We start from the raw sequence: 62,908 nt of genomic DNA, 5'->3' as shown, positions 1-62,908 counted from the left end.
TTATCTCTTGCAGTTGTATTTCGTATAAAAGATCCATAAACAAAATGTCCTCAAAAACTGTAGAGTCTCGCCAGAACAGAAAAAGGCCTTTGTATCATTTTATATTAAACACTGGTCAGGCACCTTTATCAAAATGATTTTGAGGCGGGTGTGGTGGCACACGCCTTTAATCCCAGCACTCGGGAGGCAGAGGCAGGTGAATCACTGTGAGTTCAAGGCCAGCCTGGTCTACAAGGTGAGTCCAGGACAGCCAAGGCTACACAGAGAGACCCTGTTTTGAAAAACAAACAAAAAACCAAACCAAAACAAAAAAAAATTTGGGCAGTAGGTGACTAACTATATGTGTTTTCACTGTATATGCAAGTCTTTCTTAAAGGTTGGTTCTAAGATTTGCCATCAGCAATGTGAATCCATAGTGAGGACTGTCCTAAGGGAGGCTGCCAGGGCAGGCCTAACCCATAATTCTTACATAGGGTCTACTGGAACACTTTCAACCAAGAATCTGAAAAGAATTCTGCAGTTCAGTTCAACTCATCATCCCTGATCATAATTTAACCTAATCTTTATCGTATTAGAATAGGATTCTAATGAGTTTTAGGATTTACTTATTAGTTGGCATGGTTTTCAAAGATCATATATGACAGAAAAATAAAATTTACTGACTTTTCTACTTGATTTTTCTTAAAGTCATACACTTATGCCTGGGGGCAAATAAACTCATGATTCAGGTGGAAAACGGGAAATAAGGGGTGGGCTGCATCTCACTGACAGAACATGTGCTCATAATGTATAAGGTCCCAGGTTCAATTCTCAGTATTAAGAAGAAAACAGGACAGAGATAGAAATTCAAGTACAGAATTAATATATTTTAGAGAAGATACTATAAGGTAAAACATAAGTCTGGCATTGGAGTAAAATCCAGAACATGTGTTTGGCTAAGGAACTCTAGTTTGATCTGGGTGTGGTGATACGTGTCTATAATATATAATGTTAGCAAGGGTTGTGGGGGAACTGAGGCAAGAGGATCAGGAGTTCTAGGCCAACCTGGGCTACATATGATCCTGTTACAAAACAAAAGAAAATATCCAGTCAAACAAAAAACATGTTTTTATTTTCTAACCCATCAGAACTCTCATAATGATGAACCTTGGGGCTATTTTCTATATAGAAAAATTACTCAAAAGTTCATTATTCATGGTCTTATGAATATTTCAAATCAAATAGGTTTTCATGGCACCAGACAAAAAAGTATATCCCAATCTAGAGCATTATATAAAATTTATCATCCTAGTAGCAAAGTTTTTAGATTTTAGCTTTAACAATCCCTCCCCCAATTTCTGAGTCACAGATGATCATTTTACAACTTCTTTTTCACATTATTGCTTACATCCCATGAAAACTATAATAGCCACTTTTAACAAACTTGGCAATACCTCAAAATATTTTAGAATAAGGACAATGTATTATTGTCATATATGATCTTATAAACAATCTTAATTGGGTTAAGAATGTAGCGTCAAAACAGAATTCTTTTATTTTGTCCAAAACAGCACAGCATAAACATCCCCAACAATACATAAACCTATATATAAAATATAGAATATCTTCAATATTTTTCTTTTATATGGCAGCACAATAGTATATGCAAGTGAAAGTACTGTTGATGGGCAAGAGGGAACGTTATCTGGGCATGTCCTAGTTAGCCAGGTATCAGCATTCAAAGATCAGGTAAACATTCATTCTAGTAAGAAAAACAGTGTGAAGAGAATCCCTATAAAGCTGGGGTATACATACCTCTTTCTGTACCTGGCTGTTCATGCACAGCCTGATTCCTCTCAATCACACCTTCTAGCTTTTGGAGTGGTGCTATGAAGGTATGGGAAACGTCTGCCAGATACAAATTTTTCACCATGAAAATTCAAAATGGCTTAAAAAAAAAAAAAAAGAACATGCTGGATTTCAGAAGTTACTTATCTTCATTTGAAAAAAAAATTACTATAAGTACTTCCAAAACTACAGAGTTTATAACACCCTGCATCTAGGAGTAAACATTTATTCAGGAATTGTTAGATTTTGTTTAGTAACTTTTCATGAGCCCTCTCACCTCAGGAAGTTCAACAACAAGCTGCTTTCTTCTCTATCTGCTACGGCCCATTTTAACAACAGAAGAAAGAGCTGTCATGTGTTAAATCAGCTGCTTTTCCTTAAGCCTCAGAGTTGTTCTGTTTCAATGTTACCTCACTGTATACTTCAGAAGCAAACTCTCATCTATAAAAAAACAAAACAAAGCAACCCTCCAGTTTCAGGGCTTACAAACGGAACCCTTCCTTGTTTAAAAAATTAAATTTAAACAAATAAGACCAAGCACAGGCACTTTCCAAAAACCAGACCGAGGCCAATCACAGTTACTCAATCGTTACAGAAGACAGCTCTGACTTGGGGGGGTCATCTCTGGCAACCTCAGCATGAGCACTGGCCGTTGGCTGCTCTTGCACTTCCTCCTCCTTTTCTGCAAGCCCACCAAGTGACCCCAGGGGGAAAGTGCTTTCACAGTTCTGGGTTGAGGAAACCTGTGAAATCACAGGCATTTGAACAGAAGAGTTGCTTTCAAAACTGTGTTCTCCAAGATCATATTGAACAAAGGTCTCTTCTTGCTCCTGGTTTAAGTAGTCCGGTACTAAGAAATCACTAAATGAGAGGCAAAGGATAAAATACAGAATTAATTTTCAAATTGAGATGTAATCTGTAAAACAAGACTGGGACTTTTCATTTCATTAATTACTCAATGAAGTTGTTAATAAATAGCTTTCCTAGTATCAACTGAAGCCATTCAGTAGAACCAAAGTGTATCACATCTCCTTATGGGCAATATAAATACTACTATCACCAGTGAGTCTCTGGACATTTTAAAGGCCTTTCTGGATCTACTTCTGTGTATAATGTAAGTGGCATTCCACTAAAGCAAAGATCATGTAAGGTAAATGCTTAACTTTCCTTGAAACACCCTGAGTAAGAGGTTCAGATAACCCTTTCTGTGTACTGCTACTTGCCCAGAGGTTAGCTAAGAAGCTAAGTCCTTGTGTATACATGCCTTACATACATTCTACTATGTTGAAGTTGAAAGACATAGAAAATAGTTCATTTTACTAGTAGGTTTAGTATATGAACACATTAATAAGTTTTAATAAGAATTTGGAATCAATTATGAAGCAAGTCAGATACTTTATTTAAGCTTTCACTGCTAAACTTAAAGAGGATTATTATAATGGGCCTATCAATAACTAATACATTTGAGGTAACCACTTAGTAATTTGAGTATTCAATATTAATAGATGAATTAAAATCTGCTTATTTGTCTGCAAAATAATCTCTAGTGCCTTGTGTTCTATTTCCTAGAAAGTCTTCATGGGCTAGGCAAAAGTAGTCTAAGATACAGAGCCCAATATGGGAAAACACACACTCAAGAGTGGTGAGACTGGACTATTTTATCCCTCAACAATTAAGTTTAATAAGTATATAATCTAGCTTTATTGATATAACCACACATTCAGAATCAGAAGTTATTAAATGTGTGCCTCATCTAAAGGGAAAACAAAACTATACATGAATAATTTAGAACTGAGAATCCTTAAAAAAATGAAGGTTAGTTAAAAACTGTAAAGGTTTAGAAGGATTTTATTTTTTGAGAAGCTAAGGATTCCTACAGAGGTAGGGTTCTTAAGAAGTATTAAGAAACACATATATAAGACTTTATGGCTACGGGAGGACTTATATACCATCGTGTTAAAGCTTGTGTTTTATCTTCAGCTAAATTTCAAATGATACCTGATATGCTCAATCAACAGCAGAGCTAGAAATAGAGTGAATTTATTTGGATAACCTATAAGTCAGAAATATATTATTATAATACATTATTAATGCTAAAAGCCAGAGCACTAACTAAGAAAACAGGAGACTTACTAGATCCATTCACAACTACGCTAACAGCTAACATATAATAATGTTTGCATTACTAAATGGATATTTCTTCATAAGACTTTGTCTATTTGGTATTTTGTGACAGGGTTTCTCTGTGTAGCCTTGGCTGTCCTGGACTCACTTTGTAGACTAGGCTGGCCTCGAACTCAGAGATCCACCTGCCTGGGCCTCCTGAGTGTTGGGATTGAAGGCGTGAGCCACCATGCTGGCTATGTAAAATTTTAAAAAGGAGGGGTGGTGCTGAAGAACTCTGCTAACATATCTAGTTAAATCTAGTGTAGAAATTTATTTAACTCCATTAAAAACAAAACAAAACAAAACAAAAAACCCAAAAGGACAAATAGTCTTCTGTGGGAATATTTTTACCATTTACTTTATAGGAAATGACTTCGTAACTTAGGAGACCTACCAAAGTTCCACAGATCAGGAGAGCAGAGTGCAGAGTGGCAGTTGAAAGTGAATGGGACTAATTAGCCGGCAGCCTGATAATGACACAGCAGGCTGCCCTGAAAGCAGGAAGAGTTTAGAATGCAGATTTTCCTGGTTGCGTTTTTCGCTGTGCACCTCACCTGCTCTGGAAGTAGTTTGCTAGCTCTGATGCTTCATGGTTCAGACTCCTCAGGTGCACGATTAAATTTCCAGAGTTGGTGAACATGGCGCCACATGTTTTGCACTCGTAAATCCGAGGCTTGCGGATAATGTGCCGGGAAACCCTCATATGGTGTTTATATTCCCCGAAGGAAGTGAAAGTGGCACTACATATCTGGCACCGGAAACAGCGTTTACCTTCATGCTTTAGGCGATGCATCTTTAGCGAGTAAGCCCTGGTGAACTTTTTTCCACAGCGGTCACACTGAAATGGTTTAATTCCTATAAAACAGAACAAAATACCATCTGAAAATGAACTGAAAGGTCATTAAAAAAAAAAACAAAACAAAAACAAAACACCACACATTTCTGGGACTGGAGAGATGGCTCAGAGATTAAAAGCACTAGCTGTTCTACCAAAGGTGCCAAGTTTAATTCCCAGCAACCACATGGTGGCTCATAACCATCTACAATGAGATCTGGTGCTCTCTTCTGGCGTGCAGGCTCACATGCAGGCAGAATACTATATAAATAATAAATAAATCTTTAAAAAAACCACACATTTCTGAATAACAACTTTATAAAAATAATTTAAAAAGGAAAACCTTCCAATAAAACAGACTCAATGTATTTCAGAGGTGGTCCAGAATATTTGAAGTCACTAGTACATAAAAAGAGGGCAAGGTAGGGAGGAGGCAACTAAGGACCATGAACTAAATTGTTTTTTGAATGTTCTTTTAAATTATACATTTTACAGACTTCAAAAATTAATTATCCTGCCAACATGACAATAGCCTAGAATCACATCAAGATGGAGTCTCCATTGAGGAATTGCTAGAGATCAGATTAGCTTGCATCTCTGTGGGGGGCTGCCTGACTTGCTAATTGATATAGGAAAGCCCAGCCCACATGGGCAGGTGGTTCTAGGATATATAAGGAAAGTGGCTAAGTGTGAGCCTGTCAATGAGCCAGCAAGCACCTTCCCTCCATGGTCTGCGAGTCAGTTCCTGCCCTGGTTTCCCTAAATGATGGACTGTGACCTGTGAGATGAAATAACCCCTTTTTCCTTAAGTTTCTTTTGGTTAGAATATTCTTTTGGTTAGAATATTTTATCACAGCAACGGAGAGGAAACTGCAACATTATTTTGTTTGTGGTGCTGGAATGCACTCTAAGGCCTTGGGCACACTAGGCAAGTGGCCTACCACTGAGCCATATCTCCATCCACAAAACACATTTAAACTACACCATTTATACACCCAAATCCCCAAACCAACACATATTTCATTACAGAGGCTTACACTCAAAAGTGTCAGCATCACTTATCTGTTATAGTGGGTGCTGTCAAGTCAACACAAAATGTACAGTCCTCTGGAGGATGGGCCCCTGGGCATGCCTTTGAGGGTTATCTTTATTAAATTAATTGATGTGGGGAGATCTGGCTTAACTGCCAGTGGGACCTTTCCCTGGGCAGGGAATCCTGGACTATATAAACAAAGAGGGCAAGGTGAACACTCCCATGCACACTTGATTCTCTGCTCTCTGCTTGTGACTGGATCCATATGAACGGCTCTCTCAGGTTCCTGATGCTATGGTGTCCATGCCAATGATGGACTGACTGTAACCTGGAACTGTGAGCCAGGTAAACCTTTTCTCCTTTAAGTTGCTTTTCTCGGGGTATTTATCACAGCAACAGGAAAACTAAGATACAAGTTTAGACAGAAGTAAGAAAAATGAAAAAACTCTAACATCTCTGTATGGAACAATCACCAACAGGCCCATTATATTGTGAACTAGCTTTTGAGTATTTAATATTATTAGATATTAATAAGGGAGTTATAAAGCATTTTAGCTTTTCTCATTTATAACACATACCTAATTATGTGCGATATCTGGTAACTTATGTATTTACTATGCATACTGCCTTTAAGTTTTAATCAGAATACCTAATACCTGTATGGCAAATGGTAAATGTAGTTACTAACTTCCTGACATTTCAAAGAGACCATTGCTAGCCAGTATGATCTCATTTGAGTTCTCAGGACTTTAAACCTTTTTTCTGCTCTCTAATGCAGGCCTCTCATCCCATCCAGCCTCCACTTCCTTTCTCACTCACTGTGCCTTCTTCCTCCTTGCTCAGATGGAGTCTTTCTATTTTACAGTCCAGGCTGGCCTTAAATTGCAGTTCTTTTTGCCTCAGTCTCTTAGTGGTGAGACTACCCCATGTGCCACTATGGCTGACACAAAGTCTTTATTTTCTATTTTAATTGGGATTGCAAAGTAACATGTTTTGGCATGCCCCTGTATGCAACAACATTGAAGGTAACATTACCTGAGTGGATAAGCATGTGCTGTTTTAGGTTCTGAATACGGGTGAATCGAACCCCACAGGTTAGACATTGAAAAGGTCTGTCTGGACCGTTTGGACTTGGCCGTTCTGTACTGCTGGTAGAAGGAGCAATGTAGAGTTGGTAGGGATACTGAACATTTTCCAATCTAAAAAAATAAACCAAAGAAGGCAAGCAGGCTCTGATGTTTAAGTTGAATATACATTTCTGTAGCCCAACTCTTAAATAAACAAAGGAAATAATAAAGACTTTCAAAAGTTTCATTTAGAAAAATCTGTAAGGCAATGTGATTGTTCAGAATGCCCAGCATCTTTAAATGTGGACATAAAACCCACAAAACGTATCATAAGCTATTTCACCTTAGATACCCTTCAATCTCTTGAATTCCCTCCTTTCTGCTCCTGAATTTTAGGCCCTTATCATTTCCCCCTTTAAAATTCTGCTGTAACTGTCTTCTTCAGAATACATTTTCAACCCCTACAGAAGTGTCAAAACCACCCATATATGGACTCTCTCTTCCTAGCCTAATGTCTGGTCATACTCCTCACTATCCAAAATATATTTTATGCTAAGTAATTTCTCTAGTGTGCCATATGCTGTGTCCCCACACTGTACTTCCTCTACGAGCCTGTCTTCTTTGCTTAGGTAGTGTCCATTCACTTTATAAACTGTAGCTGACTCCTCGCCTCCTTTTCCCTGCAAGCCTTCATTGATTTACTGCTTAAGTAGGTAACTTCCACACCCAGCAGCAAACTTCTTGCAAATTTCTCCTGGTGATCTGCTTCCCTGTCTATCTTGAGCCTCTTTCCTTCCCTGAAAACCCAAGAAGCTCTCAAGAGAAAAGGCTGTTTATTTCATTTCTGTAGTCCCATGACTTAGCAAAGTATTTAATAAATAATAGAAAACTTAATTACTATTTAAAATTAAGAAATAAAGCCGGGTGGTGCCGGTGCACGCCTTTAATTCCAACACTTGGGAGGCAGAGGCAGGCGGATCTCTGTGAGTTCAAGGCCAGCCTGGTCTACAAAGTGAGTCCAGGACAGCCAAGGCTACACAGAGAAAGCCGGTCTCGGGGGTATGGGGGGGGGGTGCAGGGGGGGGAGGAAAGAAGGGCATTTGTGCTTATTCTTTTATTAATTTTGGTTTATAATCTTCCAGATTTAGCTACTCAAAAATAATACATCTTTGAATCCTTCAAGTTTTCAGCAAATACAGGTATAAGACTGTTCTGCATTCAAAGTAAGGAATAATTCATTCAGTGGAATCTATACTTAGTGGTAAGAGACAAACAATAAATAATCAAGAGAAAAGACCAGAGGGTAGATAATTAATTTAGGAAGATGATCCAACAGTGGTTGGGTTCTGGTTTAAGCTGGTAGTCAGTGAAGGCCTCCTCCAGTCAAGCCAATGATCTGAAGGTCAGAGTTCAAGAGGGGACTGGACAGATGGCTGAGCTGTTAAGGGCACTGGCTGCTTTTCCAGGACCTGAGTTTGAGTCCTAGATGGTGCCTCACAACCATCTGAACCTCCAGTTCCAGGGGATCTATCGCCCTCTGCTAGCTTCTGAAGGCACCTGGTAGAGATGCAGTACACAGCACACAAACATATATGCAGGCAAGGCATCCACACACATAAAGTAATAAAAAAAATGCTAAGAGTCAAAAAGTGGAAACCAGGGGAGCAAGGTTATAAAATAGCAGAAAGGCCCAAAGGTAGAAAGAAATATGAAGGGTTTTAGGAACTGCATGGGAGTTAGGTAAACCTGTATCATATAGATACAGGGAATTTTGATTTTTGTTTTTTAGACAGGGTTTCTCTGTGTAGCCCTGGCTGTCCCGGAACTAGCTCTGTAAACCAAGCTGTCCTCAAACTCAGAGGTCTGCCTGCTTCTGCTTCCCAAGTGCTGGGATTAAAGGTGTGTATCACCAATGCCTGGCAGACACTTAGATTTTTAAGTACAAACTGTGACATCTTAGTTAAAAATGAAATGATCTGGTAGCACATGAAGAATGGACTTAAGAAGTAAAAGAATGAAACCAGGGGCTAATTTCAAGACTACCAGAGTAGTCAGGAGAAAGACAGTTGTGTCTTAAACTGTGTAGCTGTGGTACAGAGGAAAGTAAACTAGGGATTCTGAAAATGGAGTTGAAAGGACTTAAAGATTAAATGCCGTATTTTTCGGACTATAAGAAGCATCTGGCCATAAGATGCACCCAGTTTTAAGAGCAGTAAAACAAGAAAAACAGTAAAACAGCAATTGGACCATAAGGCGCACCCCACTTTTGGGGGGGGGAAAGTGCATCTTATGGTCTGAAAAATATGGTACTGGGAGATCAAGTAAGTGACGAGGGATAGGATAGTGCATAGTTCTCAGAGCCTGAATGAAGACAATTCCTTAGAAATCACAGATGATATCTAGAACAAGACTAGGCAAACTGTAGCAAGCAAGAGAGAAATCATTCCATGTATGGTAAGGGGACTAGGCAGTTTTGGAAATGTGCAAAATTGTACTAAAGTTTTAATAATTTCTTACACAAGTTTGAATTTAGAACTACAAACACAATCTTCATGAGGAAAGGATATACTATGTTGGTACTAACCTGTCGTCATCATCTGCATGAGCATTGGTGCTAGAAGTGCTCTGAAGTGTAGGCAAACCCTCTGTAACGCCTTCATCTACTGAGCCTGTAAAAAGGATTTTAGAAGGGAGAATTGTTCATGTCTAGTGCAAATAAGCTCAGATGTTAACTGCAAGCCACATATCCAATCCTCAACCTTATCTAGTGCCCACATCTTACAAAACAGTAGTAATGTTTTAAAATATATATATGTACACACACACACATTTGTTTTTTCCAGACAAGGCTTGTCTGTGTAGCCTTGGCTGTCCTCAAACTCTTAAGAGATCCGCCTGTCTCTGTCTCCCAAGTACTGAGATTAAAAGCGTGCGCTACCACCACCTCGCTATATTTTATTTTTTATTAAATGTTTATGTGATTTAAAAGTAAATCACATAGGGCCAGCTTTGATATTAAAATTCTTTCAGGTCTATTTCTTTCATAGGAACCATGGAAAAATAAGCAGAACCATTTAAACACATGTGAAATCCACATAAAATTAAATGATACTGATACTTCTTTAACAAAGCATTGATAATTTGTATCTTTTAATAGTTACTTTATTGCCACACACAATTTTTACAAAAAATGTAAAGGACAAGGGTCCAGACTGAGAGATGGCTCAGCTGTTAAGAGCTGCTCTTCAAGAAGACCAGGGTTTAATTCCCAACACTTATATGGTGGCTCACAACTGTCTCTTAACTCCAGTTTAGTGTTGTCTAGTTATAAACTAGTTGCATTACATATCATACACAATCATATCCTGTAGTCATATTCATGTTGATACAGTTTTGTTTTCATTGTTACAGAATATAAATAACCTATTTCCTCATGACGGGAGTATGGGGGTTCTTTCAACTATGTTGCTATGCTGCTGTGAATGATCTTGCTGAAGTAACTTAGTGTACATGTGTATGATTCAAATTTCCCTGCTGAATTGGACTGGAAATTACATACTTGCCTACTATTTTTAATGGATGGTTATCTTAGTCATTACAGATCCACTGGGCTGGGGATGTACTTCAGTGGTAAATCAAATGACCAGTATGAACACAGCCCTGGGTTCTGTCTTTAGCAACTTCCCCCTGGAACAGGATGTAACTTACCGAAGTCTAACCAAAACCTTTACTACTTTCCACATAACAAAAGGATGGCTGACAGTGTTCCTACCTGCTTCAATTCTATAACAAATTTTCTGGGTTTTATTTGATTAGGTCTACAGATATTACTGCTCTGTTGCATAAATGATGCTTACTTATATTTTTCATACATTTGTCTGTTTGTTCTTAAATATAAGACCTTCTACTTACTTTGCCTGATGAAGAACCTCCTTAAGATTTTCTAGTGATCATTTAATGAAAACAGAACAAACAACAAAACAAAACAAATACCCCAAAAACCTGCCCATCTGAAAACATCTTCACTTATTTGTTGAGGCAGGATCTCATGGAGCAAATGGTGGCATGGGTCTATAAACCAAGCACTCAGAAGGCGAAGGCAGCAGCATCACAACCTTATTGTTTTGATAATCTCTTGTATCCTGGGCTGCAAACGTCGTCTCTTCCTGCCTCCTGAGTAGAATCCCTCCTGGGATTATAGACTAGGCCACCATGCCTAGTTTTACACAGCACTGGTTATTAAACCCAGGACGTCTTGTGCGCTAGGCAAGCACTTTACCCATCGCACTGTATTCCCATCCTTCGTTTTCAGAACTCATCTCATGGTATGCAGCAATCCAGACTGGCAGTAACATTTCTTAGGACAACACTCCACAGTGTTCTGTTATTTTATTGTTTTTAAAATAATTTTTTCTATGTGTCTAGGCTTATTTTTTATTATTCCTGTTTGATATTGAAAACTCACCAATATTCTCTCCCTTGTATGTTTTCCACACCCTTCTTTCTCTAATATAGTCTCTATGTTCTGTCTTTTCTCAACAAAATATCAAAATGATTTGTTTTTAGATTCTCAATTCTCTTTTGCTAAATCCAATCTGCTGTTAAAATATTCAGCGAGATTTGTTTTTAACTAGAAATACTTTCAAATATGTTGTTACATTGTGCATAATTTACTGTTCCCTGCAATCTTTGTTCAAACCTATTATCCTGACTAAGCGTACTTGTTATAAAGTTATTTCTACTATAGGTATCATCATCTTTTCCTTGTAGGTACTTCTCTGTTGCCTTGTTCCCTTGTGTACCCTGCTTGTGGCCGTTTTTTGTCTTCTGAAATCATTTGTAAGGGAGCAATATCGCTGGGACTGGCGTAAATGTGATCTCTTCTAGAGCTTTATGCTGGCTTCTGCTAGGTTCTTGAGCATGACTTATAATTATTTGGCCTGTCCACATGTTGCATAACTAGGATGATTATATGTGCAAGTGATCTGGTGAGTGATCACTTTTCAGGAAGTGCTTTTTCACCCTTCTCTTGCATATGCATGTAAATGTGTGTATAGGCCAGAGGTAGACACCTGGCTCTTCTTTGAATGCATTCTATTATATACTGAGCTAAGCATCGTCTCTCACTTGAAACCAGAACTCACCAATTCAACTAGTGTAGTTAGCCAGCTTGCTCAGAGGGTATGTAAGTGGGTGGGTGGGCGGGTGGGTTCCTGTATTCTAAGCAGTTAACATATATGTCTCTATGCTTATCTGGCTTTATGTGGGTACTGGGGGATCTGAACTCTGGCAAATGCTTTTCTCACTGAACTATCTCCCCAGTTCCCTTCTTCCCTTCTAGTCTGCCCACTGTCAAAGAAGACTGTTAACGTCTCCTGGAGTCTGAAGGACAAGAAACGAGTTTAGTTCTAGTGATCCAGTCTTTTAAGGGAGCAACCTCTCCAAGACTGAAAAACCTGCACTTGCTCTTACAGAAATCTGTTTTCTATACCTTCCCCTCTATGTTTGGTAAAGCCTTCAATACTCTCACCCCAGCTAGAGATTCCATTAGTACCTGTGCTTTTCTTAAATGTTATAAGGCCTTTTCAGTGTAGGTATGTTTGAGATAGGGTTCTCAACTGTCTTCTGCTGGCCTTGAATTTCTTACATAACAGAGGTTGGCCTTTAACTTCTGAGCCTCCTGCTTCCATCCCTCAAGTGTTAGAAGTGTATGGTGCTATCATGACCAGCTAAAAATCTGCGAGCTTTGATTATGCAATAGATCTTACTTATTCTCTCAATGAGAAAGGGAAAAAGGAGGAGCAGAAAGAATATAGGAGGGACTTCTAGAAAGCTAGAAAAGCTTCTAAGAACGTTATAAAAATAACCTCTTCCAGGAGGGAGATGGAAGGACCTAGTGGGGGCAGAAGCTTCACAAAGAGACCATCAACGCCAGTGGATCTGGACCCAGGAGGCCTGCACAAACTGATGCACCAACCAAGGACAATGCATGCAGAGAACCTAGTCCACCTGTTTAGATTCAGCTGATGGACAGCTCATTCCCCATGTAATGGTGGTAGGGAGAGCAGGTACTGCCTCTGACTTGAACTCTGAGGCTTTGCGGGCACACAGACGAAGGGGATGCAGGCTATCCTGATGAGACATGATAGGCTGTGGTCAGATGGTGGGGGAAGGACCCTCCTCCCCGTCAGGAGATAACAACCAGGATGTAATGTGAATAAATTATAATTAAAAAAATAAAAAAGCCTTTTCCAGAAAACAAACAAAAAACAGGCATGCTATCTAACTCGTTGATGGTTCTCACTGACTACTCCCTCAAGGATCAAAACTCAAACAATGGCAAAACCTAAAAGTGGAACTGCTTCAAATTTCCCTGTTTTCAATGTAGGATTCTAAACCCCTTCAGAGTAATTACAGCCCAATGTATGACTGCTACACATAATACAATGGCACTGTGGTATAAATAAGCAAGGAAGGTTCTGTCATGGCTGACACCAGACTTTCTTGGTTCTTGCATAGCAGGTTCTTATGTCCAGGTATTCTCTTATAACAACAGTAGGTTATTTGGAAGATTGCTGTTCAGAGTTAAAAATGAGAAGCTATTTAGGTTACTGTGACAAAACCATAGAGTAGATACCTCAACACAGACAGGCGAAGCCAGAGTTCAGGCAGTGGACAGTGGCTGAGACATAGACCTGGGATGCTCAAGCATGCTCTAGGAGTAAAATGCAAGGTTTCTGAGATGCTGGGACACTAACATTTCTAACTGGCTACATTCTTTGCTATAGGCCTCTTAGGAACTAAGAAGTATATTACACCCTTGGATCTGCGGTCCTCCCTGTAGTCTATGGCCACATAGCCATCATTCTTCAGCACCAATCGGTGTCTTAGCTCATCTATCAGAGACACTGCTTCTTCTTCTAAATACCTGACACATCTGTCCACTAACCGGGAAGGAGGGGGTGTTAGAATAAAGGCACACGGCTGCCTAGTTGTTCTTCTTGAGGTGCAAGGACATAAGGCTGGTGGTAATGTTCATAATCATGGCCTTCATGGTCTGGTTCATCAGCTCTAGGTGAGACCAAGACACCAGCATAAGTACTTCACAACCAGTGCGGCCATATGACCAAGTGGGATATCATCAGGGTTCTCTTCTATTTCGGTTGGGACATACTTTTGTGGTCCTCGTTTTCAACATTGTAGGAGAGCTGGGTCAAAAGGTCACGTTTTAAAATGTATTTCATCTGGTAGTTCTCATAAAGAAAAGAAGGTTGCAGTGTTCTGTGTTTATCAGGTTGCCTGGCTAAGCGCTGTAGATGTTCACTGTGGTATCAAATGGAGCATTTCTCATTGCAGGGTGTCACCCAGCATAGCAATATTTTGCATTAGAGAATTTGACAAAGGTCTTAAATGAGAGCAATTGGCTCTAGTATTCTGTAAGCCATTTCAGATAGGGCTTCTTCCAATAATTTTATTTGGTAGCTCCTTGATAGTCTTTTCAGGTTATTAAAACACTTTTAAGGTAACATTTTAAATCTAGAATTTGTTGCTTATAATAAAGTAGGGAACTCAAGTAACATCTTCATCAGGAAATTAACTATGCCAATTCTTTACTGTCTGCAAATGAGCTAGCTGTATTGCAAAAAGAACAAATCTAAGTCTCTGGAATTATCTATTTCCTCAGGAGCAAACAAGCTTTTGGGTTAGTGAGTGAGTGTGTGTGTGTGTGTTTGTATGTGTGTTCCTGTACACAGACACAGACACACAGACCCCCACACGCTTTTAAAGATTTAGTCTCCCTTGCTGTCCTGAAACTCTCTATAAAGACCAGGCTGCTCTCAAACATACAGAGATCCAACTGCCACTGCCTTCTGAGTGATGGGATTAAAGGTGTGTGCCATTACCACCTGGATAGCTATATTTGAATTGAAATTTATACATTCTAGTTTTAACCATTTATCTAAATACATTTATATGTATGTGAACACTTAATATACATGGCATTTCCTTCTGATATAAAATTAGAATCTAGTATTTCAGTCTTCCTCTTCAGACTACTTAAACTTGTTCAACATTACTAGGAAACAAGCATATGTTCCACTTAACTTTTTTTTTTTTTGAGCCTGGCATTCTTGGGCATGATGGCGCAGACCTGAAGTAGCATTTTGGAGACAGAGGCAGGCAATTTCTGAGTTCAAGGCAGGCAAACCTCTGAGTTTGAGACCAGGTTGTTCTACAGACAAAACTACAGAGAGAAACCCTGTCTTGAAAAACAGTAACAAAAACCTAACCATATCCCTTTTAAAGTATTCAAAATTAATCATTTGTGTTGGAAAATCTGTGGCAAGGTCATATTTTCTTTGATTTCTTAAATAAAGAATACATTTTGTTTGTTTCTTGATTCAAAGCAACTATCAAGGATACCAATCACTATGCCACATCCTAGTAATAGTCTTTTCAGAGTAGACAGGGGGAAATGCCTGTCTTCAACTATACCTTCATCTCAACCTACTGATTATGTATATGCCTTCTCCTGTCCCATTTCCTTAAAATGTAATGGCTGTTTTGTCTCCCATGTCTATTTACTCAACTTATCTCTGATCCTTCTGAGTTTTTTTTGCTTTGTTTTCTTTTTTTCTATGTAGCCTTAGTTGCCCTGGCCTCCAACTCACATTGATCTGCCTGCCTCTGCTGGAATTAAAGGCATACACCACTACCACCACCATGCCCAGCTTCTTCTGACTGTTGAAAAATCCTGATTTATGGTAGAAAACAAAAACCGCAGCATTTTACTGAAGAACTGCTCACTTATTATCATTCCACGTTCTCTCTGCGCCTGCCTCGCCCCCGCCCTCTAAATGGAACTAAATAGTAACATTCCCAATTGTCTTAGTAAAAACTGGAAGAGGCCCATTTTAGATTTGGTGATGTCAAATGAAGACAGTATTAATGCTTAATAGGCAAAAACTTGCAGAAAAAGACAAAAGCACCTGGTGTGATAAGGGCAGTCCAGGATGACCGATTTAGTGCCCCTTACTTGTCATGTCAGACAGGTAGCACTCCTTACAGGAGGGTGTGGCATTTTGGTGAGGTAGAAATAACAGCTACTGTGTCCTGGGTTCTAGAATATCAATAGCTTATTAAAAAGCTGGCCCCCGTGCTAGGTGGCTCAGCCTTAAGACTGCTTCCTACTCTTCCAGAGAACCTGAGTTCAGTTCCCAACATTCATTGTCAGTTGGCTCAGTATAGCTTGTAATTCCAGCTATAGATGAAATGCCCTCTTCAGGCCTCTACAGACACCTGGGTACATGATATATACATTCACACAGACTATACATACGCAGAGTAAAAACTACATCTGAAACAAAAAAGACTACTTTAACACAATAAAATGTCAAATCTTGGTCACTAAGTCCATAATTCAACAGACAGTAAGCATGCAAAAAAGGAAAGTCCTTTACCCTCACCATGGGTACCTAACACCTCGTTGTTCCACCCACATTGTGGAAGTTTTAGCATATGCATGAAAATATTACTTATATAACTATCCACAAAAATCAATTTCATACAACTTTTCCTGTTGTGCTTGTTTTTTACCAACAACCACACACAAGTAATTATATGAACTAGAATCTGATTTGGATGACTTAACAGCAAGCTGTAAAAGTTATTGATGGGTAGTATTTTTTTTAATTATTAAAATTTAATTTTAACACAAATTTTGGGTTTATAGCATTCTGTGATAAGAGGTAAATCTTCAAAAGTTCCATTTCACTCTCAGACACAGTATGGACAGCTGAGAATTTTGAACGCTCTTCTCCCTCGTTGATTTGTGGTCACAATTAGCTTGATTAGAAGAGCGGGCTTATAAAACCAACCCACACTTTCGACAATAAGGAATGGTGTACAATGTAGCTCCTGCTGCATCAAGAACTAATCTGACACAGCACACGAAGGAACAGGTGTAAAGCCCCTTGACTTATATCCCATAAAGTGGTATGCAGCTAGAACTACAGTGACATAACCCTACAGAGACCTTTCAACTGATATCTGGTCTGTGTACCAAGGAAGACAGGGCAAGCACCCCCTCCTTGCCCCAGGGCTTCAGCAGCCTGGCATGGTTCTCCCCACAGTTAACAGCCTATTTGGCTGCCCAGCCACCTGGCCCTGGTTGGACATTCCTGGTTTTGGCTGTGCCTTTTCATCTTGCAGTGGACTCAATTCTCCATTTCTGCTGTGAAAGCAGCTTCTTTCCTATTGTTCTTGGGTTCTTATTTTACCAACACAGATTCTTCTTACATTTTTATCCATCTACTACTGAAACCTCTTGAGCTCTATTGTAGCCTATTATAATCATTCTGTAACTCACATATCAATATGTACATATATATATCACACACACACACACACACACACACACACACACACAGATACATTTACTCTGTGTTGCATGATATGACAGGTAATAGTAATGATTAAAACTGGTAATAAGAGAACATGTATCCACATCGTCAGTTACCAATGTAGGTGAGGTTATCTGGCAAACTGCTGCCGTTGAAGCTGTATCTTATGACAATATTGCCATTCAATAAACCCAGACACTGTTTCTAGTATAGTGTGTTAAGGATAAGAGGGCTGAGGATCTAGTGGTAGAGAGCATTTGCATGGACAAAGCCCTACATTCGTTGCCTACTGTCAAAATGAGAAAAGGAAAAAGAGAGGAGGGGGAAAAAAGAGTAGTCTTAATATTCAGGACCAGACCTGGAAGGTCTGTGCCCATAGGTAGGCCACAGCATCCTGTTAGACACAACCTCATGGGGCATCTACATCAGCCAGCTACTCTGAGACTCTTACTAAATGTAAGGATGGTAAAACAAGGTGAGTGCTATCACAAAAATATTCACATCCTTCTTTTTTAGCCAGGAAGTTATTGGCATTGGAGTCATTTTAGTCTGTACTTCTAGAAGGTATTTATTGAGGTTCAGTCATAAAATTATCCCTGCTTTCTGGCATTCAGAGTATTAGGCAAACTCTGCTGCCTGGAACACTCCCTAAAACAATCACCTAACCCAGGCTTGAATGTTTAAATTCTCTGCTAATTCCTCCAAGTACCATCTTACCAAAACCCAAAACAACCGTAAAAGCTTTGTGGTATAATCTCCCTCATTGCAAAGGAGCAATGAAGTGAACTGTTCACTATACTTGGTCGAAAGGTAGTCTAAGAGACTCCTCAGTTGCCATGCTTATTAAAGCTCTTTGATAACACTGAAGAGTGGAAATCCTTTTTGAGATGCGAACTGCCCTTGGCTGGAAGGTAAATTCATGAGCCAAGCTCAAATATTTTAGTGACTGTCCTTTGCTGTGGGGTTTATTTTGTTTCCTATAAATAAGGTCTTTTAGGAGTATTTTGGCTGCTTACTCATATACAAATTGTTCCTTGGTGAAAGTCTTCTGAAAAACTTTTAAGTTAATAGGCAGCCATTTACAACTGGGAATGTTGTTTTCAATTTTAGGATTAACTCTTTTCTTTTTCTTTTCTTTTTTTCTTTTTTTGGGTTTTTCGAAACAGGGTCTCTCTGTGGTGCCTTGGCTGTCCTGGACTCACTTTGTAGACCAGGCTGGCCTCGAACTCACATCGATCCACCTGCCTCTGCCTCCCAAGTGCTGGGATTAAAGGTGTGCGCCACCACACCCAGTTTAGGATTAACTCTTACAAGTTTACATGATATATGCTTCAAAAGATCTTTATGCTGCCTAAATTCTTATCACAAACAGGTAAGGGGCTGCTTTCAATCATACCAAGAACAGCTTTGAAACATTTTTACAAAGTAGAGTTTTGCTTCTCTGGGAAAGATGGAAAGGCAGGGCAAGTATTCCTGAGTCATTTTGCTTTTAATGGTAGAATTTCTGAGTATAGAATTCCTTTGCTAGGTTCAGTAAACTGCAGCTTACCGAAAGTCATTCATATTTGTCCTTGGTGAATATAGACAATTAAAACTTTAAGATAAGTAATGAAGTCATCACATCAAAGATTTTTTTTTTCTTAAAATGTTCTACAAATTGATGGCCTGCACTTAATTTTTTTTTTTTTTAGGCTGACAAGAGACCTCAGTGGATAAAGGAGCTGACCACCACCAAGTTGCACAACCTGAGTTCCAGTTCCAGAAGCCACATTGTTTTCTTTTTCTTTTTTCTTTTCCAGAGAAGGTTTCTCTGTGTAACAGCCTACGCTGTCCTAGACCTTTCTTTGTAGCCCAAGCTGGCCTAAAACTCAGAAATCTGCCTACCTCCGCATCCAGAAGGCACACTGCAGGAGGAGAGAACTCATCCCCACAGGCTGTCCTCTAACCTCTACATGTGCCATGTGTAAAAAACTTTAAAAGGAAATAACTATTTTACTTTTAATTACCTGTGTGTGCACTGATGTCTATGTGAACGCAGTAATTGCACAGACCAAAAGCAAGCACCGGAATTAGCAGGAAGTTGTGAGCTACCGGTAGGTGCTGGGAACTGAATCCATTCCTTTACAAGAGCAGAAAGCATTCTTAACCCTGAACCAGTTCTCCAGCCCCAGCCTTTAGATTTGTTGTAATTATTGCTTCTATTTATCCTATGTTCAAAGTATTTCTGGCAAAAAGGGAACATAAAATATTAGGTAAAATTCCACTTAAATAAAATTCATGGATAGTCAAATTTTTACTACTTAAGAATTTCAGAATGAATGTATTAAGTATCAAATTTATTAGCCAGTGAATGACAAGCTATCACTTTGAATTAGTAAATAAAATGAACCGCTCACAGGCATGCTCTTCTGAAATACAAAGAGCACAGAGTAGAACATTTACTGACTACCCACAGTATCCCGGCAATTTGCTCCTTTATTCTTTATGGCTTTGCTTTAATGTAGAAATCTACTGATGTAAGATAGGGTTAGAGTAATCAGTGCAGGACATGAAGGCAGAAAAAAAGCCACTTGGAGTATATGATGACATGATATTCAGGTTAGATATTCCTAAGTTAATGTTATAGAATCTGTGATTACATAGGTAAAAACAGCTTATGTAATTTAAAGATTTTGTCTATTTATACTTTCTCTAACCAGGTTTAGTAAGATTGTAAGTCAAAATATGAGCTGAGCAGATATCTAGTTAAATATTTGGATTTCTAATTTTTCAGATCATTAAAAGTTATTTATTATTTAGAAGGCACTAAGAGTTTTAATACTAAAGATTCAAAAATAGCTATGATCTGTATACATTAAATATTTTATTAATGTCATATTTATTCAAATTCCTCAAAAATTTCCTAAATCAAGTTATCAAATTCAAGTACATAAAATTGTCTTGTTGATGTCCTACCTTGGCTACTTGAAATAAAACCTTATTTGCAAAGGAGGCTTTTATGCATATAATCAAGTTAAGATGTAGTTAGATAAGGGAAGGCCTGGCGTGGTAGCGCAGCCTTTATGCCCAGCGCTCAGAGGCAGGTCGATCTGTGAGATTGAGCCCAGCCTGGTCTACAAAGCAAGTCTAGGACAGCCAGGGCTGTCACACAGAGAAACTTTGTCTCTAAAAACCTTAAAAAAAAAAAAAAAAGAAAAAAGAAAAGACTAGGTAAGATCCCGTATGCCATGATTGGTTAGAGACAAATCTAGACACAAAGAAAGTCATGTTAAGATAGAAGTGGTGATTCGAATAACAAAACTACAAGTTATAGGAATGTAAATGGTGGCTGGCAACTGTCAGAACTTGGAGAGGCAAGGAAGGATTCTGTCTGCAAAACTTTAGAGGGAACAAAGAGCTTCTGACACTTTATTTTGGAGTTTCAGCTTTCTGAACTGCGAGAAAATAAATGTGAACTGTTTTACATTACCAAGCTTGTGGTACTTTTGTGGCAGCTCTGGAAACTCAACAGTGGGTCAAAACACAAGAAATTAACAAAGCTGTTATGGTCTTGGTTTTTTAACCTTTAGAGAGATCTTTACTTATTGGTTTAAAAAAAAAAAAAAAAATCACTCCGCAATCCTGAATATAGGAACCTCTCAAGGGTTTTGGCTCTCCCATAGTTTCTTAAAGTCCCAAATCTTTAAATATTGACAATCACACCTTTTGATTTCTTTTTTTTTTTTTTTTTTGGTTTTCGAGACAGGGTTTCCTCTGTGTAGCCTTGGCCATCCTGGACTCACTTTGTAGACCAGTCTGGCCTCGAACTCACAGCGATCCGCCTGCCTCTGCCTCCCGAGTGCTGAGATTAAAGGCGTTTGCCACCACGCCCAGCTCACCTTTTGATTTCTTTGTGGCCTGACATTGCTTGTAAATATCCAAGTAAAATTTACACACACTGATCTTGCTGATTACTCTTAAAATGAGGTGACTACCTTCTCCCACCAATGTTCATATTGCAGTTACTGTAATTAGATGACAAAATTTTATTTATTTTATAAATATCAATTTTTGTGCTTTTAAGGAAAAAAAAAAAAACAGCACAGATTATCAACCGTAAAAAATACATCTGAGGGGCTGGAGAGATAGTTTACAGGTTAAGAGGTTAGAGGTTAAGAGCACTGGCTGCTCTTCCAAAGGCGCTGAGTTCAATTCCCAGCAACCACAAGGTGGCTCACAATCACCTATAATGGGATCTGAGGCCCTGTTCTGGTGTGCAGGTGTACATGCAGGCAGAACATTATATACATAAAGAAATATATTTTTTAAAAGTATTATAATTAAAAATATTTTAGTCCTTTCTACCAATTGCTCTAACAGGTTTCTGAGCCAAATCTCCTGCATACCAATACCAAAAGCAAGCTAATTTTCCTCAAGTATCTGCATTCGTTAAAATTCTTTTCAAAGATGGACCTTTTAAGATTGTTGTATGTTCACTATCCACTATGTTTTATTTTGTTCTTATTTTTGAGATACAGTCTTACTATGTAGAGGTCTGGCTGGCCTCAAACTCACAGAGATCCATCTGCCTGCACCTGCCTCCTTGGTCCTGGGGTTAGGCTCATTCTGCTACACCCAGCTCTACTCTACTCTAATTCTGCTCAAAGCCATCATGTATGTACTCAACAAATAATCATTTTCTCAGACTCTCTGTGGCTAAGGAAGATCCTGTGGCACAGACTACTTTTTAAAAAGATCTTCTGGAAAATCTTAATAGTACACTCCTGATTACAAGCACTAATCCCTTTCTAGACCACAACCTCAAGATGAAGTGAACATTTCATAACCACAAAGCAAAGAAGCCTACAGCTAAACTGACAGATGAAAAATGGTAAATTATAAATATACAAGGAGCCTTGAACACTGATTAACACTGCAGATTTACATTACCAGTTCTAGGCTTCCTGTTCTAGAACATATACATAATTAAAATAAGATCATGTTTGAAGGGATCTGTTAGCTGCAGTTGAGTGGAACAAGTGGTCAAGGCTCTCTCCAATTTGTTCTTACCAGCTCCTTTGGACTTCCTACTCATTCCCCACTGACTCAGGTAGCCCTGCTTTGTTTGTCACTTTGCACTAAATCATTGCTTACTGTAATAATGCCTTTTAACTTGCCTAACACAGGATCTTTACTAGTTTGTTGTAGTCACTTATGAACATATCTGCTTTTGCATTTGGGCTATTATCTCCTTTGTTGTAAGAATAAAGTCTTCTTACATAGAATCATGTTTAAGAACAATGTCTTCTCTACATACTATCATGTTTGGCACATTGCTTAAATTTTCAATAAATATTTTTATATTTTTGCATTTATATATTCATTTTGAGAGACAAAAAAGGAGGAAGGATGGGAAGGGGAGAGAGAGGAAGCATGCAAGGTCTCTCTTTTATTAGAGAGGTTCCAGGGCTCACACTTAGGTCTCAGATGTGGCAGCAAACACCCTTACCCATTTTTTTGGAGACAGGGTTTCTCTGTGTAGCCTTGGCTGTCCTGGAGTCACTTTGTAGACCAGGCTGGCTTTGAACTCACAGCGAAACATCTGCCTCTGCTTCCCTGAGTGCTGGGATTAAAGGAATGTGCCACCATGCCGGCTGCTCTTACTCATTTTAATAAAGAACAAACCAAGTCACTCCTCCACCACATACACAGGTTTCATACAGCCCAGACCCTGACATGGAGCTGAGGATGATACACTCCTCCTGCCTGTGCTGCCTTAGGGTGGGATTACAACCCGTATCACTGTGCTGGGCTTCTTTAACTAGATTTTCAAAACTCGTGTTCTTTTGTATTGAAAGTACTCACAATTGGGAGTGGTGGTGGTATATTATGCCAGCACCCAGGAGTCTGAGACAAGAGGATCACCAGTTCAAGGTCAACCTGGACTACAAAGCAAAACTCTGTGTCTTTACACAAGCAAATGGTAATTTACAATTTTTATCTCTGCCTTTGTCCCATATATCCCATTGAACTTTGTTCTTTCTCAATGTGCAACTTGTCAAACATACACAAAATTTATAGAGCTAATAATATACATGTATTCTAAATCCAATCATCAGCCAGGTATGGTGGCTCATACCTTTAATCTCAGTACTCTGCAAGCAGAGGCTGATGGATCTCTATAAGTTTCAAGCCAGCCACGGTTATATATTGAGACCTAGCCACAAAATAAATAAATAATTAAATAAATTCAGTTATTGCTTTAACCACCCCCCTTAAGTGTTTGAATTGACTTTAAAAACCGTAACTAATATAAGAAACATTATACCTATAGAGGAAGACTGTGGACTAATCAGAAGGTCCTCTTGCACTGGTTCACTTCCTGGTACTGTCTGCTGATCACTCAGTGAGCTCTGAGATGCACTGACAGGCTGGGACGCTTCCTCATGGACTTCCTCATCACTTAATCTTTCTACTTTGACTTGGACATCTTCTTCTGTCTCTATAGGCAAGCTAGTTTTTGTGCTCTCACAAGTCACATAATCAGCCATTCTTCTGCCTGCCTCAGATGGGCCAGGCAATTCTAAAGTCCGGGGTATTTTCTGCCTGCTTTGCCTTCTCAGGCTGAATCCTTCGATCCATTCCAAAAGGGAAAGTCCATGGAAATGCTAAAGAAGAATCAACTGGCTGGTTTCTATTTTCTGCATAGGAAGCTGAAGAATTCAATACCTGGGGGGAACTTGTTTGTATGCTACATTTCACAGGACTCTCAGGAGACATAACAATGTAGCTTTTGCGTTTTCTCCTGGACTCTCGGCAGACAGGAATGGTTCTTTCCACAACACTGCACTCTGAAGACACTGGAGAAATGCTTCCATCTCGAGAAGTAAAATTGCAGTTGGAACTATTTTCTTGCCCAGCATCTAGACCCTTTTCTGGTTGGCTATTAGGCGTATTCCACAAAATACTTGATTTCATGAACTCTGAGCAGGTACTAGCAACACTAAACATTTGCATATAGCTGGCTGCAGCTAGAACATCAATAATATTTTCCGTGTTAATTGACAGAGTTGCTGTGTAAGCATATTCTAAAAGGGGTATAAAGCCAGTCACTGTAACGTGATGCAGATCCAACACATTTTTGTTCTCATCCTCTGTTTGGCCTACAAGTTTCGTTCGAAAGAAATCACTGCAAGCTGCTAGTACCACCTTGTGAGCCCGGAAGACTTTGTCCTGGACACGAATAGTGATATCACAAAAATGTCCATCATTTCGTAGCATATTTAGTTTTCCCAGCATTTCCTGGCTGTGGGAAGAGGAGCTGTGAGTAAATGTTTTCACACCCATTTTTTCTTCTTCTTCTAGTGATGCTCTTCAAGGATACAATGAATCAGAATTATCCTAAAAGAGAGAGAGAAAACCAAACATCAAATGACAGCTTAATAGTTGAAATGGACTATATATATCATTTTTATGTAGGCACTGTGCCAAATAAAAGTCTAAAATAAGGGAGAAAAATTTCAGGTATGTAATGTATTAAAATACATTTTCTGGTCTGTTGTGGTGTCAGATTCCTATTAGCCTAGTACTATGGAGGCTGAGGCAGGAAACTATCACAAGCTCAAGGACTATCTGTGCTATACAGTAAATTTGAAGCCAGCTTGAGCTATAGGGTAAGATCCTATGTCAAATAAATAAAATGAATGCACAAATAATAATGATACATTCTCTAAACCATCAACAGTGTCTATAAATCACTGTTAACAAGTGGTATTTTAAAACAGTTAAATGACAGTTATAGTGCTTTTATGTGCCAGAAACTACTGCAAATATTAAATGGGATAATTTTTTGGTTGTCAAAGACACCTTGGCCAGTAGGTATATACTTATCCCTGTGAACCTGCAGCAATAATACCAGGCAAACATTATATAATAATTTTATCTCCCAGCACTCAGAGAGGCAAAGGCAAGCAGATCTCTGTGAGTTCAAGGCCAGCCTGGTCTACAAAGTGAGTACAGGACAGCCAGGGATACACAGAGAAACCCTGACTTGAAAAAAAGTTTTAAGGAATTTTTTTTTACTCAGATAAATGTATAGGGGGGAAAGGAGAAGGAAAAAAGAAAAGCTTTCAAGGTTTTAAAAAAGTCCAAAAAATCTAATGACAAGAGACAAAACTATTCCCCATTGACATCACAATAAAGGGTAATGTGAAATGAATCCTATGCTTCTAAGAAGGTAAGAGAGCTGATGCCATAGAAATAATGACCTTGACCAAATTCAAACCTGCTCCAGCAACATTCATTCTGTTTTATGGATTAAAGCATTGCTCAAATCCTTCAAAGAAGAAGAAAGCCAAAGATCATTAAAGATAACAACCAAAGAAATCTTGCTCCATATATTCTTAAATACAAGTAATCACAGGCAGACATGGCAGTGCATGCTTGTAATCCTAGCATTTGAGGCAGTAGCATTAGGAAAATTACCATAAGTTCAAGGCCAGCCTGGCTTACATGATGAGTTCCAGGCCAACCAGGGGTATATAACATAGCAAGATTCTATCCTAAAAAATCTGGGCACACGCCTTTAATCCCAGCACTGGAGAAGTAGAGGCAGGCAGATCTCCATGAGTTTGAGGCCAGCCTGGTCTACAAGTGAGTCCAGGACAGACAGGGCTGTTACCCAGGGTTTCTCTCAAAACAAAACAAACAAACAAACAAAACAAAAAAACCAAATGAACAAAAGATCAAAACAACAAAAAATTGTAAATCCAAATTTAAAAAGCAAACAAAATTCCAAAGTAATCACAAAGAGATAATATAGTTAGGACTGATCTAGGCAGAGAATAATTTAATGAATTTGATAATTTTTCTCTCACTCAGACAGGAAGGCTACATATAGCATTGTGTTGTTCATTGTTGTATGTCACTAAACTGGCCACTGCTTTCAAAGCTGGGCCATCAAGAGTAACTGCTTTGGTTTCAATCATGTGGTTGAGGGCAGAAGAATGCCTTTAAAGCAAATGACATTCGTAATGCAGGAAACATCTACATGAACACAAAGGTATAAAAACAAGAAATTAAACATCATATTTGGAAAATATCAATAGAATGCTAAAATGAGACCACTTCAAACATGATTTGAGTGGAGGCCCTGGAACTGTATCAGCCTTCTAAGGCTACCTATGCAAGGAGGGAGTGAAAAACTTTTTCAACCTGGTGTTGTTACCTCCATCTTCTATGATCAAAGAGCTAGAAATTAGAAAAGGAGTTCATTCTGAGTTCCAAACACCATTCAACTCTTTTCTTCTTTCCTAAAAGGAAAAAATAGTGACTGCCCCCAATCACATGATCCTAATCAAAGTAATCACTCTTGATGGTCCAATTTTAAAAGCAGAGGCATGTTTTCTCTCTATCTTGTGCCTATTATACCTGGAAACACTCTAAAGGACACAGTTTAATTTAAAGAGCAGCCAAGATGAAGAAATGTGCCGCTATTTTCCATCAGTACCTAAAAGCAAAGAATGGAACCAGAATACTGGATTGGCATCTTGATTATGTCATGTACATAGTGATATGAACTTTAACCTTTGTACTTTAAATTTCTGCAGCAGTTAAACAGGGATGATAGAACCTATATTACAGAGTTCTAATAATCAAATAAATGTTTCAGATAGTAACTAGAGACAGAGAATGTCAGTAGTTGGAATAGTAGTACAGTAGTCTCTCCCAATCCTAAAAGAACTAAAAACTACAATTAGCTCTCTGGGGCCTTCCTGCTTCTGTGTCCTCAGTTCTGAGATCACAGGTACTTAACACCATGACCAATAATTTATACGGTGTTGGGGAGCTGAATTCAGATCCTTATGTTTGCACAAGTACTTTGCCACTGAGTTCTCCCTTCAATCTGTTTCTATCTTTTGATTAAGAATATGCTGTTAAGCTGGGCGTGGTGGCGCATGCCTTTAATCCCAGCACTCGGGAGGCAGAGGCAGGCGGATCGCTCTGAGTTCGAGGCCAGCCTGGTCTACAAAGTGAGTCCAGGATGGCCAAGGCTACACAGAGAAACCCTGTCTCGAAAAACCAAAAAAAAAAAAAAAAAAAAAAAAAAAGAATATGCTGTTAGAGAGAGAGGAACACTCCTTCATTGCTGGTGGGAATGCAAACTAGTACAGCCACTTTGAAAATCTTATCTGGCACTCTATCAGAAAACTGGGAATAGGGCTTCCTCAAGACCCAGCTATTCCACTCCTTGGAATATACCCAGAAGATGCTCCAGCACACAAGAACATTTGCTCAATCATGTTCGTAGCAGCCTTATTCATAATAACCAGAACATGGAAACAGCCTAAGTGTCCCTCAGTAGAAGAGTGGATAAAGAAACTGTGGTACATATACACTATGGAATACTACTCAGCTATTAAAAACAAAGAATTCCCGAGATTTGTGGACAAATGGATTGAACTAGAAATGATCATACATAATGTGTGAGTTAACCCAGAAGCAGAAAGACTCAAATGGTATGTACTTAATTATATCTGGACACTAGCCCTAGGGGCATGTCCCATGAAAGTCTTCACTTATCAGCAAAGTGGGATAGAAGGGAGGACATCCTGTTTGGACTCTAGGTGAGAGAAGCATGGCAGAATGGGGAAATAGAAGGATCCAGAGGGTCCTAGAAACCTACAAGAACATTATGACGGGCAGATCTGGGTCCTGGGGTCCTGCTCAAACTATGGCACCAGCCAAGGACAATACATGCAGTAAACTTCTAACGCCTACCCAGACAGGACATTCTTCACAATTGAGTGGAGAGTGGGGTCTGATTTTCATACGAACTCTGGTGCCCCATATTTGACCACGTCCCCTGGATGAGGAGACCTGATGGCACTCAGGGGAAGGATAGCAGGCTACCAAGAAGAGACTTGATACCCTATGAGCATATACAGGGGGAGGAGGTCCCCCTCAGTAACAGTCATGGGGGAGAGGAGTAAGGAGGAAATGGGAGAGGGAGGAATGGGAGGATACAAGGGGTGGGATAACCATTGAGATGTAATAGGAATAAATTAATAAAAATATATTTTTAAAAAGAATATGCTGTTATAGACAATCTCGCACATGTTGTGTGTGGACATAGGTTTTTAGTTTTTTTCCCCTCCTGAGACAGGGTTTCTCTGTATAGCCTTGGCTGTCCTGGACTCGCATTGTAGACCAGGCTGGCCTCGAACTCACAGGGATCCACCTGGCTCTGCCTCCCGAGTGCTGGGATTAAAGGCGTGCGCCACCACTGCCCGGCCGGTTTTTAGTTTTTATAGGTATTTACATATCCTCAAACAACATCATCCCATAGCATATAACTTGTTGCCTTTACCAGAGTTCTCATCCTGGAAAAAGGTAAGACTTAACATCTATATTGACTCCTCCCATGCCTTCCCTATCCTGTGCAGCAATCTAGAAGAGGACTTTTAACTGCAGATGCACAAACCCCAAGCCAGGCTTCAGTTATCTACTGCACAGGACATCAAGACCCAAGCTTTAGAAACACTGCAAAATAACAGGATGGATGAAAGAAAGAAGGAAAGAAAGAAAGAAAGAAAGAAAGAAAGAAAGAAAGAAAGAAAAGTTGCCCTTTACCAGCTACCAAGGCCCTAGCTATTCATTTCCTCAGTCATTCCTGAGCATGGCTAAAAGGAATAGGAGGAATCAATAGAGAAAGAAGCTAATAAAACGTGATCTGGCTTTCCTTACAAGGAAGATGTATCCTTCTTGGCAGTTAACAAAGGGATCATCTTATTATACTACAGAATGCTTCTACGTGGGGACACCCCTCTTCACAATCTCCATATTCCCCTTATCCACTTCTCAAGCCAGGAATTAAATTATAAGTCTTCAGTATAAACTGCTCTATCTTAGGCCTGTCACTCCTCAAGCTCCTCCTTAACTCATTTAGTTGAGTAGATACTTACTTGAATAGAATTGGTGAATGGATTTCACTCAATTTAAATAAAACAATCCAAGTGTTTATTCAATGTTATTGACATTTTTTGGTGCTGCCTAGGGCCTTTTCACACCAAAACAAAAAATGCTTTGGAAATCAACCAAGCAGTCTTATTTGGGGGGGGGGGGTTTCAACACAGGGTTTCGGTGTAGCCTTGGCTGACCTGGACTTGCTTTGTAGACCAGACTGACCTTGAACTGACAGGATCCACCTGGCCCTGCCTCTCAGAATGCTGGATTAAAGGCGTGCGCCACCATGACTGGCCCATAACCAAGTATTGTTACAATTGATACTCCACAGATCTGTCCCCTACCCAAAATTTCTCTCTAAAGTGATACAGCCTTTGTTTCCAAAATAACCCGACAGGTCTCACAAAGCTTGGGTATCCTCTTTATATTCCACCATGTGTATCGCCCTCGATCTTCAGGAAAAATTGAAAGGTTCATTTTATCTTAAAACACCTTATCAAATCATCTCTGGAGCTTCAATAAGGGCCGTAAGTCAGTGCCTGTCTTTTTTTTTTTTTTTTTTTTCTTTCCTTTTCTTTTCTTTCAAGATTTAGAAACATTCTCAAGGCATGTGTGATAGTGCTGTCAGCTTGACAAAATATAGAATTATTTTGGTTGCATAGAGGTGGGAGATGGTATTCCCTAGCTGCTGGGACTGTACAAATAAGTGAAGAAAGGAAGCTGGGTGACAGCAAGCATTCTTTGTTCTCAGGCTCCTGACTGTGGGTGGTATGTTCCCAGCTCCTTCAGCTCTGCCCCCTTACCTTCCCTGTCATGATGGACTACACCCTTGAACTGTCAGCCAGAACAAAGCCTTTGTCCCCTAAGTTGCTTCTGTCATAGTAGTAAGTCATAGCAACAGGAAAGGAAACAAAGATAACAAGCACCTTTATGCTTAAGACCTTTCAAGTTATCCCACCACAGGCTTTTTCTCAACACTGGTATCCCTACTAAACCCTCTCTGAGGTCTTTGTGCCTTGATTCTTAGAAGGCTGCTTAGGGTTCTAAGCTGGTCAACATTTCCTGGCACCCTCCTCACTATCCTATCCTAGATTTTAAAATCAAACCTGGAGATTGTGTCCTACAAGGACAAATAACCCTTTTAACCAAAGGATTCCTGTCTCAGATCTGTCTCAACTCAAGCTAACGTTTCACACTATACCAACAAATCTACAGGTGACTTGCTCCTTTTCGAAAAGGTAAGACGTCCATATATCTGAAAGAGCAGGAAAGGTTTTTAAATCCGTAAGAGACTGTCTGCTTGGGCATTACGGTAAATACCTCAGGAGTTTGCCTACCTAGCAGATTATTGAGAATGCCCTAACTCTAGCCTGGAACAAATATCTTCAGAAGGAGTTCTAAGATTAATTACAGCTCTAAGAAATTTAACCTTGTATTTAAAAACTACTTTGTGAGCTGGAACGATGGTTTAACCGTTACAAGCACTGGCTGTTCTTCCAGAAGACCTGGGTTTGGTCCTCAGCACCCACGTGACAGCTCACATTTCCAGTAACGCCAGTCCCAGAGGACCAGATGTCCTTTTCTGGCTCCCTGGCATGTATTTAGTGCACACAATACATGCAGGCAAAATGCCCACACACATGAAATAACAATAAAAAATAATCCTGCTGTGACTATGATGTTTTGGCTTTTCTTGTTCATCTCCTGGGTCAGTATGTGAGGCCCTCTCTATTTCCAGCTGGGTGGTAATCATTTCTTTTGCTTAGGCTATGACTTTGACTATCTCTGCCATCTGGCCTGAACGTCCTTTATTCACTGTAGGAATTCCTTGCCCTTTGTTATAGCTCACTCTAGTCTCTACTACAAAACTAACCAAAAGAGCACGGACTACATAAAAACACTCTAGTTACAGATTGTTAGATGTGTGTTCTCACACATCCCTGTCCTCATGACCCATTCTGGGCTGGAGAAATGGTCCAGCAATTAAGAGCACTTGTCATTCTTAAAGAGGACCCAGGTTCAGTTCCCAGAACCCACACTGTAGCTTACAACCATCTGTAACTCTAGTTCTACATATTCCAAAGCCTTCTTCTTGCTTCCTTGGGCACCAGGCAGGCATGTGGTACATACATATATGTAAACAAAACATACACACATAAATTTTTTTAAAATTTTAATGTAAATTAAAAAAAAAGACTCAACAAAACAAATGTTTTAGACTGGGTAACTATCAACAGCACCTCTTACATACAAACAACAGCCATTGTTACCGTTGTTCTTCAGGTAAAGGCTCTAATTCTAATGACAAACCCTTACCAATACTATGGACTAAAATGAATTCAAGCTGAGAATTTATGGGTCAGATGGTGGATTTTAAGTCCCACCAATAAGACTCAATGAAAGAAACAGTCAAGATAAAATACAATAATCTCTACTCCTGTAAGAGATAATACCTATAAATTAATTTGTTAGGTTAGGTGAGATTTCCATGGAACGCAGGCAGCAGTGACTGAATTGGATCTGCCTGGATAAGAGGCTCCAATGAGGGCTGTAAGAAACTGCTGGTTGTGCTTCTCCTTTAAGCACAGCAAGCCTGTGGGTCAGCTGCATGAGCTGAAGCCAAAGGAGGAGATGGATAAAAGTCCCTGAGAACCCCGACCCCCGACAGGCCACCACTATCGAACACTCAAGGGAAGAGTTGCAGCAGAACCAAAAGCGGACCGGGCACAACCGCTCTGGTTTTGAAGCTGGGCTGAAGTGAGTCATTCTGACAAGGCTGGTCCTAGAGTCATCAAGAGCTCCTGCTCACACCTAGCTCTCACAGCACCACTCAGAGCACCAAGGAGGAAACTGAGAATCACACACTCAACTCAGTACAGCTGTGCCAAAAACTCACTTGAAAGCTTAACTGGTCTAAACTCCTTGGTGCAGTACACACCCCAAATCTGGTTTTATGAATTTGAGCTGGAATTGCAAACTGAACACCTTCTATGACTCAAAACTCATCCCACGAGGAAGAGCACTGATGCAACAAACAAACAAACAAACCACAAAAAACTTTTATCACACTGTATCTCTTGGTTTATTATTCTTATGTTTGGCTTTTTAAAAATATTTTAAGCTTCATTCTTGCACATCTCATAATAGCTTTGCTTTAGTTTAAAGCTGTTTGGATAGGTTTTAGGATTGTTCTGTCCAGTCTATAGCTGGGTATTCTCTATTCTTCCTATGCACAACCAATCTACTTCCTCATTCCCATCTATTTTTATACTTCTGAACTAAAAACTTCCATAGTTTTAACAATATCTAAAATCTGTAGATCGTAACAGGATCTTAAGTTTCCAAGTTCTTCCTCCATTTTAATTTTATTTCCAAAGTTGATCTGATACTTATCACTGTCCCCACATTCGCGGTTATTTCTCCCGCTAGGAATCTTAGTGACTAGTCCTATTTATTATACAGCATACTATGCTTCTCCTTGTTCCTTTACCCTCCGTTTTAAAAGGGAGGGGGAGCTACTGGTGTCCCCTGGCTACTGTGGCAATTGCATAATGGGAATGGTCAGGAGCTCTGGTTGCTTTTGTAGTTAAAATTCTACCCTAGGAGAAGATATACATGAAGCACTAAACACCCTGGGCTCTTGGACTAAGGCTATCACTTCTAAACAACAACAACAACAACAAAATATACATGTATACATACATATATATGTCAACTCTTCTACAATCAAGCCCCACTTGAACACTGCAAATATTTCAACTGAAAGAATATAGCTAATAAAAATTCCAGTCAAAGAAATAATCCCAACACAGTAATATTAAAACAAACCCCCACCCCACCAATTACTAATCCAATGGTATTGGCATCCAGTGAGAGGAATTAAATAAAATCCCAAATAATAAAATATAATTATATTAAAAGAAATCAAAGAAGATACAAGTAAATCTTTGCGGGAATTCAAATAGACACCTACATAAAATAAAAACAATGCAAGATGTGAAAGACAAATCAATAAAAATTTGTTTGTTTTCAAAACTAAGTATCAGAAATACTAGATATGAAAAACACAGTAAGTAAAATAAAAGACTCCTTGAAAATCCCCAGCAATAGACCAGGATCAAGAAACAGACAGAACAACTGAGCCTGAGGACAAGGTGGAGGAATAGACACATAAAAACAAGGCGGAGAAACCTTAGTGAGAAAGTATGAATGGTATTTTTTTTGTCTTCATTTTTGAGACAAGGTTTCTCTGTATAGCCCTCACTGTCCTGGGACTTGGCTCTGTAGTCCAAGCTGGCCTAGAGCTCAGAGACTCACCTGCTTCTGGAGTGGAGAGATTAAAGCTGTACACTGTGCCCAGTTCAAAATTATCATATTTTCAAGATTCATGGGATATTACAAATCAAATCCATGGGCCTGGAGAGATGGCTCAGCAGTTAAGAACACTGGTTGCTCATCCAAAGGTCCTGAGTTCCCACCTTATCCCTCTCATGAACCAATATAACCTGAATGGCACCTAGCGCATTTCCCATGTTCCCCTCTGAAACTTCATGAAGTGGACATCCATGCCTTATGTTTCTCTTAGCATTCTAGAACCTTAAACTGCAACCAGAATGGCCCATTAATGTCTATATTCTAGCAATTTTCTAGTACCAAATCCCAAACTTTTCTACATTCCTGCTGCAAACCAGTTCCAAAAACCTAAGAGCCACATGGTCAGGTTTACCTCTTGGTATCAATCTTCTCTACTAGTTATTTTTTTCTTGCTGTACAAAATGCCTAACAATTAGGGTATAGTGACACATGCCTGTAATCTCAGCACTTGGGGAGGCAGAGGCAGAGGCAAAGGCAGAGAGGCAGAGGCAAAGGCAGAGAGGCAGAGACGCAGAGGCACAGGCAGAGAGGCAGAGGCAGGCAGATCTCTGTGAGTTTGAAGCCAGCCTGGTCTACAAAGCAAGTCCAAGACAGTCAAAACTACACAGAGAAACTCTGTCTGGAAATAAGAGCACTGGCTGCTCTTCCAAAGGTCCTGAGTTCAATTCCCAGCAACCACATGGTGGCTCACAGCCATCTATAGTGAGAGCTAGTGCTCTCTTCTGACATGCAGGTGTCCATGCAGGCAAAACACTGTATACATAATAAATTAAATCTTTAAAAAAGAAAAACAAAACCAAACAACACACAAAGAAAACAAAGCAACCCAAAATGCCCAACAAGAAGCTACCTAAGAGAGGATTTATTTGGCTTACAGTTTGAGGGGAAAGTATACTTGAAATGTTTAGAAGTGAATGAAAATGAAAACCAATACCTTAAGGATACCATAAAAGTTGTACTACAGAAAGGAAAGTTGTAACTGTAAGTGACTACATGCTTTAAAACTCCACAAAACCCAGGTGTCTAATGGAAAGGTTCATAGATAAAGAGATGGTTCTGTAAGTAAAGAACTTGCTGCCGAGTTTGATAACTGAGTCTGGTCTCCAGAACCCACATAATGGTGGAAGAGAAGAGAACTCCACATACTGTCCTTGGGTTTCTACATACACACATACACACATACACACACACACACACACACACACACACACACACACACACACACACCAGCAAATGTGAGCCCCCTCCCTGTCCCAGTAGAAATATTTTTTTAAAAGCAGAGTAATTTCAAATAAATAATTTAATGTTTCCAAGGGCCTTATAAAAACACAAATAAGCCAGGTGTGGTGGCGCACGCCTTTAATCCCAAGCACTTGGGAGGCAGAGGCAAGTGGATCTCTGTGCAGTCAAGGCCAGCCTGGTCTACAAAGGGAGTCCAGGACAGCCAGATCTACAAGAGAAATCCCATCTTGAAAAACAAAACCAAACAAACAAATGAAAGAAAACCAAATCAAGATCAGGGCAGTAATTAATGAAAATGAAACAAGGAAGAAAATATAAATCAGTTAAACAAAGAAATGTTTTTTTTTAAATGATTAACAAGATCCAAAAACCCATATTCAAATTAACCAAATAAATGTAAAGACTAAAAGCCAAAGCTGTGTAAGTGGCACACTTTAATCCCAACGCTCAGGATGCAGAGGCGGCCAGATCTCTATGAGCTCGAGGCCTGCCTGGTCTACATAGTGAGTTTCAGGACAGACAGAGCTATGTAGAAAGACCCTGTCTCAAGGACAATAATAATAAATTAATTATTTATTTGGATAAATTTTATTATTTATATGGATGGACAAATGATTAAATAATTTTAAGAAGAGTAACAAGATCAAAAACTAATAGCCAAACTAATCAAAAGAAAGAGAAGATTCTAATTACAATTAAGAGGTGAAAAGAGGGGCTAGAGAGATGGCTCAGCGGTTAAAAGCATTGTATGTTCTTCCAGAGGTCCCGAGTTCAATTCCCAGCTCACAACCATCTATAATGTAATCTGTTGCCCTTGTTTGGCATTTGTACATGCAGATAGAGCATTCATATACATAAAGTAAATAAATCTTAAAAAAAAATAAAGGTGAAAATAGTCATTGCAATGGATTTCAATTAAATTAAAAATTAAATTTAAAAAAATCATTAGAACTTAAAAACTTAAATTCCAAAAACTGTAAAATCTAAAAGAAACAGATGGCTCATGCAACCAAGATGAGACAGACAAATTCAATAGGCTAGTAAAAAGCAGTATAATTGAAGAATTAATTGAAAAAAAGAAAAATTCTCCCTTGGGGCTGAGAGATAGCTCATCCTTCAAGAGCACTTACTACTTACATAAAATTTACATGTCTTCATTTTAATGGCATTAAGTACATTTACACTCTGAGAGACAATAAATAATCACTACCCAAAAGTCTGAAAAAAGTTTCACCATTACAAATCGGACCCCAGTACCCATTAAACAGCGCCTCTTCTCCTGGTTCCTACAAGACACTCTTCTAATGTCTGCCTCTGAGTTTACAAGTTAAGGTTTTCAAGTGGTCACTTGCATAATGCTTTCATAGTTGGTCCACACTATGGCTCGGCAAACTTTCCCTGCTCTCTAAGACTGAATCATTTACAGTACTGTGTGAATGTATCACATTTGTTTTACCCATTAATGAGCTTTGCTCAAACGCAGATTCTTTAGAGAAGGTGTTTCCAACACCCCTGCATTCCTACAGACTTCTAATCTACTTGACTGAAGTCCACCCAAACATCAAATCCTAACATTTCACTGCATTTTCAGAACAGTGGCTACTTTAAATGGTTCACATTTCTTTCTTTTCTAAGTTACCAATCTCTTTCATTTTTTAATTATTTTAGCCATGACATATATGACTGACTGATTTTTAAGCATGTGGTGTATTTCCATGGGCAAGGCTGCTTTTTAAACAATCATGCTGATAGTGTAATGAATGTTGTCATTCTGGCAGTAAGGTTTACGGTACAGTTCAACGATTTAAGTATGCTCACATTGTTATGTAGGCAGCAGTCCTCCCTCTCCCCTCCCCAGAAGACAGAATTTCTTTGTGTAGTCCTGGAACTCATTTTGTAGATCAGGCTAGTCTCAAACTCAATGATCTGCCTGCCTCTAACCTCTGAGTGCTGGGATTAAAGGCGTGCTTTACCACATTCAGCCTAAGTGGAACCATTTTCACCTATTTTTAAAACTTCAGTGAACAAATGTAAATAACATCTTAGACTCATGGTTATACCTAAAGAATTTTACCAAGTATAGAAGAAGTACATTTAACCCTCTTAAATCAAATTATCATTCTCTCTTTCCTCTGTCTCTCTGAACACTGGAACTAAAGCATGTGCTAACACATCTGGCACAAAAGTTTCCCTGTAAAATGATGTACTATCATCTATATGTGTTATGTGTGGGAAGGTGTGCTTACACTGGGGAAGAGGACAATATTGTGAGGTCAATTCTCTCTGACTACATGTACATGGGTTCCAGAGATAGCACTCAGGCTGTCAGGCTTGAGAAGTACATGCAGCTATCTCAAAAGCACAAAATTGTCCTTTTTACCTAATTAATATATCTTCAACCTCATTTTAAAAAATTGAACCTTGATAGTAATTCTTTCTTTTTTGTTTTTTACTCCACAGATAATACTATAGACTAGTACATGTATAAATAAAAAATTCACAAATTTAATATTAAAACTTACAATTTACACATTAATTTTATATTATTATCATAGATGCTTATGGGTAATATGGATAACTAATTTTCTTTTTTTTTCGATAACTATTTTTCATATGCATTCTCCTTTAATAAATATTAATGCTGGAGAATGGAGGCATGGCTCAGAAGTTAAGAACATGTGTTTTGTTCTCCCTACCCCCCGCCACCCCCCGCGACAGGGTTTCCCTGTGCAGCCTTGGCTGTCCTAGACTCGCTTCATAGACCAGGATGGCCTCGAACTTACAGCAATCCACTTGCCTCTGCCTCCTGAGTGTTAGGATTAAAGGTTTGCTCCACCATGCCCAGCTCTGGGTTTTATTCTTGGCATCCACATGGTGACTTACAACCATGTGTAATTACAGTTCCAGGGAATCCAACATCCTCTTCTGGCCTCCATGAGCATGAGGCATGTATGTGGTGCACAAGCATACATGCAGGCAAAACACCCATACATATAAAATAATAAAACTAAAAATGTTTTTATTCAAGCTAGGCATGGCAGCATTTGCCTTTAATTCAGTACTCAGGAGTCAAAGACAGCTGAGCTATACAGTAAGGGCTGGGATGTAGCTAAGTGGGTACACATGTTTCCCTAACACATGCTTGACCCTGAGTTTAATCACCTGCATCGCAAAATAACAATAGTAATGATAATGATATTAAGAACACACCAAAACTAGGTTTATAATAATCATAAACATGCTAATACTAATTGCCACAACTATTAATGATATTATATATAAATAATAGTTCTTTAAAAAAAAATAAGCTAGAAAACCCAATTCTCAAAGTTCTAATTTATTTATAACTGATTCACAGATGACAATCACAAAGTTTTGGTAAGTCCTACTTATTTGTGGGCTGTAACTAAACTGAGCAAGAACAGGACTTCAAATAACTGTTCTGGAAATCAATAATCAAACATTCTGCTTTAATAATAGTAAATTTTATTCTAAGTACCTATATACCAATGGGTCTCAACATTCCTAATGCTGTGGCCCCCAACCATAAAATTACTGTCTGAACTGTAATTTTGCTACTGCTATGGATTATACTGTAAATATCTGATACACAGGGTATCTGAAAAGGTCATTTGGTCCCAAAGGGGTTGAAACTCACTGCTCTATTTATATGTCCAGTCAAAGTGACACTGGGACTGGGATTTTTCATTTTTTTTATATTATGTGGAATTAGTATTCATGGCTTAAATGTTATTTTTGAGATTAAAAAGTTGGCTAAATCGAAAGAGGCAATATTTCTCCCCGTAGAAACACAAACAAAAACTACTTGGGCCAGGGAGATGGCTCGATGGGTAAAAGTACTTGCAGCACAGTCAGATGGCCCAAGTCTGCATGCCTAGAACCATGTTTTTAAGGAAGAGAACAGGGTGGTGCACGTAACATCAGCATGCTTGCGGTGAGATGAGAAGCTCATTGGCCTGGAAAGTACAAGAGACCCCACCTCAAACAAGGTAGAAGGTGAGAACCAACACCCAAGTTTGGCTTATGGCCTCCGTACCTGCACCAATCCATACTCATAACCTCATACAAGAAAACATTGCTCTAAAAATAATTTCCTTCATAACATACACAAACAGAACAAAGGAATTTGAGTTTTAGACAACAACAGTCCAGAAAGGAGTTTAGTTAAACATTTATCTTATGCCAGATACTTGTCCAGATTAACAGGTTTCTAGAGTCTACAGCTTTGTACACACTAGAGCCTGAGGGCAGGGAAGTTGAGTTCAGATCCCTAGCACTCCCAGCAGGAGTTGGGGGAGCAATGGGTGTCTTTGCAAGCACCCATAAGCCTAGAGTTTGAGGAGAGTGCAGGCAGAGACAGGAGGATTGTTAGAGCGTGGAGTCACCATCCTACCTGCTATCTCCCTGCAAAAACTCAAGCTGCAAGGCCAGAAAAAGCCCATCTTAATTAAGGGAATAAGGCAGAGAGCAACAGAGGACAAACCCTAGTGACTTCCTGACTTAGACACACACAGACAAACCGGGACATGAAGCTCGTTTCCATATTGCCTTTGAATAAAAACAAAACAAAAACCCCACAAGCTCATTTATTGGAACTCCTCGTCCCAAGTCAGGAAGTTTATGGAGCCTTGCTGGAGGAAGTCCATCACTGGGGGTGGGCTTTGATAGTGTGCAGCCTCACCCCACTTTAAGTTTACTCTCTGTGCTTGTCAGATGGCACCCCTGCTCCATCTCTACCACTATGGACTTTCCCCCTTGGAACCAAAGACAAAATGAAATTTCCTTAAGCTGCTTTTTTGGTCATGGTATTTGAACATAGCCAATACACAAGTATTCTTTCCAGTGACTTGTAATTGTCAATAATAACTATCTATAAAGAAACAATTGTATTTCTTCTTGGCGGGGGGGGGGGGGGGATCTACTCTTGGGAGCAGAACCCACCTCCTCCTGTATGTTAGAATACGCATTCTACCACGGAGTTACATTCCCAGTCAGTCCCAGGACTACTGTTAATAGAATAGAAATTGGGGGTGGAGAGATAAGCTCGGTGGTTAAGAGCACCCAAGTTCAATTCCTAGCACCCATATGGCAGCTCAAAACTGTAACTCCAGTTCCAGGGGATTGGATGCCTTCACACAGACATATATGCAGGCAAACACAAATGGACATAAAATAAAAAATAAAGATAAATTAAATAGAATAGAAATCTTTTCTTTCTAGAACTCACAATCCACTCTCTTAAAATTGTCAAATTGCTTTTATACAGAAATAAAGCAGTTCCTCTGGGGAAAACTTAGAACTCATTATTATACTGTCATTTAATTCAAAATTGTTAAAACTGTGGGGCTGCAGAGATGGCTCGGTGGTCAAGAGCACTGACTCTGCTCTTGCAAAGGTCCTGAGTTCAATTCCAGCAACCACATGGTGGCTTACAATCATCTATAATGTGATCTAATGCCCTCTTCTGACCTGCAGGTGTACATGCAGGCAGAGCACTGTATACATAATTAATAAATCTGTCTTTAAAATTTGTTAAACTGTTGCAACTCAGGTAAATCCTCTAAGAAAATGGTATTAAGCAACAACAAAGAGGCTGGAGATTTAGCTCAGTGGAACAGTGTCTATGCCAAATTAAAGGTTGCTAATATTGACTGAAATATCAACAGAGCAAAACAAAACAGAGATTGAAAAAAGTTATTGTTGGACTAGAATAATGACTGTGTGGCAAGTTGAATGTAATTGGCCCCACTGGCACTATTACGAGGTATGGCCTTGTTGGACGAAGTGTGTCACTGTAGAGGCAGACTTTGAAGCTACACCCAATGTGACAGTCTCTTCTGTTGCGCCTCCAGTACCATGCCTGCTTGCATGCTGCCATGCTTCCTGCTATGATGATAACGGACTAAACCTCTGAAACTGTAAGGCAGCCCCTTTGAAAGAGTTGCTGTCTGGCTGGAGAGATGGCTCAGAGGTTAAGAGCACTGGCTGCTCTTCCAGAGGTCCTGAGTTCAAATTCCAGCAACCACATGGTGGATCACAACCATCTACAGTGTGATCTGATGCCCTCTTCTGGAATGCAGGTGTACATGCAGATAGAGCACTCATATACATAAAATAAATAATCTTTAAAAAAAAAAAAAACTCCAAGAGCTTTGCAATCAGAGGGTTCTGAATTATCAACTGTATTACTAAAGTAGCTGGATGATTTAAGTTAGCAGAGTTTTATGAGCGTTATAGGAATTAAAAGATTATCACGGGGTGGGGGTGGGGGGGCTGTGACACATGGTACAGTGATGAGCAAACAATGGTAGATCTGACTACCATATACGACTGAATCAACGTCAAATATCATCCTTCCTGAACTTCAGTTATGGGTTTCTAGTGGCAAGTGAGTGCTTGGAAACTCTACCTGGATATGTTTGCCACATTTCAAATTCAGTATCTGAAACTGAGCTCGCACAATTTCTCCTCACACCCCTCTTTTTTGAAACAGGGCTCACTATGAATCCCAGATTGGTTTCAAATTTATGGCTTTCCTGCCTTAACCTAGGATTATAGGCACGAGCTCTGCTAATGACAGTGTCTTCAACTGCCTAACCACTCATAGCTTAAAACCTAAGGTAACAGTTCCCTCTTCTTTGAGGCTACAGAAGATGGATGCCTGAAGCCATGTATGGTAACAGTAATGGCCCCTATGATCCAGACCTAATCTCAAACAGATGAGCAACAATAACCAAGTTATATAAACCTGGTGTCTTTCTGCAAAGTGTTAAGGCAATTACACTTATCCTGAGTACCTTAAACTGCAAAAGTCAAGCTGTAGATAAAGAAGACTTTTCATTTTAAATTCTCCAACCCAACCTACCAAAACCTGGAAATCATCCCTCAGCTATTCTCCTTCAGAGCCAAATTTAGACAGACCACAGACCATCTTCTACTTACGTTTAATGATAAAGTCATTTTCCAGAGCAAGAGTATTAACTGTGTCTACTACTAAGAAATAAAATGTTGTTTGAGATGTAGCCCTCATCTACTTGGTACTCACTATATACTGGCTCAGGCTAGCCTTGAACATTGATTTGGTAGACCTTCAGCCTCAGCTTTCTGAAATTTTGGATTAAATGTATGTGTTGGCATGACCAGCCAGTAGCAATGAATTTGTAATGTCATTTAGTTCTTGGCTCTCTGATTGTCACTACTATTCTGTGCTTACAATAAAATCCATCATGCCTGGTAGACACGAAACCAGTAAAAATGCTAACGAACAAAAATAGGACATTATAATTTAAATGAAACACAGAAATAGCCAATATTAGTAAAGAATGGAGGCAAAGTTTGCACATTGCCCAATCAATGGGATAAATACTTGATAAATAGTAACAATGACTGAAATACCCTCAAGAACTCTTACAACATATGAAGATATGGTATCTACATGGTAACTAAAGATAATCAAGAATAAATCTTAAAAGAAAAAAAAAAGAGGGCTGGAGAGATGGCTCAGAGGTTAAGAGCACTGACTGCTCTTCTATAAGTTCAGAGTTTAATTCCCAGCAACCACATGGTGGCTCACAACCATTTATAATGAGATCTGGTTTCCTCTTCTGGTGTGCAGGTGTGCATGCAGGCAGAGCACTGTATACACAATAAACAAACAAACCTCTTTTTTTTTTTTTTTTTAAAGGATAATCAAGGGGCAAAACCCAGAAAAAAAAATAACAGGAAATAAGTTTTGGTGTATGCTGCTAGAGTGACATTAACCCTGCAGTCAGATTTCAGGTACTGTTGTCTCTTTAACACTCTTTAAAAATATATTGAGAACCAGAAAGGCTTTTACTTATGTAAACCTCATATTTATAATACTAGCCATATTATAAATTAAAACATAAATTAAAAAAAGAAAAAGAGGATTCAGGGCTGGCAGGAGGGCTCAGCATGTAGTGTTTGCTGCCATGCCAGAAAACAACTTGAGTTTCTTACTCAGGGGCCACATTGTGGATGAAGGCCAGTGACTCCTGCAAATGGATCTGAGTAGCACACACGGTGGCACCTACAAACTTACATGCATACAAAATAACTAAATACAAAAAAGATTCATTTAAAAATAAGTCTATTACATGTTAACACAAAAATAATCTTGTTTAGTTTGAGACAGTTTCTGTGTAGACCTGTGGCTGTCCTAGAACTCATTATGTAAAGCACGCTGGCCTTGAACTTGAAGAGATCCACTGTCTCTGCCTCTAAGTACTGTGATAAAGGTAAGTGCAATGGTGCCCAGCTCACAAAATAGTTAAAAAGAAAGAAAATGGCAAAAAGTGTGATGCAAATTTCAGTTATTAGAAATCAATAGAATTCTTCGATCACACTTACACTCTGCTGTCATGCTGGGCTTCATATAGCTTTTTATTCTTGCTTGATTTTGTCCTGGGAGGCGGTCGCACTCTAGCCCAGGCAACACTAGTAATTCTGTAACTATCAAAGGGCTAGTCTAAGGATGGCAAAGTAAAAAGGTGAGAACTTAAGTGTATGATAGTTGTTAAAACAACTCTATAGTTGTACTAATCTCATGCTTATTTTTGTCGTTTGAAATGATAAATGTCTTTATCATTTTAGCTACTAAGTTCAAAGTTTCTAACACATAAAGTGAGTATCCTCATATAGATATCCCATGGTACTTCAAATGGTCAGTGATAGTTTTATCTATTTCAAATTTTACTTTAATAATGTATTTTATGTATGTGTGTACCTGATTGTAAGCATGTGCACCATGTGAGTGCAAGGTGCTCATGGAGGGCTCAGATCCTCTAAAACGGGAATTAGAGATGGCAGTATGCCTCCAGATGTACGTGCTGGGAACCCTCTCCAAGGAGAGGGAGCCACAGCTCACAGAGGGTGGTGACACTACCCCTGAGCAAGGCATGAAGAAGAGCCAATAAACAACATGCCTCCATACCTACAGATCCTGACTCTAGGCTCCTACTTGAGTCTCCCGTAATGGTAGACTGTGAGCTGGGGTTTTAAGCAGAAATAAGCCACTAGGTATGGCGGTGTACACCTGTAATTCCAGCACTTAAGGCAAAGGTAGGTAGATCTCTTCGAGTTTGAGGTCAGCCTGGTCTACAAATCAGAGTCCAGGACAGCCAAAGCCACACAGAGAAACCCTGTCTTGAAAAAAACCAAAAAACAAAGCAAAGCAAACAAGCAAAAAGCTCTTCCCTCCCAAGCTGGTCTTGGTCATGGTGTCAGCACAACAGAAACCTAGCTAGTGCAAGCTGCAGTGCTCCTAACCAGGGGACCAGCTCTCCAGCCCTATGTCGATTATTCTAATTGTCAACTTGGCTAGATTGAGAAGAACCGAGGAGATTAACAAAGTTTACCTCTAAGTGTATCTGTAAGGGTGTAAGACCAAACCCATTCTTTCCTTTCTGAACCGAAAGTATATTAAGGCCATTAAAACAATATCCAGCAGGGCATGATGTGAGGGCCTTTAATCCCAGTACTTGGGAGGGAGAGGCAGACAAAGACCCTGCCTCAAAACAAAACAAAAAAAAAAACGAAACAAATAAGCGCCCCCCTCCCCCAACCAATATATCTTGATTGGTGAGTTTTCCCAAACTTAATTTCTCTACTGTTATTTAAATAACACAAACACTAGAGTCCACTTACTAGCTCATCCCTTAGCATGATAAAGAACTATTAACCCTTACTGCTCTGCAGTAGTACTTCCATATACTGAAACATTTAATACTGATTTTAACATACAGGATTTTTGTTTTGTTTTGTTGTTTAGAACAGTTTCTTTCTGTGTGTTCTTGCTGTCCTGGAACTCACTCTGTAGACCAGGCTGGCTTTGAATTCACAGACATCTGTCTGCCTCTGGATTAAAAGCATGTACCACCATTGTCTGGCTCAAGATACAAGATTATTAACATAAGAGAATTATTATTTCCTACTATACTAGCAAGGAAATGGAGACTCAGAAGAAATAGGGGCTGGCAAGATGGCTCAGTGGACAAAGGCACCTGTAATCAAGTCTGATGACCCAAGATCGACTCCCAGGACCCATATGGTAGAAAGAGAACCAACTTCTGTTGACTTATCACAGACCTCCACATATATACCTATAGCACTTGTACACAGAATACACATACACACAATACAAAAGAAAAAATGCAGCAGTAGCAATGTCACAAGGCCAGTAATAGCAATTTATATCTGATGCTCAATTTTTTCAGCATATACACACACGCCATTGTTTCCACTCTCCTTTTAGATGATTTTAAGCTTCTCCCTCCTTGCACACTAATATTGACTCTGGTTCCTCACTCTTTAAATACAACATATACATTTCTAATCCTCTACTGGCACTCTTTTTGGAAACTGTACTTGAATGCTCTCAACATGTTAAATTCTATTCTTTTGTTCTCTCTATCCCAGGTGTTAGAGCAATGCCTTCTATTTCTGTGTCACTTTCTATTTACAATGTCTTAGCGACTCCTCTACTGCTGTGAGGAAACACCATGACAAAGGCAACTTATAAAAAAAAAGGGCACATTTAGAGCTGGAGAGATGGCTCAGTGGTTAAGAGCACTGGCTGCTTTTCCAGAGGTCCTGAGTTTAATTCCCAGCACCCATAAGGTGGCTCATAACCATTTGTATTATGATCCAATGCCCTCTTCTGGTGTAAATGAAGACAGCGTACTCATATACATAATAAATAAATATCTTTTTAAAAAGGAGGGGCACATTTAATTAGGGGCTTGCTCACAGTTTCAGAGGGTTACTCCATGACCAATACTGAGGAAGCATGGTGGCAGGCAGGTACAATGCTGGAGCGGCAGCTGAGTGCTCACATCTGGTTTTAAAGTTGCAGGGGTTGGGGGACAGATGAGTATGGTCACTGGGGACTGTGCCCGGCGTTGACTTCTAAAACCTCAAAGTCTACCTCCAGTGACACACCTCCTCCAGCAAGGCCACACCTCCTAGCCCTTCTCACACAGTTCTACTAACTGGGACCAAGCATTCAAATATATAATCTAAGCAGCCGTTCTCATTCAAACCTCGTGATATGTTTTCAAATTATCCAGATCTTAACCTTATGAAACAAACCAAACTCAAGAACTTTTGTTGTTTAATTAAATTTCACCTTCATATTCCTTCCACAGAACTCCCAAGATAGTTGGTTATATTTTAATTTATGGATATAACACCAATGTAGTTTACCAGTCCTGTCCTCTCCACAGATAACTATGATCAACCATATGTATGTTCCCAGCATAGATTTCTTTAAAACCATGTTCTAAGTGCTTTACTTGGGTAAAACTGATAGGACAATGAGGTACTCCTATTTGAAGTATAAAGTCTGAGATGGGTGTGGTGGACCTGTCTATCAGAATACCAGAAGGTTTCATTTTAAAAAAGAAGAAAAGAAAGGAAGAAAATAGAAAATCTTATTTTCTGATTTTTTTTTTTTTTTAAACAAGGTCTCATTATGTAGGCCTTGGGTCGCCTGGAACTCATTGTATCGATCGGCTAAGACAGCCTCAATCAGATCTGACTGCTTCCCAAATGCTTAAAGGCACATGCCATCATGCCTGGTTCACAACTGATCACTTTCCCCATTCCCTTCATTTCACTACCTTCAGGTAAACAGACCAAAGATGGTTTAATAATGAGGGTAGATATAAACAGAAGGAAAACCTGGGAAAAGTTATAATGAATAACCAGGATACTGTGGCATTTCAGAAACCAAACAAATCATGCATTTCTTTTTAACAATTATTTTATTTTATTTTTATTTTATGTGCAATTGGTGCTTTTGCCTGTATGTAAGTATGTATATGAGGTTGTCAGAGCCCTTGGAACTGGAGTTACAGACAGTTGTGAGCTGCCATGTGAGTGCTGATAATTGAGCCCAGGTCCTCTGGAAGAGTAGCCAGTGCTCTTAACCACTTTGCCATCTCTCCAGCCCCACATATTATATATTTTAAAGAGTGATTAACAGAATCAAATGTTGATAGGGCAACAATATAAAGCAAAGTTTTATTGTTGTTGGGTTTTTTTTTTCTTTTAATGTAGCCAGTGAACAATCACTAAGGAACTAATAAAAGCACAAAAAGAAACAGCAGAGTTAGAAACAAGACTACAACATACAGAGGAGCCAAAAGATGAGGACCTAAATTTGGACCTCCAGAACCCAGATAAAAGCAAGGTTGGTGGCATGCACTGTAAGCCCAGGACTCAGTGTGTGTGTGGTGAGAAAAGGTGATTACCTATAGCTCACAGACAAGCTGACCTAGCTAACATGGTGAGCTCTGGGTCCAGTGAGTGTGGCTCAGCAGTTAAGAGCTCTTGTTCTTGCAGAAGATCAAAGTCTGATTCACAGCACTCTCATGGCACCTCACAACTGTGCAGGGCACCTGATGCCCACTTCTGATTTCCACCCGTACCAGGCACACAGGTGGTGCAGATGTCCTTGCAAGCAGCACATGCAAGTGCCTATAATCCCAACACTTAGGCGGGGTGCTGCATAGGCCAGCAGAGACTAGAATGAGAGACCTAAAGCTTTCTGAGCTACCTTTAAGCTATATTTCATGAACTTAAAAAACAATTCTTTTATTGGAAGCAGTAACAATAATCATTAATAACAAGTGCCTAGCAATGTTTTTTCACAGTACATGATTTCATTTTCATATAACCATTTGATAGACATTATTTAGAATCTTAATTTTATTAGTAAAGGAAATGAAGTGTAATAAGAAAACAAAACTCACAGAGAAGCTGAAGAGACGGTTCAGGGGTTAAGAACACTTGTTCCTCTTTCAGAGAGCCCAAGTTCAGTTCTCAGCCCTCACATAGCTCACACTGTCTATAATTCCAGTTCTAGAGGACTTGACACCCACTTCTGGACTCTTGGACACCAGGATTTCCTCCAGAATAAGTAAAACTTCTGGCCAAGAGCATCTGAGGCACTAATGTTAAATGAAGAAATTATTGTGGCAGTAAAGCAAGAGTATAACACTAAGCTAAAGTTTCTTTGTATTCTTAAAGGCATACATGCAGTCACTATTGACTAAACTACACAGTGCTGTAACACCTGTAATCCCAACACTGGAGAAACTGAGGAAGAAGGCCTGCTGGGAATTTGTGCCTAGCCTATGCTGCATACTGAGTTCCAACAGTCTAGACTATGTAATAAAACCCAGTCTCAATAAACAAGGTTTACTAATACCAACAACCTACCTATGACTAAAACTAAAGATTTTTCAGCTCATGATGTAAAATGAAGTATTTTTAATATAAAGAAAAACAAAAAAACAACTGCCAAGACTTTCAGTTTAACCCAATTTTTAATCAATCCTTATTTAGTGGGAGAACCATTTGTTTCATAATGAATGTAGAGGCACTTAAAACAAAAATACCCCATAAACTTACACGAATTGCATTCTATAAAATGTCAGGAAACTGCAGGGAGAAATTACTTTGATATATGTAATAATTATAAGGGTATTAAAATTCTTCTTAGAAATGTAATTAATTAAGAGTCTCTTAAATAATGAGGAAACTCTCTTTACAAGTCTAGGAAGGGGCTGGAGAGATGGCTCAGTGTTTAAGAGCCCTCTTCACACCTGCTGCTTGAAGAGCTGAGTTTAACTTCTACCACCTATGTCAGGTTCACAACCACTTGTAGTATAGTCACCTATGTTCACATGCTCATGCTCTCACACACACACACACACACACACACACACACACACACACACACACACACACTAGAAAGACGCAGTGAAGTTTCAGAGGATTACTATACACAAGGAAACTGGAGAATGCTATACTTATGCTATACTTCATTGGTTTTTAAACAGTTTTCAACACTGGGATTTTTTTTAAAAAAACAGTATTTTTACTTCTTTGAGAACTTCATATATTTTTATCATATTCACCCCAACTCTTCCCATATCTACCCTCATCTCACTACCCACTCAACTTTGAGTTTTCTTTTTCTCCCCACTTTTTCATGAACGACGCTTATGTTGCCCAACTTACTCTTGGGAGTGAGACCTACCCTGTAGTGCGATCAATACACTAAGAGTCTTAACATCAAAGAGAGCCACCTCTCGCTCCCCCAACAGCTATTAAACATCACAGCTCCTCAGCTAGGGGCAGCATCCCATGTCCGCCTCCAGCGCCCATGCCTCCAGCGCCCATGCCTCCAGTGCTGGGATTTTGTCTGGCTTCATCTTGTGCAGATCTTGGCCATGCTATCGTAACCACTGAGTTTATTAAACAACTGCCCTGTTGTGTCCAAATTATACTATTTCCTTGAAGTCGACTACCACCTTTGGCTGGCTCTTGCAATTTTCTGCCCCTCTTCCTAGAAGATCCAGAGCTTTGGGAGGTAATAATATACGCCTGTCATTTAGGGCTGAGTACTTCACATCTCTTATTTTCGGTACACTGATTGGGTAAGGGTCTCTGTGTTAACTGTCATAATACCGGAGGTGTGCAGGTGGCTGTTTTGAAGGACTCAAACTTTATTGTAGTTTTGAGACAGGACCTCATGCAACAAGCCAGGGTGGCCAAAACTGGCTTAGGTCTAGGATGACACTGCTTCCACCTCTGGAGTGCTGGCACTACAGGATCATGCCTGTCACTACCTCAATTTACACACTGTAATGACCTCAAGTGCTAGGACAGTATTCTCCACTGAGTTATAGCCCCAGCTATAACTGGCTTTTAATAAGAATAGTTGTTTAATCACAACCCCTAACATATTACTGCGAAAGCTTTTATAGAAAAAAATATGTAAAAGCCCTTACAGTTGATTATCTAAGTAGCCATACCTACCTAGAGTCAACCATCAAAACTCTGTAAAAGTACTTCTTTTTCGGTTGTGAGCCTAGCCTTTAACGGCTGAGCCATCTTTCCAGCCCAACAAGTGATGGGATAACAATTGAGTTGTAATCTGAATAAATTAATAAAATTAAAAAATTTTAAAGTACTTTTTTTCACAAACCTGTCCACTTGTCAATCTATCTTGATTCCTGATGCCTTTAATATTAGAGTCTTATCCCACAGGCAGTTCCCACATTTTTTAGAAGGGGAAATCTAAGGATTTGTAATAGATACGGCAAGTTCTTGTGACTTCTGGCATGCAATTTCAGTATTCCGATAGTATAATGTGAGTCATGTAGCTCCTTGTGTATAGTGACAGAAAATAAGTTCACTGTCATGGCTTGCTACACTTGGTTGTGGAGATACAGAAAGTAGGGAAGTACTAACTCTGAACATACACTTGAACTCAAAACCCAGGCCCTGCCACTCAATCGCTGACATCTTAGACATGCCATTTAATTCTTCTAGATATCAGTTTCCTTACTTGCAAAATAAAATACTAGTAGCAATATCTAGGTGCTAAAATGAGCCTTAACTGCAGTGATTCACAGAATACTTAATTCAGCTGGTATACAGGAAGGGCACAACAGATGCTGCAAATTACAGTCCTCGTATTAGCCCACGTAGTATACCACAACAGGCTGCGGCCACGGATAGCTACACCTATCCGCTTTAGACAGCCACTGCTCACTCTGAAAACTACGTGAATCCAGTATTTCAGACCACATAATTAGGACTTTAATCAACTGTCTAATCCAAATAAAATGCTATTTTCACTGTGTCCAAATGGCCTTTACATCCGCAAAGAGCACACAGATCCTAGTTTTGTTGTGTAGTATAAAGCAAATATTCATAAAATCTCTTATCAATTACATTCAGCTTTCAGATGATTGATGGGGGGTGGGGGGTGGTGTAAGGAAGGTATGAGGTCAAAGTCTCCTGTTTTCCTGTTACTTTCCTGGAGATCATCTACTGGCTAGACTGGCTGTCTACCAAGTCTCAGGGACCAGGTATGCTACCTTTACCCATTCCCGAAATCCTGGGACCTCTCCATGCACTAGTGCTAGGGATATGAACCCAGGTCTGCATGCCTGCTACAGCAGACACTTTATCATGGAGCTATTCCCTATAACCCAGAATAAGATTTTTCAAGTAAAAGCTGCAGTTTTTCTTTCATGAATTGTGATTTAAAATATGACACCACAGCCAGCGGGGTGGCGCATGCCTTCGATCCCAGCACTCAGGAGGCAGAGGAGGATCTCTGTGAGTTCGAGGCTAGCCTGGTCTACAAAGTGAGTCCAGGACAGCCAAGGTTACACAGAGAAACCCTGTCTTGAACCGCTCCCCCCAACAAAAAAAGTTAGCATGCCTTTAATCCCAGCACTTGGGAGGCAGAGGCAGGTGGATCGCTGTGAGTTTGAGGCCAGCCTGGCCTACAAAGCGAATTTAGTAGTCAAGGCTACACAGAGAAATCATGTCTCAAAGACACCTACAAAAGCAAGCTTCACATTTCCTTCTTTGCAAATTCCCAAAGATTAACCAAAGGAATCTAAATGCAATTGTAAAACTTAACGGAGGGGGGGGGGGGGGGGTGGGGGGAGAGCCAGCAGCGCTGGAGAGATGCTCAGCAGTTAAGAACACTGGCTGCTTGCTCTTCTAAAGGACCCAGGTTCCATTCCCAGCACCCACATGGCAGCTCACACCTGTCTGGAGCTCCAGTTCCAGAAGATCTGACAACTTCACACACACAATCAGACATACAGACAATACACCAATGTACATAAAAATTAATAAATAAAATTAAAAAAAAATTAAATTACAAGTATATGGCTTCAGCCTACCCTACTGCTAACCCTCTGGCCCTTGAGCAAAGTTTTGTTTTTTGTTTTTTGATAGTACAGGGCCTCCACCTAGGCTCTTGAGTGAAGGGATTTTTTTGTTTTGTTTTGATTGTTTTGTGTGTGTGTGGTGGTGGGGGGGGGTTTCAAGACAGGGTTTCTCTGTGTAGCCTTGGCTGTCCTGGACTTTGTAGACCAGGCTGTCCTCAAACTCAGAGATATGCTGGCCTATGCCTCCCTGAATGTTAGGATTAAAGGTGTGCACAACCAGGAGCTGGAGAAATGGCTCGGAGGTTAAGAGTACTGACTGTTCTTCCAAAGGTTCAATTCCCAGCATCCTCATGATGGCCTCTTCTGGCATGTAGGTGTACATGCAGGCAGAGCACTATATACAAAATAAATAAATAAATCTTAAAAAAAAAAAAGTATGCACCAGGTATGCGTGAAGTTTTTAAAGGCATGGTTTTTGCAACATTATTTGGAACTATGCATATATTTTATGCATTCAAAAACTAGAACTCTGGAGCTAGAGAGATGGCTTAGCAACTAAAGAGTACCAGATACCATTGCAGAGGACCCAGGTTCAGTTTCCAGTACCCATATGTCAGCTCACAACCAACTGTAACCCTAACTTTAGTTCCAGGGGTTCCAACACCCTCTGCCAGTCTCATACACATAGAAAATTTTAATGCCTTAGGAAAAAAAAAAAATCCTAAACTGGGCAGTGGTGGCGCACACCTTTAATCCCAGCACTTGGGAGGCAGAGGCAGGCCGATTGCTGTGAGTTCAAGGCCAGCCTGGTCTACAAAGTGAGTCCAGGATAGTCAAGAGTACACAGAGAAACCCTGTCTTGAAACACAAAACAAAACAAATCCTAAAATAAATCTCTAATTTTAACAAGAGTCAGTAGTACTGGCATTGCAATTTTTAAAAATGATTTAAATAGAGCTGAAAACAAATAAACATACTTTTGTTAACAAGATCTTCATTTTCAACAAAAGAAGACTCAAAGATGAAAAAGTCTGTCCTGTTAATTTGACTTGGAATGCATCACAATGAACTCATGATTAAACAAAATCAAAATGGCTGGGTGTGGTAGCCTGCACCTTTAATCCTAGCGCTATTGAGGGAAAAAGTAGAAGGCTTTTTTCCCTTTCTTTTTTCTTTTTCTTTTTTGTTTGTTTTTCGATATAGGATTTCTCTGTGTAGCCTTTGCTGTCCTGGACTCACTTTGTAAAACAGGCTGGCTGAAAACTCACAGTGATGGGCCTGCCTCTGTCTCCCCAAGTGCTATACAGCTAAGTAGAAGGATTTCTGTAAGTTCCAGAGCTGCCAGGATTATATAGTGAGACCCTCCCTGTCTAAGTAAATAAATTTTTAGTTTTACCCTTTCAAACATTGGTAAAAATGACTATGCCAAACTTTCCAATCTTAGTTTGTATATATCATTGCTCATTGAAATGACCAAGACTTCCAGATGGCACAGGAAAAGCAGCCTAGGGTATTTGTACCAGAAAGTGCTCCAAGGCAGTGGTGAGCCTAAGTGTCAAAAGACACTCCAGCCAAACTTGGGACAATATAGCCTTCAAAAAGGACCCTAAGTAGATAGAAAATGAATAAATTAAAAGTCCCTGGGGGTACTATCCCCCCCAAAATCTCAAGTCCACAATGGTTATCATATGGCTCCTAAAATGAAAAACAAAAACAAGCCAATTTGCTCATTAGGATAACAATTTCCCCAGCTCTCTAAAAATCAAGGTGATCGATCAAGCATTTAATCTGCATTTTTAGGAAGAACTTTAATTCATACCTAACTAAGAAAAATCTCTTTTCAGGAAACTTCAATAAAATAACTAATTAAGAGCTAAAAAAAAAAAAAAAAATCACTAAGCAAAATATAGTCAGAAACAAATTATTTGCTTCCTATCAATTACTACCTTAAGGTATATACAATCAAGCTGTCATATCACAAAAGACTTTGCAGTCACCACTTTAACCAGGTGGTCACATTTAACATCAACTCTGTGGTGTTCTAATATGTCCACTGCGTGGTACAGCACATCACCTACGGAGGTATTCTTGCCACTAAGTTTTCACTTTAAACTAATTAAATCTTTGTTCCAGGGATGTCCAACCTTTTGATATCACTATCATCTACAAAGTTCTCAAATTAAGTTACACTCACACAAACCAATATTTCCAGTTTACAACTTTGTGTATTTATAAATATCCTTGGCCTTATGCAACCACAGACCAACAGTTGGACAGGTCTAGAACCAAACTTTCACTTAACAAGAGCAGTAAAGGAAATGACACTCAGAGGACAAGGTCAAAGCTCAAATAAAGTCATATTCTACAGAACAATTGGCTTGGTCACTTAAGAGCCTCCAAAAAGGAGAGTTAGGATTAAGTCAGTATATCCAATCACTAAACGCGACGCAAGAAGCTTGCCTGACTTCAGCTGTGGAGACACTGAGGGGATTTGAATACACAAAATTTGGTGGGCACGGTTACTGACTTGGTAGTTTTAGGAAATATTTAAGAATCAAACATGATGATAGAGAAAGAAATCTAATTCGGCACTTAGGAGGAAGAGGCGGACTGTCTCAACAGCAGCAGCAGCAACACAGGCAGTAATAGAGAAGATGGGGGGGTGGCGCGATCACTAAATCTGGTATTGATACGGTCACTGTATTTTCCAGACAACTACTGTAAAACTGAAAACTTCCATGCCATAAAAGAAATTATATCAAAAAATAAAAAAAATAAAAAAAAAGAAATTATATCACTACTGAGAAGTACAGCAGAAAGACACATTACCCTAACTGTTCCTGGATTCAATTGTCAACTTACAAGTGGCATAACCTAGGGCAAGTGACAATTACTACTAAGTTTCTGTCGCCTCTATAAAATTCAAATGTTACTATGTACATATCAGGTTCTGAGAGTAAGACTACATATATAAAAAGTAACACACAAAATAAGTAAATCTGGCTTCTGTAATTAATAAATACAAATCATCATAAAATACAAAACTAGTAAGAAAACACTCATTTTTACATTCCACAGGGAAACCTTCAAACACATAAATGAGTTATTATAAGACAACTGGATATCAAAGTGAATAGGGAGGGGGAAAAATCAAGATCTATATAGTATTTTTTAAAAAACAAAAATTAACAAAAAAGCAAAATATCAAGTCTTTATCCAGCCTCTGGTATCGATTATGTTGTATAGTTTGCTTTTGGTATTAACTTATCTCTGCATAAAATGCTAATAAGCGGAAGTTGAGAATTTTTCCGATAAACACATTCAACAGATTAGTATGCTTATATGCTTAAAAAATAAGTTTTGGTCTTAAAAATCTCTAAGTTCAGAGAAACTACATGAACATCGCGGTTTACAATATATTCTGGTTAAGGTGTACAAAAATCAAGCAGACGCAATTTTCTAATTAGTTATAACTTAGTTGTCATTTCACCGGCAGGTAACTCCTTTCTTTTTACTAGGCCGACTGTAAAATGACCAGATACAGAGTGATCCTCAGGTAGGTGGGGGTGGGCGGTTTGCATTCTCTTCCTCTTTTCTTTTCAAAAGAAAGTGTCGTTCCAATACGGGGGGGGGGGGGGGGCAGACTGGAGAGGAGGGAATAAACAGGTCTGAGGGCTCGCGGGTAGACCAGGTGAGAGAGTAATAAACACCCCGCCAGGATAACATTTGGTGTTGGGCGGACTGTCTTGCAAATCTGCTCCCCTAGAAGACCCGGGTGACTGCTTCAGGACCGCGGGGACCAAGGCCAACACCCTTCCAAGAATTAATTGCCAATGAGGAGACCCTCTGGGGTGCCTCCCGGCACGAATCTCGGTGGCTGACAAACCGGATTTTCTTTCCCTCCCGCGTCCAGGTGGGCAACGCGTGGTGTCGGTCCCCGGGCTGGCCCGCCGTCTCCCCCACCGGCCCTCCCCTCCCCGTTACCTGCGGGCGACGGTGCGGGGGCCAGGAGGCCTGCTACTGCTCCTCCTCCTCCCCGCCAGGCTGGGGCGGCTTAGGTGGCGGTGGCGGTGGTGGCGGCGGCGACAGCGGCGGTAACCCGGGGGGAGGGGGCGGAGCGCGCGGCTGGCTCCTCTCCTCCCCCGGGAGGCTCAGGGGACCCTATCTCGGGCCGCCGCGCCTAGGCCAGTGTGCAGCCTGGGACTGGGCGCGCATGGCGGCGCCGCTCACCCGCGTACCCGCGTGCCGGCGAGGTGCGAGAGCGCGAGGCGCGAGGAGAAGAGCGCCAGGCGCCCGTGGGCCCGAGGGGGAGGAGCGAGGGGTCCAGCCCGCTACGCGCGGGCGGTCGCCAGGGGCGGGCGACGGCTCGCGTGCTGGCCCTGCGGGGCGGGGTGGGGAAGGGGAGAAGGGGCTGAGGGGAGGGGAGGGGAAGGCTGGGAGGAAGACGCCGCAGCGCGCGTGCGGGCCGGCGCCGCCGTAGCCGCCCGTTTCACTCCAGCCTGTTTAGGGGCACTTTGTTTGTGTCCCACAATGCTCTGCGCGGACGGCCGGGCTGGGGAAGGGGGGGGGCGGCGGGGGGAGGGGCGGGGCCGGGCTGAAGGCGGTGCGCGGCGATTGCGCAAGCGCAGAGCGAGCGGTCCTTAACCTGTGCTGCCTGCCAGACATTGAAGCCTTGACCCGGTCTGTGCACTCGTCTGTGTGCTTCATAGACGTAAGCGCTATAAGGCCGGTCCAGTTTGTCCTTCTGCAGCCGTAGTCTGATCCCGCACCGAGGGAAGCAAGCGTTAGGACGGTTTTGCTTTCCCCTTGGCACTATAAGCCGAAAGAAACTGTTTTTCCCTGGTGGTTTCTGTAGCGGCGAAGCATCCCCCCTACCCCCAGCCCTTCTCGGTCAGGAAAGGAATTTGGGTGGTTGTTGCCATTTTTTACACGTGGAAAACTGAGGCCTAGCCGGGCGCGCCCACGAGGGCCACTGAAAACCTGGCGAGCTCCCCTGCATTCTCCCTGATGGGCAGCGATCCCGCGCAAGGGGTACCACAGGGCGTCTTGGCGCGTGTGCTTTGAGGTGGCAGGAAGTGCAGTTCTGAGATGACTAGGGGGGAAAAAACCCATTGGTCTCCCTGTATTTACCCAGCTCAGACTGGCTTCTAAAACCTAAAGCAACGGTGAACTATCCCTTCGCCCACCGTGAACCCCATCCTACTACACTTTTATTTCACTGCCTTTGGGAGACGGGATGTGCCGATCACCCCAAATTGATTGGCTTCTGAGTTTTGGTTTGCAAAATCAGCCTTTAGGGTATTAAAACTCCATGAGCCCTGGCTTCCTTGGACCTCAGAGAACCAGACCTGCGGATTGGGTGATACCCCTGGAGGCAGGCGGCATTACACACCCGAGAAGAGTGGAGGAAAGGCAGAATTCCAGCCAAGATTGGGCACCTTGAGTGCTGTGCATTTGCATATACATACTGTGTATCCACACCTCCAGCTTTTAAACCAAAAGACTTCTTTGTGCAAGGTAGGTTGACCTCCTAGCTACAATCCACACTTGGCTGCCTCTGACTTTAATCCACCCTCCAGGAGAAAAGCTACCATGGACCCGAAGCAGTGAAATCTACTTTTAAAATAAAGGCAACAAAACCAAGGTCTGTGCAACCTTTCACAATTTCCAACACATTTTCAAGTATATAATCCATAACAACCTAATCTATAGGTTTCGTAGTATTGCCCTATCGTGTTTTTATTATTCCATTTCAGCGACTGACAAAATCAGAAAACAAATTGGGCCTGGCTTTATACTGAAATTTGAAGACTCTTACTAACTAGGGAGCTGCTTAAGCTAAAGGCCCTTGGTGGAGTTCCAAAACATATTATGGAAACAACTGGAGAAGAATCTAGTGGGAATAAAGTAAACAAAATCTGTTTCATAGTCTATTTAATAGGACAGCCAATAAAAGAGCATTCAATTGGACGTTTCTAACTGTGCCTCAAGGGACTGAGGTTAATGTTCAGAGGACAGGCAGAAACACACACACACACACACACACACACACACACACACACACGGGGTGAGGTATTGTTTTTAAATTATCTGTATTGTTAGTATTATCGGTTGGCAATTAATTAAGACACCGACACTTGTTATATTTTAAAATAGTCTTAGTTAAGCTGAGGCAGGGGAGACATTAATCCTCTAAACTACTTTCTATAGTGGGTCAGGTATGGGATACCTGCCTCAGTCCCATGTCATTTGTTTTTAATAACTTTTATCAAGTTACCTCTCATTTATAATTCTAAATATTTGGTCATATTTTTTATTTGGGCTTGATTTTATATCCATGTCGGCCATGTTTGTTTGTTTGTTTTTTTAATCTAACCCACGGTGCCCTTCTACTCCTCTCCCTTCAGGTCTCTCTCCTGGTCTTTTTTTCTTTTTCCCAGGATTTCTCTTTTTCTTTCTTGGGACCCTTAGCCACACCTCTATCTCTTCTGCCCTGCCCAGGTGGCATGGCTTTTTACTATTCAAAAGGTGGGTCACAGAGATAGCAAGCAGTAGTTAGCATCAAAATACATCAGACCATCCCCCAACATCTCCCCTTTTCTGTCTAAATAAAGTCCATTTTAAAAAATATATATATACAGTAAGTACAATTATGAAAAACTATAAAAACCAATAGGTAAGACTTACACATAATGTCTAATCAAAAGGTATTTGACAACCTTGTAGAAAATGTTATCTATTTTATCTTGGTGAGTCTAAAGTTTCGAACGAAATCAACATCTATTAAAGCTTATATCTGTTAACCTAAAAGTATCTATCTAGACATAAAAGTATCTTCTTAACTCCTAAACTACTAAGTTTATTTTTAAAACTATCTAGTCTTTAACCCCATCAGAGACTTGAGAAGGAATAAATGTAATTACCTGAGTAAACAGGAAGTGCAGGTTAGCAGCTTCCAAAATGAAAGAAATGACAGAGACAGTTAACTGTCTGAACAGACACCCTAAACTCTATATAACGTTGTAGTATCATCTTTTAGCGTTTTGGCCTATTATATCTGACAGACATATTTGTGAAGCAGGAGCCATTGAGGCCTTTCTTACCCTGTCTTGACAGAGTCTGGCTGTCAACTTTGTCTAAGTTCGTCCATTTTAGGCAGAACTCTGTCTTTGGGAGAAACGAGGACATTTTTGTCTTGTGGCTGGTTTGTCACATTCGAAGCCATCTCCACAAGGAGGTTCTTCAATGTTCATCATCATCTTTGAGGTAGGCAGGGTGTTGTCAGGAATTAACCTGTCTTATTGTCAAAGAATCTTTAAAATAATAAAAACATTTTTAAATGTCATATTTTGTAGGTCTCTGAGGTTTTTGAAGACCTTATCTAACTATTTTGTCTTACCTATCTGTAGAATCATATCTGTTAAACCTAGCATGTGTAGGTATATATTTGTTGTTGTTGTTGTTGTTTTTGTTTTGTTTTGTTTTGAGACAGGGCTTCTTTGTGTAGCCTTGGCTGTCCTAGAATAACTTTGTAGACCAGGCTGGTCTCGAACTCACAGCGACTCTCTGCCTCCCTGAGTGCTGGGATTAAAGGCGTGTGCCACCACCGCCCGGCTCTATATTGTTATATTTGACGTGACTATGAATTGATCAACAATTGACTTGTCTTACTTAATTATCCTAAACAGTCTACAATAGCAACCGTGTCTGAATTGAGTTTGTATATGTACAATGCATTATATTAGAGTAGAAATATAATGTTAAACTTGAATTTTATTTTAATGTGTCAAAATTAAACTTACTTTGTACCAATATATAGAATTTTATATCAATGAATTAAAATTAACCTTGAGGAGTAGATTCAATAATTTACTTTTTTGTCCTGTCATCCCTATATATCTCTATATCCCATCCCCAACATCAGGGGGCACTTTTCATTCTCTTGCCTCCTTTTCTCTCTTAAGCTTTGTTTATTTCTCATTTTGTCTCTAAAAATGTTACCATCCTTCTATCCCATTTCCACCCTAGGTCTGAAGAATTTATTAAGCAACAAATGGTTGTTGGTCTCTTAAAGGCAAAGTACTAGTTGTGTGGAGAGAATATGAGAAAAAAATGCAAAGATTAGCTATTGCTGGAACCCTCTTCTGTATGTTGGTTCTGGGCAGGATCAGTTTCTGTAACCTCCTAGCTTCCCAGCTCTTCTTTCCGAGCTAGCAGAGACTTGCCCTTGGGTGGCTGGAATAGGTAGACCTTTCTTTGACACCAGGTTGAATAATTAATTCTGCTGGGAGGATTTTGTGAAATCAGAATCCTGTACACAAGTGAAACAAACAAACTAGACAGCATGAGAAACTTTCAATTATTAACCCAGTGTAGATGATTCTGAGGAATTCAAGTTCCAGGCAAATTCCAGGGGGGCATTATTTTATCCGTGAGCCGTTTGGGAGACTCATTTCTGGCAAAAGTGATACTTTTGCACGGTAGACCATTACCATTACTGCTGAATGAGAAGTTATTTGAACAAAACATACTTCAGAAAAAGAATTTTTTATATCCACTCACCAGAAAGGTTTCTAGTCTGACTGGACTTATTTCAGTAGGAGCCTATTACAATTCAACCCTCCTTCCTCGTTAGAGCCTTCCAATCGTCTCCTCACCATGAAACATGCCGCCCTAGAAAGGTCCCATTCCACCATCCACTTTGCCACTTTCTTACTACAAACCAATCCAATGGAACAATCCCTGCTAACTATGCTCTGCCCCACTGCGCCATCCTAAACTATAACCTACCCCACTGCGCCATCCTAAACTATAACCGACGGTACCTAGAAAGTTGTAATAATGCCTACCTGGTTCCCAAATAGACTCCCCTTTCTCTCTACTGTCCAAGTGGCAGGCTTAGCAATGGTGTCAGCCAACAGCCAACAGTTTCTGTTGTTCTCTGGTAAAGTCCCAAGCTCTTACTGTGGCTTTTCTAACACTCCTGTCTTGGCCCTTTCTTGTCTCTTTCAAGAAACATGGTAGTTGTAGAGTTATTTTTTTCACCGCTAAAATACCATGTTCTTTCTCACATAACATTATTTCCTGTAAATAGAAATATCCATTCTTTGGATTTTTTTTCTCCATCTTCAGATTTCTATGATATACTTTGAATAATGTAAAATATATTTGGAACGTATAACTATACATAATGTTTGTAAATTGTCACATGCTGTTTGAGCTCACTGAGAAGCTGGCTCTGGAGATGGGCTTGCCTCCCATCCCTGTTTAAGTTGCAGGCCTGTTTTTCTCATAGTATCCTCCAAAGCCCTGTGTCTGTGGAAGGACTGCCATCCCAGCACACACACACCTCTGTCACAGCAAGAGAAGAAAACAATAAAACACCCAAGAGTAAAAACACCATGTCTTGGAAAACAGCTCTAAGGTAAACTGCTTCTAACAGAGCTTACTATTGTTTGTCCCACAACATTGAAATGGCTGCAGAGGGAATAGGAAACTGGAAGTTCAGCTGACAGCTTTGGCTTGTCTGGTTGGTTTCTGCCAGGTGGTTTTAAAAGTCCAAATTGATGATGTTGCTTTTCTGTGGCTATGTGTTCTTTTCCTGGGAAGCTCCACCTGAGGGGATACTTTGCTCTCTCAGTCAGAAGCTCCAGCTAGCAGACTCGACAGGGCTTCCCTGGTAAATTTCTGCTGGATGTTTTGAGTGTCCAATTGGATGATGTTTTGCTTTCTATCTGTTCCTTGCTCGACTATTTATTCTTGCTTTTGTGTACTATATACTTACTAAACTTGTTCATTCAAAACTGCAAGTCCAGCTATTGTTTATCATCTTCAGACCATACAGACCAATAAAAATACATGCTCTATGTAGTTTATGTACATTATGTGTATAATATATGTGGACAAATTTTTATTAAAACACAACTCACATACCACACAACAAACACATTTAAGGTATACCATTCAGAGATTTTTTTTTAATATTTCACAGAGTTGTAAAACTGTCACCAACAGTCAATTTTTAAGCTTTCTCCTCACCCAAAAGGAAACGCAGACCTATTAGCAATAGGTCTCCCTACCTTAGCTCTGCTGTCCTAGCTGCTTTTTGTACATACATGCTTGCATACATTATTTTTTCTAGTTTGTTGAGTTATACTATGCTTCATTGGTGCATGTTTAAGACCTCTATATTATTTTCCTCTTTTGGGTGTAAGTGACCATGTTGTGTTGTTTCCCACAATGTAGATTTTGACATTTGATATAAATAACACGTTCCCTTCCCTTCTGTACTTTTGCGTGAATCAGCAGTAGGATCTCGATGTTTTATCAGATTCCATTTTGATTTAGGGCAAGATTACGTCCTAGGTAGCGGTGTACTTCTCCACTGGGCAGTACACAACTGTGTGCTTGTCTTTTTCGACTTGTAATGTCAGCAGTCACTGATGAGTAATGCTTCTATCAGCTCATTTATCAGGTACAAAGGAAATTGCTCCTCTTTTGTTATTTGATTATCTAATAGTATAGTGTAAGTAGGAAAGCTGGGCAGGGGCCTGATTCTTTCCCTATGACCAAATATCCCTCAGCTCTGGCCACTTCTTTCTTGCGACTACTATTACCCTAATCAAAGCCTTGGTCTGAACTCCTTTTTTCTTTGTGTTTGGCTTTTTGAGGCAGGGTTTCTCTATGTAGCCTTGGCAGTCCTGTAGACCAAGCTGGGCTCGAACTCCCAGAGATTCGCCTGCCTCTGCCCCCCAAGTGCTGGGATTAAAGATGTGTGCCACCACTGCCCTGCTCCTTGGTTGAACTCTTAATACCTACCTAAGTCTTCAGGACCTCTGCATCTTTTAAGGTCCTACCTGATCTAGTCCCTCCCTAGCTTTCCAGCCTCACTTCAGGCCATATAGCCCATTCATACTGGCCCGTTTTCATCTCCATCACCAAAATCTTTCCTGACTGTATATGAACCCTCTATCTATAAATCTTTCTCTAATTCCCCCGTCATTTTTCTCTCTCATAGTTTGTGTCTGTAGGTGTATGCCTCTGTGTGTGTGTGTGTGTATGTGTGTGTGTGTTGTCTGCATACATATTCACGTGTGTAGGTATACATGCAAATGCTCTTCTATGCTACGTTATTCACTGGAAACACATGAAGAAGATACTATAGTTATCTGTCTGACAAATAAGGAAACAGGAGAGAGGTTAGGACATTTGCCCAAGATTGTGTGTATTAAGTATCAAAATCGGGATTTAAATGTAAATAATTTGTCTCCAGA

The 62,908-nt window shown here is 40.0% G+C and overlaps 1 protein-coding gene across 1 annotated transcript; it reads right to left on the bottom strand.

Annotated features, from left to right (window-relative positions):
- Positions 1–2,161: 2,161 nt before the first annotated feature.
- On the bottom strand, positions 2,162–24,689 carry Zbtb44 (zinc finger and BTB domain containing 44). The gene is given in 6 exon segments (XM_051156113.1): positions 2,162–2,688; positions 4,548–4,848; positions 6,897–7,060; positions 9,513–9,597; positions 23,639–23,903; positions 23,905–24,689. Coding segments are annotated over 6 exon segments (1,851 nt in total). The 5' UTR covers positions 24,658–24,689; the 3' UTR covers positions 2,162–2,405.
- Between the last annotated feature and the right edge of the window lie 38,219 nt (positions 24,690–62,908).

Source organism: Acomys russatus, chromosome 14, assembly GCF_903995435.1.
Source record: "Acomys russatus chromosome 14, mAcoRus1.1, whole genome shotgun sequence".
NCBI lineage: Eukaryota > Metazoa > Chordata > Mammalia > Rodentia > Muridae > Acomys > Acomys russatus.
The sequence above is the reverse complement of the archived record's forward strand: the minus strand, read 5'-3'. Positions and strand labels throughout refer to the sequence as shown.